The sequence below is a fragment of the Vipera ursinii genome, assembly GCF_947247035.1.
Source record: "Vipera ursinii genome assembly, chromosome: 6".
NCBI classification, from domain to species: domain Eukaryota; kingdom Metazoa; phylum Chordata; class Lepidosauria; order Squamata; family Viperidae; genus Vipera; species Vipera ursinii.
The window spans coordinates 62,863,125-62,935,213 of record NC_139515.1 but is presented as its reverse complement, the minus strand read 5'-3'; the positions used below and the strand labels follow the sequence as shown (position 1 = coordinate 62,935,213).

General features: G+C 39.6%; 2 protein-coding genes and 1 long non-coding RNA gene across 3 annotated transcripts; 2 read left to right on the top strand and 1 right to left on the bottom strand.

The window, feature by feature from the left end:
- Positions 1–13,424: 13,424 nt before the first annotated feature.
- LOC310642359 lies at positions 13,425–20,733 on the bottom strand. Its single transcript, XR_014492895.1, has 4 exons — positions 20,663–20,733; positions 19,507–19,769; positions 15,986–16,069; positions 13,425–13,502 (listed from the first exon to the last, which is right to left on the bottom strand). It is a non-coding gene; the product is annotated as an uncharacterized lncRNA (long non-coding RNA).
- On the top strand, positions 13,496–20,666 carry CDC42EP1 (CDC42 effector protein 1). The gene is made up of 2 exons (XM_083366009.1): positions 13,496–14,226; positions 19,583–20,666. Exons 1-2 carry the CDS (start codon positions 13,809–13,811, stop codon positions 20,440–20,442), a joined length of 1,278 nt encoding a protein of 425 aa, XP_083222135.1. The 5' UTR covers positions 13,496–13,808; the 3' UTR covers positions 20,443–20,666.
- Positions 20,734–49,524: 28,791 nt separating the features above from the next.
- On the top strand, positions 49,525–71,792 carry GGA1 (golgi associated, gamma adaptin ear containing, ARF binding protein 1). The gene is made up of 18 exons (XM_083365953.1): positions 49,525–49,676; positions 50,230–50,415; positions 51,763–51,847; positions 55,118–55,193; positions 57,222–57,320; positions 57,827–57,950; positions 61,055–61,155; positions 61,936–62,016; positions 62,389–62,526; positions 64,421–64,502; positions 64,973–65,080; positions 65,427–65,573; positions 66,493–66,557; positions 67,409–67,581; positions 67,700–67,980; positions 68,560–68,729; positions 69,523–69,633; positions 69,796–71,792. The coding sequence occupies exons 2-18, from the start codon at positions 50,373–50,375 to the stop codon at positions 69,904–69,906; spliced, it is 1,995 nt and encodes a 664-aa protein (XP_083222079.1). The 5' UTR covers positions 49,525–49,676; positions 50,230–50,372; the 3' UTR covers positions 69,907–71,792.
- The last annotated feature ends 297 nt before the right edge of the window (positions 71,793–72,089 follow it).

Below are 72,089 nucleotides of genomic sequence, written 5' to 3'. Positions count from 1 at the left end.
TCAGAATCCACGTTGGTCTGGCTACTATAGAATGGTTTAAGTGTATTCTACAGCCTTGGAATAATGAGATGCTGAGAGGAGTGGGGAAGAAAAGAGAGTTATAAAGGCCTGCAGAGAGCCCCCTCCCCAACCAGATCCCTCCTAAAACAGATGCCAATGTGGAAAAGATTTGTTCTGCATTCCTGAGCAGGCATGATTACAGCTCTCTTGGAATTGCCCCCTCCACCCTACAACAAAAAGAGAGATGTCTTTTTGTGGGGAGAAGGATGTGATCCTTCAATGAGAAGATGGAAATACTCATCTGACAAAGGTTTTGTGGAATATTGCCAGCTTTTGTGCAAAGCATATGTTGAAATGAAACTCCATGATAGGATGAATTACACAGCTTTCCTACATATTAAGTTAATCAGATGAATGAAAAGTTTGGTTCTCCTTTCTTGGAGCTCAAGGGAATAGTCAGCTGCTCATTGGCAGAAATGTACAAACATCATGGCCTGCTGCATTCAGATCTATTGATCTGACAGAAAAATCCTACCCCTTTAAATAAAAACTAAAGGAATGTGGTGCTCCTGCATGTTAATAATAAATTGGCGTTCCAGGTCTAGTCTCAGAAAGTCTGCCATGAAGTAAATTATTGTTAACTCCATTTTGTAAGTATCCAGACCTTTTAATATTTGACAGATGCTACATCAAGCAAAATATATACTTTATTTAAATTTAAATCCTTTCAAAACTCACAATGGCAAAGAAACAGATTGCAGTATTATGACTGAACAGATGGAAACTAATCAAGAAGAGAAGCAACCTAGAACTAAGGAGAAACTTCCTGACAGTTAGAACAATAAACCAGTGGAACAACCTGCCTCCAGAAGCTGTGAATGCTCCAACACTGGAAGTTTTTAAAAAGGGACTGGACAGCCATTTGTCTGAAATGGTGTAGTATTCCTGCCTGAGCAGGCGGTTGGACTAGATGACTTCCAAGGTCCCTTCCAACTTTATTATTATTATTAAGTTTAGGTCTAGTTATGGACAAGCAGTACTACAATACAGGTAAGTCTAGATGAGGATGTATCATTAGATGCATTCCAACGGTCCAAAAGTCATAGATAAACGTCTTAATGGCATCTGCCCATAATTTGGAAATCTTTCTGCTTCTTTGGGCAATTGTTCTCAGGCTAAACTAGCCTATAGAGCACTGTCATGATAAATATTATAGGATTCCGTATACTGCACATACTGCCTCAAGCTCAGAGGTACAGCTGTGATTAAACTACAACTCAATCAGCGTGGAGGCTATGTCAAAGACAAAATACAAAATATTTAATTTCATGTGCTCTTTGGTGAAAGGGGTTATTAGGTCTTTTTGAGCAGAATTTTTAAACTTAATGTGCAGAAACTGAACATGTTAAATCTTTCTTCTTCTTTCTTCTTCTTTCACTCTAGACGAAAATAAAGCTAATAATATTCTTCTTGACAGAGGTCTTTCACAAACATTAATCAAAATACATTATTTCGTTTTTCTTTCTATTCACTTTAATATATATATATATATATGTTTGCTTTGTGACCAAAATTAAAATAAAACAGAAGAAGTGATATAAAATCATAGGAGACTTCAAGTGAAGGATGACCATGGCATGACTGCCTACAAAATTGTTATGAATGAGGTAAGCAGTTGCACATAAAGACATTGGAAGTATATCATTTCAACAAGAAAGTTGAGTGTAGCCAAGCCATTGTACAGGAGTATGCAACCTTTCCAGGGCAATTTCAGCATCTGCCCACTGAAACATGCACCCATGGACAGAATTTGTGCTTAACACGTACTGTATATACAATCAAATGTGTTTAAATGATCCTCTTCAGTTTAGTATTTATGAATTTCCACTTTTTATCACATAAGTAATTACCATTTGGCATGAGCTTCTGAGGGTTTCTTGGAGTTGCCTCCAAAGCCGTGAGAGATATATGGGGTTCTGGAGTTTCCGTTGTGCATTTCTGAGTTACAGCTTTGTGATATTCCCCATGGAACATGACTTAAATGCCTCAGACATTACAGAATAATAGAACATAATAACAAAGTTGGAAAGGACCCTGGAGGTCATCTAGTCCAACCCCCTGCTCAAGCAGGAAACCCTGTGACATTTCAGAGAAAGGTTGTCCAATCTCTTCTTAAAAACCTCCAGTGTTGGAGCATCCACAACTTCTGGAGGCAAGTTCCATGATTAATTGTCCTAACTACCAGGAAATTTCTCCTTAGTTCTAGCTTGCTTCTCTCCTTGATTAGTTTCCATCCATTGCTTCTTCAGATGCCTTCGGATCCTTTGAAAAATAGATTGACTCCCTCTTCTTTGTGGCAACCCCTTAGATATTGGAACACAGCTGTCATGTCACCCTGTCCTTCTTTTCGTTAAACAAGACATACCCAGTTCCTGCAACCATTCTTCATTTGTTTTAGTCTCCAGTTTCATAATCATAAGGGACGTGGTGGCTCAGTGGGTTAGGACGCTGAGCTTGTCGATCTGAAGGTCAGCAGTTTGGCAGGTCGAATCCAGAGTGCCACGTAACAGAGTGAGCGCCTGTTACTCGTTCCAGCTTCTGCCAACCTAGCAGTTCGAAAGCACGTAAAAATGCAAGTAGAAAAATAGGGACCACTACGGTGGGAAGGTAACAGCGTTCCGTGTGCCTTTCGTGTCTAGTCATGCCGGCCACATGACCACGGAGACGTCCTCGGACAAGCGCTGGCTCTTCGGCTTTGAAACAGAGATGAGCACCGGCCCCTAGGGTTGGAAACGACTAGCACGCATGTGCGGGGGAACCTTTACCTTTTTTTTTATAATCATCTTTGCTGCTCTTCTCTGCACTCTTTCTAGCTCATAGAAAAATCAGAAAATGAGTTGCTACATTTACACATTGCACTATTTTTTTTTTAAAAAAAGTATATGTTAATATGTTCTTGAATCCTCTGGTTCTTTCACTTTTTTCTAATGGTAGAGCGAGAAAAAGAATGAAGTCACACAAAAATCAGCTTGAAAAGTTTTGATGGTGACATTTGCTTTTTCATATTGCCCCTCTTTATTCAATCACTGATTACAGTGCTGCAAAAGGGTGGGTGGAATTTAAATTTTGGAATGGTCTACTAAGGGATTCTAAATTCTTTGCCTTCTCAATTAGGCTTTTGGGATAGAAGAAAGTCTGTGTGAGGAGAATGGAATCCGGTCTGTTGCTTCCCCCCCCCCTTCCTTTTTTTGTTACAGGATTCTGAACTTTGATGCTGCAGATAAATTCCTTAGTTGAACAAGTTTTGTGCTTTATAGTAATTCTGTGCCCCACCCTGACTGTTAGCTGCTAAGATTTTCATAAATATAGGTCTTTCAAGCCTGAAGCCTTGGTATCATCATCATCATACTATTGTTCCCAGGGTTTATAGGTGTTTGTTCCTTACAGTACTTCCTTTTAAATAGGCTCTACGTTGCTTTCCAGAAAAAGCTATGGCAAAACTTAAAACTTTACTCTAGAGACTATGGGCAGCCTTAATATCATTTCCCACCCTTTATCTTTTCTGAATACAACAATATGAATATCAAACTACATGGCAACCTATGTAAATATATTTAAAATGTTAATAAAGAACTTCCTTTATGAAGAGAATACTTCTTGTTATTGCTTATCACATGAAAAAAGGGGTAACACCACTGCTTCCTAATCTTCTGGTAGAATATAGTGTCAACCACACAGCAGTATCATTAATTTGAAGGACACGGTTATATTTTCACCAATGCCATCCTAACTGAGCCTCATTGTTAGGAGGAAAGCCCATTGTTATAGGAGGAAAGTATTTCTCTGTTTTAGAAAAACTTTAGCAGGAGTATTCAGGTATGTTTGCACTGGTTTGAAAGATTAGCAAACTCTTCCACTGTGCCAGAACTGCCGGCATCCAGACAGGAACAATAGAACTTCAGTCTGAAGATTGGGACAAACTGTATTTCCTGAATCAAAGTATGGGAGTTTGGTGGTACAGGGCCCCATTAAGACCCTTGTAGATTCTCGGGCCATTTATCTTCATAGGTTTTCACTGCAGTAATAAGCCAAAATTTTAGGATTATAAAGGTATTTCCTTCACTTATATTTTCAATGAGATATAGTGAATTTTATTTTGTCGAAGGGTGCACGATGTCACAAAATTAAATTGCAATGAGTATACATGTGATGAAGTAATAGTAATGAATTAAATATATTTAACTTGGATGCTATATAAATTGATTTCCCTGTCATATTTTCAGTTTTTTTTAAAAAACAACAACCTTAAAATACATTAATAAACTCCAAACGTTTTATAGGCCCTAGGCCAGTGTTTCTCAATCTTGGCAACTTTAAGACGTGTGGATTTCAAGTCCCAGAATTCCCCAGCTAACATGCTGCCAAGGTTGAGAAACACTGCCCTGGGCACTGTGAATAATATGAGCGTGCCACAGTAATATATTCGTATCCGCTGTTTTGACAAAAAGTGTACAAGATAACTGAGGTTTATGATTGAATTGTACTGAAACCAGAAAACATATTAATCAAGTATGTCCTGTAAGGGTTAGCTGCAAGGTAATTCATATATCTTATTAAGTCATGGTATGTTTAATCATACTTTATTGAATCAGTCACAAGTGGCTGGTTCCCATAATATGCTAAACCAGCATAATATGCTAAGCCAGCAAAGCAATAGTATGCATGTATGTACGTATGTATGTACGTATGTATGTATACATGCATGTATGGATGGATGGAATCTCACCATGTAAACTTAGCTATTAACAGATATCTTATGTTTTTCTAGGCCATATGGTTTGTTTGTTTTGTCTCATTATGTTGTATGAACCTAGCCAATATGATTGCATTAACTAGTTAACTGTGTCTTATTCATAAATCAGAATTAAACAAAGCATGGTTTAGAATGATATATGAATCTATCCCATAGGTTCTAGCCAGAACTCTGATAACTGCCCTCTGAAGGGCAGCTTTGAACCTATTATTAAAGCCACCACGATCTAGAACATATTACATTAATCTGTCCTGGAAGTGATTAGGCAGACCAGTTTCTCCAGAAACGGGCACAGACAAAACAGAGGTGGCATGCATGTACCATGAAGTCAGTTACTGAATTAACATGTTTTCTGAGCTTTGTGTTGTGATTCAGGGTCAGCCTGTGTGTTCGGCAGTTGGGTCGGACAACTCAGAGGAGGTGGAGGGGGGTGTTGAAGACCTTGCTGAGGGGGTTGAAGATCTTGCTGATGAGAGCCCTCAGCCAGGCCCCTCCCACTTGGTTACCACGGAGACCCAGCTGTGTGAGCCTGACAGCGTGGATGAAGATGACCCACAGCTGGCCCTGTTCAAGGACGCCCGACGCAGGAGGCAGTCAATTAGGAGTAAACAGAGGAAGGCAATGGGGCTTCTCGGAAGGAGACAGAGAGAAGCCACGCCCTGAACTCTATATAAGGGGAATGTGTGGGGAGGGCTGGTTTGCTGAAGGCAACCGCTTGGATAGTTCGTGTTTCTTAAAGCTCCTGTTTCTTGGTTCGTGTCTTGTTTGTTTTTTGTAGCTATAAATTTGGCAGGTGTAATTCCAGCCTCTTGCCGTTTGTAAAGGGGTTGTCCCTGCCTTTTCTGCAGGGCCAGTAGCAGGCTGGTACAGAACACTTTGAAATAAAGTACATGAAACCATCAACTAATCAAATATGCTGGTCTTGTACAACATGAAAGATGAAAACCAATGACTTGGTTACATACGTAGTATGACTACAGATACAAGGTTTAGAAAAGCACTCCTAGTCAAAGACAATAGTTGATTGTTTAGCAATAACTTTTAGGCTGTAAAGCTGCTGCTTTAAGGATAAATGTAAGTTCCCTTGCAGAGGGTGTAACTCTATTCTACATTTTCAGAATCCCCAACTAATTATAGTTCCATTTTCATTCTATCGTCTTTTGATACAACTTGGTCTTAGTGTGCAATATACTGCATGTACTGAGCCACCATCCTTCCCCAATACTACTGTTTGGGTAATATGCAAACTCATTTATTTGAACTGATCAACCACATGTTGAGTAATAAAGGAAGGAAGAGTTCAACCAGAACAACTCATGAAAATATTATGCTTTAAACATAATCATCTTAAGGACTCAAGGAGGGAGGGAGGGAGAAAGTCAAAGAACACTCTGAAAGTGGACTTCTCCAGCAACTCGATGGAACAGTGAATGTGTGTTTGTGGATATTTTTAAGAAGTATTTTAATGTGATATATGGGTGACATTGGAAACAAGTATCTAGAAAAACAGAAATAAATAAGTCGGTTGCAACACATTGCTCACTTCAGTTGATCTCAGAATACAAGTTGGGTTGGATCAGGTTAATGTTTGCATAAGAGATTATTAAACAACTGCAAGGCTATAAGCTCTGCTAAGAAGTTGAAAAATAATCTGGGAAGAAAGTTACAGCAAACTATTCAATCCTGTTTGCACAAAAACTACACTGGTACAGCCATATAATCACCAGAAGTCATGTCTAACACAAAGAAATCTTTGCCTTTCAGTGGTATATATAACCACATCATATATCATTGTAAAAATTTCCTAGCCATGTTGATAACAAAGTTTCTTATTTATCCATTTTACCTTCCTGCAATGACTATCGCATTCCCACTGACTGGTAGCTCAGAAGAATAATGTAAGTCAGGGCAGTACAAAATATCAATCTTCTATTCCTCCATTTAAATCATGGCAGTCTGAAACTGCAGATCCACAGAAGTGTGTGTGAGCACACAGGGCTTGTACACAGACACTCCTAGCAAAATAACAGAGTTGAAAGGGATCTTGAAGGTCTTCTAGTCCAACCCCCTGCTCAGGCAGAAAACCCTATCTATATGCTATGTTAAATCCAGCTCCTTAAATGCATGGAGCATTGTAACTCTACAAATATTGCTAAACTACAACTCCTACGTACCCTACTCCTTGGCCATATTGGATGGGGACTATGGGCGCTGTAGTTCAGCAGCATCTGGAAACCCACAGACAGCTGTCGCGTACTATTGGAGTTTAGGATCGCACTGAGTACAGCTGGAATCTACTGCTTCAGGTAAACAAAATGCACGCGGGGAATAAAGACTTCCTCTTCCTTCCCCATCGTCCTGATCCACATTTGGAAGAAGAGAGGAAGGTGAAGCTGCAACGTATAGGTTCAAATCTGTGTAGTCGCTTAATCGCTGTGTGCAGATGTATTGGGGGGGGAAACGATGGGGAGGGAGGCTGTCGATCTAATAAAACCAACTTTTTTTTTCCTAATAAACCGAGAAAACCCTGCCAAAGCTGAAAATGCCATCCCTCAATTCTGTTCACGGAAGGAAAATATTCAAAATCACAGCCTCTTAAAGAAGGACGCTCTGAGTCGGAAAGAGATGGGTGGGGAAGGGGAAAGATGAAAGATCACGAGTTTCTGAATTTCCCTCGGCTGGACTTTTGAAAGCCATTCTGTCTTCACCCAACTTCATTCTCTGTCGGCTCGGGATTGGTCAATCAGAGCTGAAACTCCACCCATCCTCTTTCCAAATCCCTCTCCCGTGTCCGTCCCTTGACTCTGCTTCTTTATGTCCACGGTGAAGGGACGGCGACGATTGAGGGACTTTTAACGTCACTGGCATTAAGAGCCCCGCCGTTGGCTGGCGTGGTAAAAAAAAAAAAGAGTTTCAGGACTCTTGTTTTCTCCCGGGCAAGTTTTCTTCGGTGGAAAAAAAAAAGACTTAGAAAACTCAGAAAGACGAGAGTCTGTGTGGTTTTCCTTCCACCTCCGAGGACAGGTAAATTCTAAAGATTAGAAATTAACATTTTTCTACACTTGGCAAGTCGCGGGTGAATTTTAGTACGTCGTACGGAGTGTGGGAAAGGGAGAGGAGGGGGGGAAAGAAATTATGGGGTAGAGCTTGAAAGGTCGAAGAAGAAATGGAAAGAGGTGAAGGTAATGATGGTGATGAAGATGGGACAAGAAAATTAAGGGGAAGAGGCAACAGTCCCCTACATTTTTTTTAATGCCTTCAGCATTTTGGCTTGGGAATTCTAGGAAACTATAATTCACCCCATCTGGATGGCACCAAGTTGAGGACGTTTGAAGTTGTGAGGAATTATAAGAAACAGGATGCAGTAGGAGAAGGAGAGAAAGAGTAGGACAAAAAGAAAAGACCGCAAGATGGAAAAATGGTTTGAGTCAAGACAGACGTACCATGTGGAGCAGCCAGGAAAAAAAAAGCGCTGAAGTAGAAATTGCGGGGTGTGTGTGTGTGTGTGTGTGTGTGTAAAATAGTTGGGATTTTATACCATACGCTTGAAGGACTAGAGCTCCTTAACTTTTCAAGCATGAAACAGAATTTCTTTTTAACTGTGCAGTGTGATCATGTGAATAGAACTAAGTAGTAGTACTTTAAGGTGCCAGACTTAAACATGAGCCTCTCTGAGAAAAAAAAGTATTCCATGTGATCCATATATGCACACACACATTCGTGTACACACACACAAACACCTCTCATGTTTCTGCTGTGGCTTATGAGTCTAATTTCTTAGGCCTGGAAGCAACTAGAGATCTTCCAGATGTTGGTAATTCTTCTTCTAGAAAGCATTTTAATTTAGTGTTTTATTAAATAGCCTGTGTTTTAATTGCTGACTTGCTAGGGAAAAAATTAGCAAGAAAGCAGTCCTTCCAGCAAATATTCTGGATTTCAACTCAAAACTGGCACACAAGCAGGATTAGTTCTTTTTTCAGACTATCCAGAGTTAGCTCTTTCCACTTTTCATATTCCTACCTTTTGGGATGGCTTGGATTGCAAATATCACAAAGAGCCATCTGGATCTTTTCCTTCCATTTTTGTTCATTTGTTTGCTGGAACTCTTTATTCAAAGTAGTGTTTCTGGTTGAGCCTTTGAACTTGTAAACTGAAATGCATTCTGGTGCTAACAGGCTGTTCATGTTCTGTGTAACTATGACGGTCTGAATAACAGACAGGAATTTCCTAAAACAAAAGGAGACGCTGATCGTATTTTCTAATTTCACTCCTAATTGTTTTAGGGTTCTTATATCAAGACAAGACAGAAATAAAACAAACTTCTTGTTCAAGAATGCCTTATAAATTGGAGAAATTAAGATGGCTTTTCCCAACTCGTCACCCTCCATATATGTTATGTTTTTTCCCTTCATCTGTGGCTGGGTTGAGTAGGCACGATGAAGATAATTGTCGGTTGCATCTGGAAAAAAAATTGAATTGGACAAGATCAGCCTGGACATTGGCAAAAGCAACAAAAGCCATGTAAAATAATATGTGCTATTTAGAGACACATTTGAAAGTAAACAGCATTAGATTCAGTAGTCAAGTACTGTAAATATTCTTATGAGAAGAAGAGAAAAAAAGAGAAGGGGAAGGAAGGAAGGAAGGAAGGAAGGAAGGAAGGAAGGAAGGAAGGAAGGAAGGAAGGAAGGAAGGAAGATTAATTCTGGAGTCAGCCAGCACCTAAATCAAATCAATTGATTAAATTAAAAGATGGATGGATAGACAGACAGACAGATGCCAACGCAGCCATTGCTTATCAGTAGCTGTACATAAACTTTCCTTAAACAAAAGAATAACTAGATTTTGGATTCCTGATGAATTCAAAGGAGCGGGAAGAACTTTTGTTGATTATATTGCTCCAGGGCAGCAGAGTTTGGGACAGTCCTTGCAATAGTAACTTAGGCTGGTTGGCAGGAAAAAAAGGAAGGGAGGAGTAAAACCAAAGATGGATGATAAGGAGGCACATAAAGTTGTGGTTTTTGGAAGAAACCAAAGTTCTTTAGCAAGAGCAGGCTGAGGTGGCTGCTGGCAATGGGACAGCAAATCCAAAAGAAAGCAACACTTTTTGAGTTTATGAAAGTTGTGTTTGTTAAATAGGAGTCGTGTGGAGAAATAGAAAACAATCTTCTCCTTGGCCTGTCACAGCTTTTGAGCAGATTCCACATACAAATACCTTCCTCTGCTCTTTTATCTCCTCCTTCTCCACCCCATCTCCTGTCAGCATTTTCATGATGATATTAGTGAGTTATGCTAGGCCTCAGTGAAAGGAGGGTGATGGAGGGTAACTGAGATGGAGATGGATAAAAGTCACAATTCTCATGAATTGCTTAAAGAAGAACAAAAAAATCATAGCCTTTCTCATTAGCATGGGCAAATTTTAACCTCTATTACACTGTTAAGCAGGGTCCAGCTAGAACAGGTTTTTCTGATTTGTAGACTAGATTGGTATTTTCCAGCATCCTAGAGGTTCATATATTTAGCCTTGTTGTTTTTCTTATACTCATCAGAAGAAAGAAGGAGCTGGGACATCATTACTGACAAGAGACACGAAGGGTGCTACCTACATCTCCCTCTTTGTGAGATGTCCTGCAAAAATGTGTTACTTGATTGGGTGTAGGGAACCATGGTCATAACTTGGAGAAGGCATCCAAACATTTAGAACAACAACAGGTACAAAAGCATGTGTTATGCCCAGAGCTGGGAGAGTATTAGAAAAAGACTCAGATTGTTATTCCCCCTGTCTTCCTGGAGTATAAGAGAGAGGGTAGGGCTGGCTCAGGAATTCTGGGAGTTGAAGTCATAAAAGAGCCAAGGTTGCCTACACCTGGGGTAAGGAAAACACAGGCGTGATTGCAAGGTTCTATTAGTATAGATTATCTCAATAAAGTATAGCTCTAACTTTCCTGTGAGTCAGTTCCTGTTGTGCTCTGTCTCATAAGGATGACATTGGGTCACAGAGCCCACAAGCAAATATGTACGGGAATAAAATCCAGCAAGATTCCCCAGTCCCAATAACTCCTATCGCCTATATGTATGCAATCCTTTTATTATGTTCTGATAAGCATGTTTCCATCAGTATAGGTGACCATTTGTTTCTGTGTCTAGGCTAAGATTGCAGGTTGTTAAAACACTGAACTGCTTCTTTGCAACCCAAACGCATTCCTCTTAAAAAGCAGTTAGTATGTGCCATAAATTCCAACTGAAGTTACTCAGTTTTTGCTTTTTTTAATATTTGCCAGCTTCCAAACCTAGTAGATAAGAGTAACTCTGAATGAACAAACAGAGCCAAAAAAAAAGGAAAGACGGAGCTGGAACACCACTTAGTGATTCAGTAGCTACTCCTGCTCTGCCTTTCTGGCTTTCCAAGGTGAGCCACAACCTAGGAAACAAAGGAGACATTTGAATTGGTTTCTGGATATGGTTAAGTCAGCACAATGGGGGAGAGAACATTTTTCACTGAGAAAAGTGTATAAAGAAGCATTTCATTAAGCTAGTACATTAATAATGTGCAAATGCTAGTAATATTTCAAATATCTGGAACTTTAAAATGTTGGATATTGAGCAAAAACAGATGTATGTGGGTTCAAGTACATGCCAGTCAATGTGCAGTATTGTGTAGACTCTGGTTCACCAAAGCAGTATCTGTGCAGAATTGTTTCCATGTTCAAAGCATTAGTTTGTAAAATAGCTTTCCTATCCTGATGGTCTCCAGATGTGACGTTATAATTCCAATAATCCAGCAAGCAATTACACTTATGGAAACACTGAATATGGTCACAAAATCCTAACTGATGGAAAGGATTGGATTAACTATAAGCACATCTAACCAGGGCATCTTCATTACTGAAATCAGGAACAGGAAAGAAGATGTGTGCTTTCCTCAGTCATATGGCCTCGGATGTATTTAATTACAACTTTTATAATATTTGGCTAATAATGGCAAATAGCGCCATGGTGACTGTACTATTGAGGGCAATGGCAGGTGGCAGTACTGGTCAACTTTGGCTGGGCTCAGAAGTTAAACATGGTCGGAGATGGTTTGTACTGGAATGAAAGACAACTAGGAAAACTCAGGAAGACCAAGAAATTTTTAAATATTATTTTATTATTTATTTATTTAGTGAATGTATTTGCCACCCATCTCTTAATGAAATGACTCTGGGCAGCTTCCAGCATTAAACCATTAAATCCTAACAAATATCTATAAAAATAAAAATTCCAATAAAGATAAAATTGTAGTTAAAAGATGGGGAGGAGGGAACAGGATGCTTGGAGGTGGGGAGTTGGGATTGCCTCTTAATTCAACAACCACTGCTCCTCCATTTGGGCTCCACGTCCTCTGACAGAGCCAGGTCTTCAAGCTCTTGCAGAAGATCAGAAGGGTGGGAGCCAATCTCACCTCAGGGGCTAAGTTGTTCCAAAGGACAGGAACCCGGGCAGAGAAGGCCCTTTTCCTGGACCCCGCCAGCCAGAATTTTTGACTGACAGGGCTCATAGCATGCCTCCTCTGCTGGTGCAGATAGGGAGGGTGCGTTCCAGTGAGGTGAGATAGTTCCTCAAGTAACCTGGACCCAGGCCATGGAGGCCTTTAAAGGAAATAACCAAGATCTTGAATTGCACCCAGAAGTAGACCAGCAGCCAGTGCAGCTCCCTGAACAGTGGTGTAACATGGATCCTCCTAGAGACCCCAAGAATTGCCCACATTGCCATACTTTGCACCAGTTGAAAATATACATTTGGAGTATCCTGGGAGGAAAAAAAACCCCAACTGTTTGGTAAGAAAACTGCATGGATATGTCTGTAAGTCATCAAAAGTTGACTTGAAGGTATCTTAGCTATTTTACTTTGCCCCAGAACCCCATGTTAGGGAAGGATTCTTTTAAGTCACATACAGCTAGAACAGAATGTAATAAGGATCTGAGGCTCTGCAGAAAAAGAGTTGGGAAATTCTTGCAAGATGATGCATCCCCTGCCAATCATTTGCTTCAGAACTGGAGGGTACAGACATAGGAAAATAATGTACTGCAACAAACTCTGCCATCAAGCTCTATTTCAACCTAACTATAATTCCAGCCAACGTTACACAGGAAGCAAAGGAGAAAGTCATTTCATCTATTAATATGTAATCTCTCTAGAATTGTTTGATCAACAGCACTGTGTGTTAAATGCAAATATAAGTTTTGCAGACAGAAAACCATCTGTGCCACCTGGTGGTGGACTCCAGAAGGAATCTGCTTAATGTACCATGTAACTTTTCCTCTACCTAACCTTGTGCATTGTACTTTCATCACAGACTGGTTACTGGCACACATGGGCAATCTTCACTTTCAAATGCATCATTCTAAAATAGTTTTGGAATTTCAACTATTACTTTGTCTCTTTTATCTTCTCTAGGATGCTCTGTGGCAAGAATCCAGGCTCATGATATGAGATGTGAGACTCCTTCTATGACCCTTCTTACTTGCTGCCCCATGGTTTTGCTGGTTTTTTCAAAAGAAATTGAGAAAGAGAGATGATGGAAGACGAATCAGCTCAATAATATTGATTTTCCAGCTTTGCACACATTGAATCAGACAAGCGCAAACACTGTTTTAATGACCATTGCTGTTCAAAAAGAGAGACTGGGATTCCCTATGCTCATCCAGACCTGTAAAAAGCAAATCAGATAAATAGCTACATGAAAACTGTGGAGGGTGACTATCAAATTGGACTGAAGAGAACAGTGCAAATTAGACAACAGAAGAAACCCAGAAGTTCGGTGACAGGCCTATTTTTTTATTCTTTGTTAAATAGTATAGAAGAAAGAAGAACAGTGAAAGAAAACATAAGCAATGGGGGGTGCAGGTGTGTGAATCCATCCTGAAGTCATACCCGCATACTTCCAGATTATCATCAACCTTTTCTGAAGGACACATTGAATTTCTGGGTCAGGTTTTTGCCAACTAGCTAGGAAATGAGTCTTGGAAAGCTACCCGTGATTGGCTGGGTGTCTGGCTCACACAGCAAACGTCGATTCAAAACAGAGTTGACCCCGGACATGATCAGCCCACCACTGGGGGACTTTCGTCACACCATGCATGTGGGACGTGGTGGTGATGCCTTTGGAGACACTTCTTTCCTTAGGGACCATGGTGGAGAGGAAGTCAAACCCCACAATTTCTTTGCTCGGACACTGTGGCATGTGAGAAGGAGCCCGCTAAGGAACCGGGGAAGCCGAAACAAGGATCAGGGCTCATCTGCTCCTCCTGCCATCTCGCCCATCATCAAGAATGCTGTGTCACTGCCTCAACTCAATCAGACTCACTATGAGACTGATGATCTTGGTATAGCATTTGCCTTCAAGAAACCCCCAACAAGCTTCTCTGACTATGGTAGGTAGCTTCTAGAGTAACTCATTTGAGTTAAATAGGTTATCTTGTTTTAGATATTAATTCTTTCTGTGCTTTGGTTGACTTAGTTCAATGTTTCTCAATTTTGACAACTTTAAGATGGGTGGACTTTAACTCCCAGAATTCCCTTGCCAGCAAAAACATTTCATAAGCAGACTCAAATAGACATTTCAGTAATATTTTTAGAAGTCTAATTTGGATTGATGAATGCCATACTGTAGTATGTGTTTAAGGGAAGTCTATCACACATTATCTTACATTACAGTCTCTATGATTCTCTTCTCTAGCAATTTTCTTTTCTTGGTCACCCATTCTTTTCTTGAAAACAGTTGCGCAATATGCGATTACCAAATCGTTATTCTGAATAACATGTACTGGCTCTTAAGTCATAGCATTGTCCTAGTACATATTCAAATGACATCTTTTAAGAGTTTTTCAGAGGCTTTGCAACAAGAAATTTCTGTAAGTATATGTCTATTTTTTAAAAAAAAAGTATAAAAGACTGAAAATGGAGGGTTTCAGGCAGGAAATCATAATGTGACTCATAGCTTTCAGATTGTCCTTTGTTCTGGCCTTTCAGCCAAGTGCCAAAAGGCAGCTGAGAGTGCTTTAAAGTTTCATCAATTTTTTTGCCCGATGGTTCTTCTGGTACATATTTTCAAGTCTACACCAATGCTACTAAGTCATATGTTTCCAGAATGCACTTGGCATTTTCCTGGAATGATAACGATAAGGCCAGAAATAGCTACATGTATTTTCTGGTTTACCCAGCAATCCATAGACAGCAGGAGATTAGAAATGGGAAGTGTGGTTATAAATGGAAAGGAAAGGGAAGGGGTGGAGTAATCGTCAATTGCAAATATGCGTGAGATTGGCAAGTGCAACCAAAATGAAGCAAGTATATTATGAAGAGTCTAAAAATTGCAAAAATAATGTTATTGTTAGAGCAATCTTTTGCTGCAGAATAAACATTAGTACAGATGGTTTCATATGCCAATTATTTCTTAAGGTTTAATATATCTGCAATATCCTTGCTTATCTGCTAATAACTTTTATTTTTATCTATTACTATATTGCTTATTCTAAATCAAAATGTTACCATCTGCAGTTGAGTAAACTGCATTTTGGTACATAAGCAAAATAAACTTTGGAAGAGTTAACTTAATAAAAAAAATAGAACAGGAATAATTCAGAGCAATAAGATCTGCTTCTGTGAGGCTATAAGGTGGCAACATAACCTTAAATTTTAAAAGTGAACAGAATATAAAAATCTGTTGCCAAGCTCTAAATAACCAGCAAATAAGAATTTTGCATACGTTGCAGTCATCAGAATAAATTGAAACATAGGATATGTTCAACATGACATAAGAAATGCCTACATGTGTACAAATTCTACATCAGGAAGTCAGAATCCCTGGAAAAGAACAGCTTTCCAGCTATCATATAGAGAAATACATGGTTACAACCAGCATATGTACTGTATAATCCAGACATTTCTCTGTGTATACGCCACTTCACATTATGCTGGATGTAAACAGATAGGAGCAAAACAGAAGATGTGATCTTTCCACTTATAAAAACACACATCACATGCCTCCTGATTTTAGCTTTTTAGACTTGTCTGCAACTGTACGTAGGCATCAACGCATACCTATGCTGCAAAGGGGTTGATGAATAAGCGTAGGTCGCAGATGGTTGCAGACAGACTGATGTGCACACCTTCCAAATCTCAACTACATACCTAGAATCAGGTTGAGATGTGCATCCTGCATGCTGATTGATTAATCCAACTCCCTGTTGGCTTTGTTGTTTGAGCGCCCTCCAGCTAGAACATTAAAATTCAGAAATAAAAATGCAACAGCTACAGTATGCAACTATCTCCAGACAGATGCATACAGTATGTTACCTGACATGCAGTGACTCAGATGTCTACTCCAGGCTTATGGCTCTAATGCTGTAAAATGTATTTGATTAGCTTGTCTCAAATGAGATGGTTTGTTCATCACTGATTGTACATGAACCATTGGAATCCATTATGGCTGAAATTGGTGTAACAATAAAATACCTTAAACCAATAAATAGATCATAACTTTGACATTGTGCTCATAGAAGTCGGACATTTCATTGCTGTAAACATAGAACTAACTCTGGGCCTATACTAATACATGCAATGACATGTGTCTATTTGGAGAATTGGTAAATATGTCAAAAGAAGAGTTATATAGGGCAGTGGAGAAAAATCATCATCAAAAGCATTATTTTTCTGTACACTTGTTTTGGAAGTTAAACCTTAATGAGCAAATGCAATGAGACATGCATCAGTGGAAACATACCAAGAATCAGGTTATAAATCTGTGCTATTTTGCTAGGTTTGAGAAGATATATATGTAAGACTTTGGGAAGATACTTTTCATTAATGCTGCAAACATGGCCTGTGTCTACCAAGGGAATCTATATTCAGTACAGAATGCCAAGCAAGCAGCTGATAGGGGGAAAAAAGGAATCTGTACGTAAAGGAAGGAATTTGATTTGGATCATGAGAGGAAACCAGAATGAAATAGAACAGATCTTCTCCAGTGTCAAATGCTAAACCATTGCTTAGATATTTTCAGACAATCCTCTATGCATCCACCTAATCAACATAGGAAGAAGTCTATCCCAATTCTGATCTCAACTCAAAACGATGGAATGCACTCAGGTTTTACACTGTTTAATTAGCAATTGCTTTCTTTACCTCCTGTGATGTCTGCATCTGCAGTAGAAAACTGCAGCATTCTCACTGAGGTGGGACCAGGAGAGTCAATTTGAGCAACTGCAGCTGCACAGTTATCTTTGACCACATTGCCAGCCTAGCCTTGTTCTTTCCCTGGCTTTCTTCAAAAGAGATATGAGACAATGCTGCCCTCTGATGTTTTTTTTGTGAATTGTGCAGTTGTTGCAATCCCATTCCCCTTTCCAGCTTTTTACACTTTATCATCCCGGCTATAAATTCCAGCTTCATGAGCAAAGTGCAGAAAAGATAAGGTTAACCAATCATTTAGAGAGAAAACTAGTTCCCCATTCTTTCTGCTTTTATCCATTCAATCTTCTGAGTGTAATCAAACTTGCAGTTCCATTGCTCCCTATATATTTGCTCCCTAAATAAGCATGACCAATATTTCATTGCTCAGGCCGGCTGGCTCTGATGCATAATTCATATTGCTCTTAGAATTAATTACACGTTGAGCAACAGGCTGGAGGATGTTCACAGAAGATCTTAACTAAGGCAGTGCCTATGTACCTAAGGTATCTTTATTTTAGAGATGAGAATGGCTGAAATGTGCCTTGGAAAATTAAGTAGCCATATTGAACCATCATAAGATCATTTATTATGCTTTCTAAATAAAAAGCAGGGTATAATATTTAAAATAAATTAAGAGTCAATGTGATGGAATGTACACCTGGAGCTTTAGCAGCACAGGGCTTCCCTTAGGGAGGAGGCAGTAAATTCCATCAGCGGCCCAAATTAAGAGACTGCAGAGTCCTGAGCTGGATGGGGAGGGAAGGAGGGAGGAAGAGGTTCAGGGTAGGCGCACTCTAGAATCTCTCAGGATATATCTAGCAGGTTCTAGCTTTAGTTTGGCAAGATTCTGTCCATTAGGAATAAGCTAATAAAGAATGTGATTGGATTTCAGTGTGTCGTCTCTGGGTTTGGGCCTGACAGTCAACTGGATCTGTCTATACCAGGGGTAGGCAAACTCGGCTCTTTATGACTCATGGACTTCAACTCCCAGAATTCCCGAGTCAGCTATGCTGACTCAGGAATTCTGGGAGTTGAAGTCCATGAGTCATAGAAGAGCCAAGGTTGCCTACCCCTGGTCTATACCAACAACCTCTTTTCCCCACAGAGGCCACCCCAGATTTTTATGGGATGTTCATAGACTTCCTTGGTTCCTCCTGGTACCTGTTTCTCCAGCAACTGATATTCAAAATATAATGCTTCCCACAATATAAATAATACACAGCCTTGAAGGCATCAGGTTTGGAAAGACTGCTCTGTGAAGATAGTGCAGCACTATTTATATTTAACGGAAGAACTGTCACAGTATCCATTTCGTTCTTTCTGCCAATACATGACATACAGTAATTTTGATTAAGGGTAGGAGGATAAAGGGGCCAGAATTTCACAAAATACTCTACTTTGCACCTTTTAAATTTGAGAAATCCCATTGTTCGGGAATGATAATCTGAACTCGCACAGCATGTTGAACAGGGTTAAAATTAAAATGAACAATAAATAATTAATAGTTTCTGGTTCAATGTGTGATGACATTTTGCCAATGTGTTAGCACTTTGTAATATCAGGCGCACTGACATTCTAGAGGGGAAAGGCAGCAAATGACAACATGTGTGTTCCACAAGGGCCATGATTTACAAACTGATGTTAAATGGCGTGATGCCAGCATATAACAAAACTATTGTTGTGATGAGGTTAATATGCCTGATTATGGACTCTGTGGGTTTATATAATTTTTAAGAGTATGGTATGTCTTCAGTTTTAGTCTAGAAATAGAATACACATAGACACAAGACATATGCCATAAAATGGTAAAACAGACACAGAAATATAACGCTCTAATTATGAACCTGTTTCTACATATTTCCTTTACTGGCTCTAGGAGCCCACTGTTGAAGGATGGCTACTAGGTTAACTCAGGGGACGAAAAATTTGCTCTCGGCACCAACAACAGTTCATTAGAAACAGCTCACAATCCCCTGAGCGGTGACTAATTTGCATATTTTAGCTGTGCACTATTAACATAAATGTGCATGAGGTCGCAAATGTGAATCAATGTTAGTCTAACACGGTGCACTCACTCTCCAATAGACTTTTCCTGAAATGGTGATCTCTTGCAGGGGAATCTTGACTAAGTACTAAGAGGAGGAAATAACTCATCTCCCTACCTTGATCTCTTGGCTCCTCCCCACCTCCCCAAACCATTTGTGAGCTTAAAGAAAAGGACGGGGGGGGGGAAGAACCATTTTGAAATCTGGTCCTAGAAATCCCAGGTGCAAGTCAAATATATATGATTGGTTTTCATTTCCTTGTTTATTTTTTGCCCATTTTAATCCATATGCTGTCAAATTGTTTCGTCCAGAGATTTGCAACTTGAAAGCTGCAGTTATGAGTAGGGTACGTGAAAAATCTCTAGTTTCTCTAGAATTGGGAAATACTACCGACCTATCCCCATATTTCACATTCTACCAATATAGAATTGTCACCTTCTGCTATAATAGGTAATGCAGAGAAGTAGTTCTATTTTTTTTTCTTCTCATTGTTGATTTCATGGCCTTTCAGGATTAGAATCTGGATTTTGCACCATTCCACGTGTTCCCCGGTCTGAGAAGGCTCCCGAGAGCTCCCATCCTGCTGAGTCAGCATTGCAACGTTCAGATTCCTTGCTGTCTTTCCGCCTGGACCTTGGCCCCTCTCTGATGAGCGAACTTCTTCATGTCATCAGCTTCTCAGGAAGCAACAGCTCTGACTGCAGGGAAAAGAAAGACCGGGAAGAAAGTAAACCGCCAAGCAGCAGTGAGCCTCACTCATCCCTTCACGTCAAGAGCAACTGGTCAGAGGGCTCACTGCTTGGGAAGTCAGAATCTCATCATGGTAATGGTGAAGAAAGTCAAAATGCATCAAGCCTTTTGGATTACTCTCAGCCTGGATCACCCTTGGGACATTTGGTCTATGCCAATGGAGATTCTCATTCTATAGAGTTGTCTGAGGAAGGATCTCCCTGTTTGAGAAGCAGGAGTTCTAGTTCTGAACTAGGGGCAGTGCCAAAAGAGACCTATTGGCAAAAAGGGCACCACAGTGACTGTAACATGGAAGCAAGAGGATTCAACCATGCTGCCCATGTCTTAGCACGCCATTATGAGGCAGGAAGCACCTACTGCAGCCCATCTCCACAAGATCATCCAAAGAGACAAACCGCACAGGAAAGCCCAATTACCAACTCATGGCACTTGAAAGTAGGTGCACCTGAGCAACAGGAATATTCTACTGGGTGGCGACAAAGAGGGGAAGAGGAGGGGGAGGAAGAGGAGGAGGAGGACCATGACAAGTTTGACAGTGATGAAGAAACCATTGTTAGACAGAGATACACTAATTCCTTTGAATATGTTGATGAAGAGGATGAAGATGAAGTTAAGGTTTGAACAGATGTATATGCTCTCTTGTGGCCTCCCACCAGCCTCTTAGGAGATATCAGAGCAAAATGAAACAATGTAAAACTATCTGGCATTCTGGATATGTTCAGATTCACAAGATTAGCCTTCTTTCCAGGTGATCTACTGTATGTCAATGCTTCCTAAACTGGTGTTTCCAGTCTGAAAACTAGTTTGAATTCCCATGGAGTGATAGTTCTACCACACTTACAGAATGTCAGGCTAGGAAAGGCAGATGGAGGATGGAACTCATTTCTCTACCATGTTCTCTCTCCTCCTCCCTGTGGATTTAAAAGAAGAAATAGAAAAAAGGAACAATTTATAGCAAACAAGAAGTATTAGTTGCTCTTTTGTGGCAGCTGGCAGTTAAAGATGCTTATGACTTCATATGCTCCTTCATTCCCACTGGCTGATTGATTTCATCATGACAGGTGATGCCATGATTTTTCCATTCCCTAGAAATAAAAACATTTATACTTAAGAATAGAGACCCGAGACTTTTCAAATAACTATTGGGAAAAATGCCACTTAAAAAAAAGAACAGTCTAGAAAAAGGAAGAGTAACCGTACATCCATTGGGACAATATTCTCCTAACTGCCTTGTGCTGAAAATAAAGACCAACTCAACTGTTTTTCCAATCCAAGATACTGAGACACCAGCTAGGCAGGATGGCTCCTCTTTTTACCAGAAACACAAAATTTGGATTGGATCTGAAACCAGTTCATCAGCACACTGTTCATTTTTCTTGCACCAGAACTCCGATTGAGATAGGATTATTTGTTGTTTATTATGCACCCTCAGAAGGAAATGTAATCCTAGTCTTCCATTGTTATCATTCCAGGGGAATCTATATGTCAAGCTGTTGTTTTATATACTTCCAGAGAGTGTACAGAATTCAATTTATGTTAAAGATCTGACACGGAGGGCTGAAATATAACTTTGCATCCTGTATGTCCTAATTCAGGCATTGGCAATGCAAAATCCTAAATAGCATTTCTTTCCAGCACTTAGAGCTTTGCATAGCTACTGCAGCAGCTTATCTACAATGTTTGTTCAGGAACATAAGGAAATTATTTCTCAAAGTAAAATCAGAGAATCTGATACAGGACTGCTTTTCATGCTTCCATGTCCCCCCCCAAAAAAAGAGAACAGTTTACATGTTGTCTTTGGAAGCCTTCCAGGTGGCCCCTGAATTTCCTGTTACTGCCATAAATAAGGCTGTTGCTTAGCTGAGAAAGAGGCTGAGTACAGCACAATTCCTGCATTAATTCCACTTCACAATTATAATATATAGTGTGGCTTAACAGGGAGGACGGCATGCATAAAGTAAACCCTTGCGCATTTCCCTTTTCATTTAAATCTCATTTGTCTGCCACCCTACACAACTGAATACTCTTGGAAGCAACTCTTCTCCACATCAGGAGAGAGGCTCAATGAAATCTAAAACTACAGCCTTGCATGTTTCTGGCCACGTGCTCTGCCAACGTACTTCTGCACTTCTGCCCGCTGGTACAAACTACCTTCATTGACAAGGTAATAACCACCCACCCCCTTGTCTCAAGGGTGATACAGACAACCATAAGTTATACACTCCTTAAGAGAAGCAGTATCTTTGAAAGTATGCTTGAGGGGAATTCAGACAGCTTAATCTGAAAGGATCTCTGTATGTACTACTATATTCTCTCAGCAACAGTTGACCGCCCCAAAAAGAGAAAAATGGATAAAATTTTCTCTCTGGCTAATTATAGCAGTGCCCAATTGGACAGAGAGATATTTTGGAAGCATCACTATTTGAGATAAGTCAGTCTGAATCACGTCTGTGCTCATTTTGAACCAGCTCTCAGACAGTTATGTTGGCTGGGAAAGAAGGGTTGTCTTGTCCTAGACGTGGAAGAACATGAGAATTAGGCTCCTCACTCCCCCTCCCCTACATATTTTCAGAAGATACTCATACATTGACCTCTTCCAGCTCCCACCCAACTGCCTGCATTTTTCCATGATCAAATCACTCTCTCAACGAACTATTTTGCTGAGAAACAAAAGGGAAGAAGTGGATGTCATACAGTAAACTCTTTAGGGGATTAGCAGCTATGAAAAAGAAATGTTGCCAAAGGGCCTAACATGCATGGCAGTAAGATTTCTCCGATCAACTGAAATCAAGTTTTAAAAGCAGGTATAAGTATGTTTTAACATCCTTCCTTATCTCAAAAGGGTTCTTTGAAGTTGTTTGCTTGGGTTGCTTCTAGTTAAGCAAACCAAACCAATCATAATACATGGAGATTCAAACCCTTCTCTTTGGTAACTGGTTGATCGTTAAGATTTTTTTTTACTCTTTACCAATGTAGGGTAGGGTATCTTTTTGCAGCCAAAGACTGTAGCTCCTTAGGGATAATTAAGGGGGCATATAGGCAGGGGTAAAGATATAATTAGTGAGATCCAAGCCCCCCCAAAAGATATGTACATTTATTTTGTCTCTGGCACTCATTGCCAGTTTGGGGTTTACTTTCTAACCCCTTTCTCACTCTCTCTCAAGCTGTAGGTAAAGGAAGGGTCTCTCTTAACCAGAGAGGTTTGAACAAATCACTGGCATCCTGTGAGAGGAATATAAGCTACCTACCTCAGTTATAATGTCCTAGTGCAGGGGTAGGCAACCTTGGCTCTTTTATGACTCGTGGACTTCAACTCCCAGAATTCCTGAGCCAGCCTTGGCTCTTTTATGACTCATGGACTTCAACTCCCAGAATTCCTGAGCCAGCCTTGGCTCTTTTATGACTCGTGGACTTCAACTCCCAGAATTCCTGAGCCAGCCTTGGCTCTTTTATGACTCGTGGACTTCAACTCCCAGAATTCCTGAGCCAGCCTTGGCTCTTTTATGACTCGTGGACTTCAACTCCCAGAATTCCTGAGCCAGCCTTGGCTCTTTTATGACTCGTGGACTTCAACTCCCAGAATTCCTGAGCCAGCCTTGGCTCTTTTATGACTCGTGGACTTCAACTCCCAGAATTCCTGAGCCAGCCTTGGCTCTTTTATGACTCGTGGACTTCAACTTCCAGAATTCCTGAGCCAGCTGGCTCAGGAATTCTGGGAGCTGAAGTACACGAGTCATAAAAGAGCCCAAGGTTGCCTACCCCTGCACTAGTGAGTGCATGTAGCCCTCATTTAGCAATTCCTTTGTTTAGCAACAATTTGTAGTTGCAACAGTGATGAAAAAGTAATGGTTGTGACCAGTCCTCACCTTAATGACCTTTGCAGGTCTGTAAAGCAAAAGAAGGCTGAAGTAAAATCATAAACACCATCAGGGATTCACTTAGAGACCACTTCATGTAACAACTGTGGCTGTTAGTGAGTATTACCTGCATAGAACTCTATCTTTCAGAACCACTTGACTCCACAGTCCTGTCTTCTGAGGTACAGGTAGTCCTTGACTTACCGAGCCCAAAATTTCTATTGTTAAGTGAAACATTTGTTAAGTGAATTTTGCCCCATTTTATGACCTTTCCTGCCACAGTTGTTAAGTGAATCACATCAGTTGATAAATTAGTAACCCAGTTGTTAAGTGAATCTGGCTTTCCCATTGAGGTTGCTTGTCAGAAGGTTGCAAAAGATGATCACATGACCCCAGAATCTGCAACTGTCATAAATATGACTCAGTTGCCAGTGCCTGAAAATTGATCACATGACCAAGGGCATGCTGCAATGGTTGTATGAAAAACGGTCATAAATCACTTTTTTCAATGCCGTTGTAACTTCAAATGTTCACTAAATAAACTGTTGCAAGTCAAGGACTACCTGTATACTATTTATGTATTCTGACACTTTTTCAGGAACTCGAATGAGTAAAAGTACTTTTCTGTAGGCTTAGAAAAAAATGGCTTGTCTTGGCTTGTCTTCCTGAGATTTGGGTTCACTAGAGCATTAGATGACAGTCTCCAACTACATTTGGGATGCCCTCTGACAAAATGGATTCTTTTGAATGAACAAGTTCTTTCCATATTCACAGAAGAATTTTCTTTTCCTATTTTTTTTTCCTTGTGGCAAGCAGAGATGTCTGCGAGATGAGGTCACCAAATTGTCCCTCACAGCACTGTGATTGTTCACAAGTTGGCAACAGCTGGAGGAAGACTAATCCTGCAGTAAGCTGTACGTGGCAGGAGGGGGGAGAAAAAAACAGGAAGAAACAGAAAATATAGTAAACAAGCACTATGTGGCAACATCCAGGCAACTGATTTTCTGTGCTGGATGTCTTATAACAAGCTGACTTCAACCCCACTGCCTAAACAACAGAAATGACTGTAAGCATCTTTAAATAACACATCAGTAGTGATTTGGCAATTTAGCTAGTATTCAATTTAGCTAGAGATGGATTTTGGGAAGGGCTGGCTTAAACACTGAACAAGGCGGGATGTTAAGTACATCTTTGCATTCAAGTGCACATTTTTTATAAAAAAAAATAAATTGGCTATATGCAGAGCTAAGCCATAGGCTTATCTAGTTCTGATATTTGCACTGGCTGACATGGGTTCAACAGACACTTTTCACAGCCCTATCTGGAGAGGTTCGGAACTGAAACTGGAAATCTAATATACAAAGCTGATTGCATCCCACAAAATAATATTTAATATTATTAATGGAAGCTTTCCTCCCTATACATAAATGCGGTTCCCTTCCCCAATCACTGCTATTTCAGTGATTTTCACACACAGCTTCTTATGTTTTTTTAAAAAGTATGCATTTTAAATGCAAATGGTGTTGGAACATATGTCTAGCATGACCCTAAACAGCTTTGAAAATCTGTAGGAAAAAAACCCATATTTATGCTGCTTGCCCATTTTTCCAATGCTATCCTCAGTAATCTGGAGATGATCTTAGCAAACATCCCTCTGTTTGGCTCTCAGTTATCTGATAAGCTTCAAAGCACAGATCCCATCCTTCTATCCCATCCTGGCACTTGCTACTGTTCTTACTACCACAATTTTTATACAGTATGTAAATCTGTGCATATATAAAGACTGGTTGGTGTCCTTGTGGTCCTTTTCTTTGTATTTCAAGTTTCATGACTTCCAATTCAACTGAGGCAGTTTTAGGAGTCAAGAATACACAAGGTTGAACTAGCCCACAGTTATTTGTGCCATTTAGATTTTGCTTCTCAGCAACTCACTATAATTTTTCTATAGAATAGAATAATTCTGTTTGGGTTGAGACGAAAACATGACTAATCACTTTACCAGGCTCCTAAGAAGAATCTCATCTAATCAAGAGGCATACTTTAGCTCTGACTAATCCTTGATATACCAGAAAGTTTGGTTAGCTCAAATAATCAAAGAAAGGATTTTTTTTTCTGCAGACACACAGAATTCAGAACTAGTTATTTTCCTTTAATAAATCCAATTTACTAATGCATTTGTCTGAAAGTCCTCGCATTTGACACAAAATGTGTCACTTGAATCCACAAGTCCAAAGCATTCATAATCCCATTTTAATTTACCACCATTTACAAAGGGTTCAATGCCCTATAATTAATGCTGCATTTAATTTTGAAAAAAATATCTTGGAATGTCCATTTCAATAAGTTTAAGTGCTTATTTACTCTTAAGCTGCATTGTGTTAAAATAGATTGTATAAACTTATGTACAGTACTAGATTTGTACAAACATGGTTTACAAGTCAGAACTGGCTGAAGTCACAACCAAACAAAATACATCATACAAAGCATGCTATGTAAAGCAGATTTTCATGATCAGTAATTCACCCCAGATAAGGAGAACATGCTGAAATGAAGTGATGTGAAAATTTAAAACCTCCCATTAGTGGATTAGAGTTAAGAATTTTCCTAAGCCAGATTCCAGCTTCATCAGAACTTCGCTAGATGTTTTTTGTGACAGATAGCATGTGTCCTTCATGCTAGTATCAAGGCTTTAATTCTCCAACAATTATCTGCCTCTCCTTCCCACATCTGCAATAAGAACCGCCTTGGCAAGATTGAGTTAATTGCTAACTATCTGGAATTTCCCATAAAGATAATGGCGAGCAAAGATAACATAAAGGCAGGTAGAGGAAGAGGCTTTCCTTTAATATATTTGGAAGCACTTTTAACACCTGTGGCTTGTTTCTCCAAACTGCGTTGCTAGATACCAAGATGAGGCTGTTGTTATACAAGACAAACAAGCATCTTTAGGCTGACTAGTCAGGAAATGCTGCTGCAATATGATGTCAGCTGCAGAATGCAGATTGAGCTGTTGCTTTCTAAAGCAGCTTTCTTCAACCTTTACAGCAATAGAGCAGCTAAAGCAGAAGCCTAGTAGATGCAATAGTCCTAAGAAGTAAATATTAATAGTAGGGGCCATGTCAAATCTTGGCTGCTCCTTACAAATATGCTATACCCTGGAATTAGAACTTCCTTCAGGTAAAGAGGATTGACATTTTCTTTCACCTATTCATGGAAGAAATAGCCAAATAGCACAAATCTACAAATAGATTTGTAGACTTCAATTCCAAGAATTCTCCAGCCAGCATGAAATCCACACATCTTAAAGTTGCTAATGCTGAGAAATATTGGTCCAATCCAAACTTCTCCAGCCTAGGTCCTAGCAGATACATTGTGCTAAAGATAACCGGAATGATGGGGACTGCAGCCAAAACATCTACAATGTACTTGATTGCTGAAGACAGTTCTATCAGTCAGATGCAGGATCAAGAGAGTGTTTGGGGACCCACAGGATTGGTTCACATAATATACTCAGTCATGGTTTGTTCCAATTGTTTTGATAAATTAGTCACAATTGTTAATAGCAATTATAATAGCAATAGTTTACAAACTGCAGTGATTGGATTTACAGAATGGGCTAAACAAAAATCATATAAACTTCATTGAAGTGTATAAATCTAACCCAGGGCTTCTTTACTATTATATTGTAACTGGGGACTTTTCCTCACAACTATCTTAACATGCTGTGTTTTCAATTCTTGAATTAGCAGAAAATATGCTACCATAAATTGCCCTGCCCCATATTCTGACAGCAGTTGGTGCTTACTTACAGTTTTAATATAGGACAAGTTATGGAACCTTACCAAAAAGTCAATGCAGTCCTAGATTGAATTAACAGGAATCGTATCAAGATCACATGAAGCATTAGTACTGCTACATACTGCCTTGATAAGACCACTGGATCTTACTGCATCCAGTTCTGATCATCGCAATGCAATGCAATGCAATAAAGTTCTTGAGACTAGAAAGAGTGCAAAGAAGAGCAACAAAGATGTTTAGGGGTCTGGAGGCTAAAACATATGATGGTCGCAGGAACTTGGTGGAGCAGTGGGCTAATGCCTCCTTAAGTAACACCAGCTGCCTGCAATTAGTGCAGGTTCGAGTCCCACCAGGCTCAAGGTTGACTCAGCCTTCCATCCTTCCGAGGTAGGTAAAATGAGGACCCAGATTGAGGACCCAGATTGTTGGGGGCAATTAAGCTGACTTTGTAATAATGCCGCTTGGGGGGGGGAGAAAGCCCTAATAAGCAGGCATATACATAGAATGAAGGCTACTGCTAAGCTTGTAAGCCGCCCTGAGTCTTCGGAGAAGGGCGGGATATAAATGGAATTAAAATAAATAAATAAATAAAATAATATGTCTAGTCTAATGATGAGAAGGAGTAGGGTGACATGACTGAAGTTTTCCAATATTTGGGAGGCTGTCACAAAGAAGAAGGGGACAATCTATTTACCAAAGCACCTGAGGGCAAGACAAGAAGTAATGGATGAAAATTTATCCAACATAGAACTAAGGAGAAACGTACTGACAGTGGGAAAAATTAATCAGTGGAACAGCTTGCTTTCAGAAGTTGTGGCTGCTCTTTCACTGGAAGTTTTTAAGAACAGATTGGACAGCCATGTGTCTGGAATGGTATAGCATCTGTTGCTTGGGCAGGGGGTTGAACTGGAAGACCTCCAAGGTCCCTTGCAACTCTGTTATTCTGTATTCTGTAGTACCCTAATTAGTAGATTCTCCTGCCTTCATTTCCCTTATCACCATTTTCTCATCACTCACTTGTGGGAAAAATGACAAACACGTGAGGGGGAGGGGGAGTAGCAAGTTTGGGCAAATGTAGATGAATGCCCAAGATAGAGAGAGGGCTTAGCAATTTCTCAAGTTGTCCAAGTAATAATTTGCCTGTGACCTATCAGGCAAGTTATTTCTGAATATAAGACTGACTCTCTTTTGAAAGAGCATTAACTGTGTGTCCCAAAACAGTTTTGGTGGAAGAGTATGAGGTGGAATGGGATGGATGATTTCACAGAAAAAGCCCCTCCTCCTGACTTGCAACCTGGTCAGCCTGCTAAGATTTTGCAACTCCTAGAGAGTTCTTATGCCAGCAGGACCTCTCTGGTTGGAGAGGAGTGAAGGCATTGATGGGATTATTATTGGTAGGAAAAGTCAGGATGGCACTTAGATAAGAATGAAGCAAACTGAACTTTATGCCCTGAAGTAGGGCTGGCCAGGAATTCCTCCAAGAAATTTCTTGACCATGGTTCCTGTTGACTACAGGGGAGAATCTGGCTGTGCAGGGACACGATGAAGCATTCCCTCCTTCCTCCAAAGTGATTGCTGTCCACAGCAGACATGTGTACCTGTGTACATGTCTACACTGTACTTCCCACTACATCTGCCTCACCAGATATCCAGGAACTCCATCACCTAGTGTGGTCTTGGTTGCCTAGGGTGACAATCAAGCTAGTATCTGTTTCTGTAGTTTATGGCTCACCATATATTTTTTATGGGAGAAACACTCTTCGTCTGGCTCCTCAGGTGAGATATGTCAAGTATGGTTGAACCTCTAGCCCAGAGGTGTCAAACTCCCAGCCCATGGGCTGGATGCATCATAGCAAAACCACGCCTACCCCATTGCCGGCAATGGCAAAAAAGTCGTGATATGTCACGACATGTCACATGATGTTGCGAGTTTGACACCCCTGCTCTAGCCTAACTCTCATATTCCTCAGAGCACACAAGCCTCACAACCAAGTAAATGTTATTATCATGGTTCATTACACAGTCAGCCAGATGTTCAGCCCTGGTCTAAAGAATGTGGATGGGTGGAGTTTCTCCCCAAAAATACTCTACCTAAATTGTCTTTCTCATGCCAAGCAGGTTTCACAAAAATAGAAAGAAAATTCTTGGGTAATTTAATTGCCTTGGCCTGGAAAGCTGATTGGCAAAGAAAGAAAGTGAGAGTTAGACTTAAAAAACAGAGGATTTGATCTATCAGAAGGGGCACGATCTGTTTAATATACCTGTTTGAATATGATTAAAAGAATGGATGAACCTTAGATATAATTAGATTTTTATAATGGAATATATGATTTAGAATTAAAATAGCATTTTTTGATAGGGAAAAATTGAAAATAAGAGGATTGGTATGAATAAAATTTTTAGCTATATAAATGTAATTAATATTGAGAAAATCATAACTGAAAAAGATACTTTAAATCAGACATGTCAAACTCGCAATGTCAAGTGACGTCACACAACATATTGGGACTGTTTTGCCATTGTTGGCAATGGGGTGGGTGCGGCTTCTGCGTGACGCATCCTGCACATGGGCCAGCATTTTCACACCCCTGCTTTAAATATTGATGGGAAATCAAACTTTAATAAGAGCATGAAAAACAGGATATTGACTTATGAATTGATATTATTTGTATAATATTAGTAAAATATGATGAAGATGTTTATATCTAATTTTGTATACATTAATAGTACACAGAATGGTAATTGTTTAATGAGGGGGGGGGAGGAAAAATATGGGGAAGAAAGGAAGACCAAGGAAAAAATACTGGATTGTGCAGTACTGAATAGATTTATATTGAAGAACTTAATGTTAAAATATGTGAACCCAGACAAAATGTTGTTTAAGGTAAAGGTAAAGGTTCCCCTGCACATACGTGCTAGTCATTTCCGACTCTAGGGGCCGGTGCTCATCTGTGTTTCAAAGCCGAAGAGCCAGCACTTGTCCGAGGACGTCTCCGTAGTCAAGTGGCCAGCATGACTAGACGCCAAAGGCGCACGGAACGCTGTTACCTTCCCACCGGAGTTGTCCCTATTTTTCTACTTGCATTTTTACATGCTTTCGAACTGCTAGGTTGGCAGAAGCTGGGATGAGTAACAGGCACTCACTCTGTTACGCGGCACTCGGGATTCGACCTGCCAAACTGCCAACCTTCTGATCAACAAGCTCAGTGTCCTAACCCACTGAGCCACCGCGTCCCTAACATGTTTACTAAGCTCTAAAGGTTGTAATTTTAAAAAAATGAATAAAACCTATAAAAAGAAAAACAAAGCCCCATTTTCCTGCGCCCATTATACCACAACGTCTAACCCGGAATTCCTACTGTCAACGCTGCTAACATCGGATGTTCTTGCTTTGACAACAGATGAAAATGAAGCCATTTTCTCTATGCTTTTAGAATTAGTTGATGCTGGGAGGGGGAATATGGATGAGAATCCAGCTAGTCATAACAATAACAACTCAGCTGTGGGATTCCAAGGACATTGGGCCCAGAGCTGATAGTGTTTTGGCGGGCTGGAGAGCTGGGGAGAAAGCCCACACTTCAAGCTAATTGGGGAATGTAATTTATGACTGTTTATTGGAGGAGGGAATTGTACTTTGTAACTTTGTATCCAGGGGAGGGGAATTTAGTTTTTGGGTTCAGCTATGTAGTGACTATATTTTGTTTCTTGAATAAAAGATTCTTTAAGGTAAACAATGCCTCAAAGTTCTTTTGAAGGGTTTCATCTGTTGGAACCATGACACCTACTTTTGCTTTCTTTTGCCACAATCATTTTACAGTATTTCTATTTGCAGGTCCTTGAATTTTGTTATTTTCTCCAGTTCTTTCTCTTCTGTTGTCCCCACGTCTATTGTACAGACATTTTGTCTTTCTTATCGACATTTGTTAATTCTGGGGTATTATATAACAGGTACCTGTCTGTTTGAATTCTAAAGCCCCAGAGCACTTTAGTGTCTTCATTTTCTATTGCTTTCTCTATTTTATGGTCCTATTAGTTCTTGTTTGCAAGCAAATAATATTTCATGTAGACCTTCCAATATGCCACTGTTGCCATTTGTCATGCTGTTGCTTGTAGTCAGTCTGTGCAATCTTCTTGCAGCAACTAACCAGGTGATCCACTGTTCCTTCAGGTTCTTTACAGAGATGGCACTTGCTATCTGTTGCTGTCTTCCCAATTCTGGTTTCATATACATCATCATCATCATCATTATTCACATTTTTATCTACCTATCAAGTTCTTTCCAAGGACTTGGACAGACAGATCTGGATGTTGGATAGTGTTACAGATATCATCACAGGATGAAAGCTGTTCTGAGTAAAGCCACCTTTTGCAACTGATTATTATTATTTATTGTTGTTGTTGAATATGTGTAAGTTTTGGGACTAGAAAGAAACAATGCTCTATCAGAAAAGAGTTTGGAAATTTTAATGAAACATGAAGAGAAAAATCTTGCCTTATAGATTAGCATATATTCCTTTTTACACAGGATGATCATATATTCAAAGGGCATTCAGAGAACAGCCTTTGGTTTGAATGCCTTTTCAGTTTAACATTTCACTAGTTGTGAAATATTAAATACAAACTGAACTACAATATAGCAGTGTACAGTATAGTAATTGGTTCCACAATGTATATATTATAGTTAGCTCTTTTTCATGTTTTAAGAACAGCCTTTGCTCTTCAGAGCTCGCCATATATTTTGGGCTACAATTCCAATCTTCCCCAAACATAATTAATTAGTGTTCTGGTTAGATGTGATGGGACAAATAATCTAACACAAGTGAAGATGGCAGAAAGACTACTCCTAGTAAGACTCATGCATTGGTTAAGAAATCTCATGTGCAAGTTTCAGGAAAGTTTATTTAGTTGTGTTATGCTATACAGAGGGAAAATAATGTTTAAAAGTTCCTTACTGTGTGTATCAGGAGGTCTTTTGCAAGAATGCCTGTATAAATGATTGCATTTTTGGTTCATCTAGGACAATAAATGGCACACAAAGCATCCATAAAGATTGTGAAATGAAATCATAAATTGTGCAAACAATAATGTTTTCAGGTATAAATTTTTAAGTGTTTTAAATCAGGTATAAACTTTAAACAACTTTTATGTATTTGAAAATGTGTATTCATTGCTCTGCATATAGACATATTTTCAGATCCTTCTGGGGAAGCTCTGGGGGAAAATGATAATGCAAATTTCTATTTTTTTTCCCAGATATAATGGACGTCTGTTACTAGCTCCCCATTTCCATACCAATCACTAGATCCGAAGTGACACTGTTTTTAAAACAGCCTACAGGCTAAAGGTTTCTTAAATATTAACGAATTTATTGTGTAAGATATTACAGGCAATAATGCATTTGTTATGGGGAATACTCTTCTCCCACCTTTCTTAATTCCAAAAAAGTTCATTTTATCTAGGAATGTACTTGATAAGGATTCATCACATAATAGTTCATTCGACCTTTCTGAATCCAGTGGGATTTAATCACTGGGGAATAACAAATCTCTAGGCTAGGCTAGGAAGTCAAGGCTAAACCTATTTCTCCTTTTTTCAATGTATTTATAATTGCAGTATATAGCATTCCATTTCAAGGTTTTTAAATATATGTTTTAATAATGTACTTGATAATCTTTGGTAATTGGTAATCTAACATAGCGGTAAACTAATGATACAGGAATAGCATCAATGAACACATCAGATACTTTGCGAATATCACAATAAGCAGAAATTTGTGTTACTTCTAACCTGTGCAATAAAAATTCAATCTGTATTTTGTAAACTGAGAACACAGAAATGTGTTCTGGGTAGGAATAATGCTGAATGGATGAATAGATGAGGGACTAAAAATGAAAATGTTGTCCTCCATGGGGCCCAGCTACCATAACTTAGTCTTCTAAGACTAAATCTTTTGAGGTTCTCTGGGAAATTGCTGGAAGTTTCTTCACAAAAATCAGCCACATTCAGCATAACAGCTTTAAAAAGTCATATTCGACAGATGAATATCAAACTGGAAACCATATGTTTGAAATACATTAAATAGAACATGTTCCTTTTGTTTCCCTTTGCAATAAAGTGGCAAAGCTGGAGTAAAAGAGTGGAGACTGAAGTGAAAAAGCTGCTACTTAGTGGAGAGAGGGAAACAGAAAGATTGAGAGTGTGAGGGAGGAAGAGAGAGAAAATTTGAAATTCCTGAATAAATGGCATGCTGCAGGAAACTGGCTTCTAAAGTAAGAACTTCAGAAGCTGAAAGAGAACTAAGAAAAGTAAGAGAGAACAAAATGTAAAGGAGCCTGAATAGAACTCTTTAGAACAAATAAGTGAGAGGACTCTGACAAAAATGCCAAGAGGGAAAGGGCTAAATGTAGAATACGCAGTGGGCAGGAAGAACCAAAAAAAACCCATACAAAATCTTGTACCATTATTGTTGGGTTGTGATTTATTCTAAACCAACAACATATTTTGCATTTGAAAAACTAAATGTCTCTATTGGAAAAGAACAATTATGTTAGCTTAATCTTCTTTCAAGTTGTACTCTTTTCTCCCATTCTTGCACAAGAATCGGCATATTTTTCATCAAATTCAGTAAGGCAGCCAGCCCCAATGGAGATGGTCTTTTAGTGGTATCCTTATGGAACGGTCTTATAAGGAAAGTTCCTGGGGCCAAGCCTAAAAGATACATTATTTATCCTCTCGTCCAGCTGGGTTTGTGCCTAAGGTGGGACTACAATTCATGGCCTCTTGATTTCAGCCTAATGCCTTTAACCACTCCACAATCTGGCTCTCTACTGCCTCTTAAAATGAGGCTAAAGCAATTGATTTTATGCTGGCTGTTCTAGATTTATATAAAGGTGTGGGAAGAATCCAGAGAAATAAATATTTTGGAGAATATCAAAAAGGCAGAATATATTTCCCCAAAGGAATAATAGAGATCTTTAAAACAAAGACAGAAACCAGCCCCAGCCCCTCTCTCCCAAGCAGAAAATTCAGCAGCTTTTGGAAATGCAAATTCAATAATCCTTTTAGAAAGGTTGGAGCCTTCCAGCTAGAAACTAAAGAGATTAGGAAGACAAAGACCCCTAAAATCTACATATCCCACCCAAATTCTAAGGACAGGAAACATAATAGGATTAACCCACCAATACCAAAAGGACACACTCAGACTCAGGTCAAATTACATGACACAGGAAATACAAAGCCTCAAACAGGAAGAACTCCAAATACAAAGCCCAAAGGAGTATAAAAGCCCACCACTCCCTGCTACATGTGGTCAGCTTTCCCAGAGCCATTTTTCTGTCTGGCTCTCCTCTTCAATAAACTGCAACCTTCTTTCTTAAAGCAGTCTCCATTTTGTTTATTCCCAGCTTGGACTGGACCCTAATGAAGATTTTTCTTTCAACAAAGGATTAATATTGGATATTATTACAATGTTCACATTTTAATAAATTTCCAGTGTATTCAAGCATACCCATAATTATTTTGTATTTTATGTATCAGTAATTTATCCGTCAACCACTTCATAAATGCTTCATGCATAATTACTAGGCACTGAGCTTGACTTAAGCTTTCATAGTTTTATTAACCACACCCAGAGAATTTGATTGATAAGCAGTGCAAATATCAGAAATAAATGAAAAGATAAGCAAACACACAAGCTGATTGACACCGAGTCATATTTCTCTATCACTAACCCAAAATTGGTTCAGGTGATTTTTTTTTCCAGCTCTACCAATATTACCCCATTTGCTCAAGACATAAAGGGCAATAAGAAGTTGCAACTCTTTCTGGCCAATTGGCACAGCTTTCCAAATGACACTGTAGAGTTGAATCCTCCATAGATACTTCCAGTTATCAACTTACTCATACAAATCAGTCATTGATTCCCACTTTTTTTTTCTATTACAGTTCTCTGCATCCCAGAATGTGCCTCTTTTTCTCCCTCTGTTTTTCTGTATCTTGTTAAAATAATGCCAAACTTTATCCAGTCTTCTTTTTCCTATAACACTAAGTTGTTGTTGTTTTTTTAGGTATACCAGGGGTGCATATTCTATTGTTATTTTTTCAGAGCAATTGTGACATTAAGACTGTACAATTTACGCAATAGATTTCCTAAAGTCAACAGGCAAGATCCTACAGTACAGAAAGGCAAGGAGGAACCTCTCTATATGTGTCAGAAATGGGTAGGTGGAAGAAATGTCATCCAAATTGCTGTAGGAGAATATTATATGCATCAGTCTTCCACAAACTGTTAATCTCTAGAAGCATGGAAATTACAAATCTCAAAATTCTTATTAGGAAGAGAATTCAAGATAGATCTGAAGCAGATTAGACAAGTTTGGCGGTGTATTTGTTGGCCCAAAAGAGTTACTTCTCAACCAAAAAACCATAGGAAAAAATCTGATAAAATCATATTTAGCCAGGAGAAGGTACCACTGATAATGTAATCTACAAAATAGCTCTCATGGAGGGAGGGAGGGAGGCAGGCCTTTTTTTCTCATAGAACGCTCAGAACGGCATTCCGGCACCTTTTTTTGCAAAAAAGAAAAAAGCTTTTGCACAAGCTGTGCTACTCCCTCTATTGGCTTTCAAAAGCCAATAGGAATTGCTGCTGAGCATGCCAAAAGACCCGGCCGGCAAACGTTGCACAGGCAAGTTGTCTGCTGCAAAGGCAGGAACTTTGCACCTCTCCCTGCTGCCCAACCACACTGTCTCAACTAGATAAGTAAGATATTATTTGCAAATAGGATGGCAATAAACAATTTAGGCTGCATTTACATCAGGACTTTTCAACCTTTTGAGAAATTCTACCACTTTTAGGATATGACAATATTCAGTGCTTAACAAGATGTCAAAAACATGATGACTAAAAAAAGAGAGGGGTATTTTGGGTTTCATTGGTTAGATTCATTTATTGTTATAGAAATGGCTAGTTTATAATATTATAGAAAAGCAAAAAGTTGAGGTTCAGTGTTAATCCTTCCTTTTACTCCTGCAACAGAGGAAGTCAGAAGTCAGTGCCTTTCCTTTTTCCCTTCTCCCCCTCACTTTTCCATTTTTCTCTCACCCTTCACCGCAAAAGCCCCGCCACTCACTCACACTTTGCTCACAAAAGCCTCCAGTCGCTCTCAGTCACTCCTCCGTCTCTTTCAAAGGCACCTCATTCAGTCTCTCCCCCACTCACTCCGTCTCTTTCAAGGGCCTCCTGCTTGCTCACTCACTTACTGTCCCGTCACTTCCAAACGCCATTTGCTCATTCATACACTCACTTACTGCCCTGTTGCTTCTAAACGCTTCCAAATGCCATTTGCTCATTCACTCACTCACTGCCCTGTCGCTTCTAAACGCTTCCAAATGCCATTTGCTCATTCACTCACTCACTGCCCCGTTGCTTCTAAACGCTTCCAAATGCCATTTGCTCATTCACTCACTCACTGCCCTGTTGCTTCTAAACGCTTCCAAATGCCATTTGCTCATTCACTCACTCACTTACTGCCCCATCGCTTCCAAACGCCACTTGCTCGCTCACTCATTTACTGTGTTTGGAAGCGACGGGGCAGTAAGTGAACGAGTGTTGGGGCCAGTGCCAGAGGCCATCAGCTATTTGGCACCAGAGATGCCAGGCGGCCTGCGGCCTGAGCGTCTTCAGCTGGTGTCAGGGCCATTGCTGGAGACCGCCAGCTGTTCAGTGCCGGAGACCGCTGCCACGAGGAACACAGCTCTAGGTCGGGGTTCGGAGCAGCTCCAGGTGGGGGCTCAGCACAGGCTGTGGCATGGCAACTGCAGTGAGGGGAATCCCCGTGGAAACTGTGGGGAGGGGAATCTCTGTGGCCTGTGGCTCTGAGCCGCAGGGGCAGGGGTGCAAAGGACGGGCATCGACGCCATAGCAAGAGAGGGTTCTTACAGACACCGGCATCGCTCCCAGTGATAGCACCTCTGAGTTCCAGCACTTTTTTTTTTTTAGAAAAAAAGCACTGGAGGGAGGTATTTTTCATCTGCTGGACTATCAAAATGCAAAGGGCGCTACAAGTTAAAGCAATATAGTAGAAATATAGAGAAACAAGATGGAGAACTAATCTGTAGCCCGTAAAGTTACTTGAATACATAATGTTTATTTTATTTGAATTTTATTAGCTGCCTGACTCCAATGTGAGCATATTCCAGTGCCACACTTTGCAACCTGGCCATTGCATTCTGTGTAGGATAGCTCCATATTCATTATCTATTTTTTATGTGAACAATTGCAGCCACCCTGCCCAGGAAAGGGTAGAGTTGATAGGCCAACCAAATCTGGCAGCAGCCAGACCTTGCTATATACAGCCATATATACATAGATAGATCCCAACTGTGGCTGCTAAATGAAGACTACCTGTAGTCATTTGGATCTCCAATGAAAGTGATAACTATATGAGCAACTCCATAGCAAAGATTGCCACAAAAACGGGGTCAACCTATTCTCCAAAGCATCTGAAGCAGGACAAGAAGCAATGATCAAGGAGAGAAGCAACCTACAACTAAGGAGAAATTTCCTGAGAGTCAGAACAATTGATCAGTGAAACGACTTGCCTCCAGAAGTTGTAAGTGCTGCAATAATGGAGGTTTTTAAGAAGAGATTGGACAACCATTTGTCTGAAATGTATAGGGTTTCCTGCCTGAGCAGGGGGTTGGACTAGAAGACCTCCAAGGTCCCTTCCAACTCTGTTATTCCAAATTATGATTTTTTTTCCCTGTTGTTGTTGTTGTTAGCTGCGAAGTCGTGTCCGACCCATCGTGACCCTATGGACAACATTCCTCCAGGCCTTCCTGTCCTCTACCATCTTCTGGAGTCCATTTAAGCTCACGCCTACTGCTTCAGTGACTCCATCCAGCCACCTCATTCTCTGTCGTCCCCTTCTTCTATTGCCCTCGATCTTTCCCAGCATTAGGCTCTTCTCCAGTGAGTCCTTCCTTCTCATTAGGTGCCCAAAGTATTTGAGTTTTAGCTTCAGGATCTGGCCTTCTAAAGAGCAGTCAGGATTGATCTCCTCTAGGACTGACCGGTTTGATCGCCTTGCAGTCCAAGGGACTCGCAGGAGTCTTCTCCAGCACCATAGTTCAAAGGCCTCAATTCTTTGGCGCTCAGCCTTTCTTATGGTCCAACTTTCACTGCCATACATTGCAACTGGGAAGACCATAGCCTTGACTATACGCACTTTTGTTGACAGGGTGATGTCTCTGCTTTTTAGTGTGCTGTCTAGATTTGCCATGGCTTTCCTCCCCAGGAGCAAGCGTCTTTTAATTTCTTGGCTACAGTCCCCATCTGCAGTGATCTTGGAGCCCAGGAAAATAAAATCTGTCACTACTTCCATTTCTTCCCCCTCTATTTGCCAGGAATTGAGAGGGCCAGATGCCATGATCTTGGTTTTTTTAATGTTAAGTTTCAACCCAAGTTTTGCACTCTCCTTCTTCACCCGCAACAAGAGGCTCTTTAGTTCTTCTTCACTTTCTGCCATTAGAGTGGTATCATCTGCGTATCTTAGGTTGTTGATATTTCTTCCGGCAATCTTAATTCCAACTTTTGATTCATCTAGCCCTGCCTTTCTCATGATGTGCTCTGCATATAAGTTAAATAGGCAGGGCGACAGTATACAGCCTTGCCGGACTCCTTTCCCAATTTTGAACCAATCAGTGGTTCCGTGTCCAGTTCTCACTGTTGCTTCTTGACCCGCATATAGGTTTCTCAAGAGACAAATAAGATGGTCTGGTACTCCCATCTCTTTAAGAACTTGCCACAGTTTGTTATGATCCACACAATCAAAGGCTTTAGTATAATCAATGAAGCAGAAGTAGATGTTTTTCTGGAACTCCCTAGCTTTCTCCATGATCCAGCGTATGTTGGCAATTTGATCTCTAGTTCCTCTGCCTCTTCGAAATCCTGCCTGTACTTCTGGTAGTTCTCGATCCACATACTGCTGAAGTCTAGCTTGTAGGATTTTAAGCATGACTTTACTAGCATGAGAAATGAGTGCAATGGTGCGATAGTTTGAACATTCTTTGGCACTGCCTTTCTTTGGAATTGGAATGTAAACTGATCTTTTCCAATCCTGTGGCCACTGTTGAGTTTTCCAAATTTGCTGGCAAATTGAGTGTAGCACTTTTACTGCACTGTCTTTTAAGATTTTGAATAGCTCAGCTGGAATACTGTCACCTCCACTAGCTTTGTTGTTGCTCAGCTTTTCTAAGGCCCACTTCACTTCACATTCTAGGATGTCTGGCTCGAGGTCAGTGACCACCTCATTGTGATTATCAGGGATGTTAAGCTCATTCTTGTATAGTTCTTCTGTGTAATTTTGCCACCTCTTCTTAATCTCTTCTGCCTCTGTTAGGTCCCTGCCATTTTGGTCCTTTATCATGCCCATTTTTGCATTAAACGTTCCTTTCATCTCTCCAATTTTCTTGAAAAGATCTCTGGTCCTCCCTATTCTATTGTTTTCTTCTATTTCTTTGCACTGTTCATTTAAGAAGGCATTCTTATCTCTTCTAGCTATTCTCTGGAATTCTGCATTCAATTGGGCATATCTATGTTTTTCTCCCTTGCCTTTCGCTTCCCTCCTTTCCTCAGCTATTTGCAAAGCTTCCTCAGACAGCCATTTTGCTTTCTTGCATTTCTTTTTCTTTGGGATGGTTTTGGTTGCTACCTGTTGTACAATGTCACGAACCTCTGTCCATAGTTCTTCAGGCACTCTGTCTATCAGATCTAATTCCTTAAATCTATTTGTCACCTCTACTGTATATTCAACAGGGATATGATTTAATTCATACCTGAGTGGCCTAGTGCTTTTCCCTACTTTCTTCAGTTTAAGCCTAAACTTTGCAACAAGAAGCTCATGGTCTGAGCCACAGTCAGCTCCTGGTCTTGTTTTTACTGACTGTATAGAGCTTCTCCATCTTTGGCTGCAGAGCATATAGTCAATCTGATTTCTCTGTTGACCGTCTGGTGATGTCCATGTGTAGAGCCGTCTCTTGGGTTGTTGGAAAAGAGTGTTTGCTATGACCATCGTATTCTCTTGACAAAATTCTATCAGCCTGTGCCCTGCTTCATTTTGTACTCCAAGGCCAAACTTGCCTGTTATTCCAGTTATCTTTTGGCTTCCTACTTTAGCATTCCAATCCCCCATGATGATAAGGACATCATTTTTTGGTGTTAGTTCTATAAGGTGCTGTAGGGCTTCGTAGAACCGGTCAATTTCATCCTCTTCAGCACTGGTGGTTGGGGCATAGACTTGGACTACTGTGACATTGAATGGTTTGCCTTGGATTCGAACTGAGATCATTCTGTCATTTTGAGGATTGTATCCCAGTATTGCTTTTCCTACTCTTTTATTGACTATGAAGGCTACTCCATTTCTTCTGAGGGATTCTTGTCCGCAGTAGTATACCTGATGGTCATCTGAATTAAATTCACCCATTCCTGTCCATTTTAGTTCGCTGATACCTAAGATGTCGATGTTCAGTCTTGTCATCTCTTGTTTGACCACGTCCAGCTTTCCTTGATTCATGGATCTTACATTCCAGGTTCCTATGGAGAAAAAATCTTTACAGCATCGGACTTTTCTTTCACCACCAGACACATCCACAGCTGAGCGTCCTTTCGGCTTTGGCCCAGTCGCTTCATTCTTTCTGGCGCTACTAGTACTAGCCCTCTGCTCTTCCCCAGTAGCATATTGGACGCCTTCTGACCTGAGGGGCTCATCTTCCAGCGTCATATCCTTTTGCCTTTTGGTACTGTCCATAGGGTTTTCATGGCAAAGATACTGGAGTGGGTTGCCATTTCCTTCTCCAGTGGATCACGTTTTGTCAGAACTCTCGGCTATGACCTGTCCGTCTTGGGTGGCCCTGCACGGCATAGCTCATAGCTTCATTGAATTACGCAAGCCCCTTCGCCACGACAAGGCAGTAATCCATGAAGGGGATTTCCCTGAGGGAATCCCAATTCCTATACTTGTGAATTAGCTCTCTATCTTGTTTTATCTGCGTGATACATAGGAAGTGACAAAAATGCATTGTGACATGACAATATTTCTGACCTCCATGCTTGTGTCCAACATCAGAACGCAAGAACAAAAAGACAGAGTTTGTGTCATTACAGGGCAACACACATTTCGTCATTTTTTATCATCACGATTTATACTGGATGTTTATGATTCAGCTTCAGTTAATTGTCCTTCATCCATCCCATCATTACACTGAGAAGCCAGTTCAGAACATATTCAACATCTCCTAATTAGGATGTTAATAAGCTGAGCATCAGTATTCTGGCAATATTTTCTCCCTAAACTTCTCATGGCCGCTCTCAATGTCTGCAAATAGAAGTTAAACAGCACTGTAGACTTCTGGCACCCTATAGCATAGCTATTAATCTACAAAATTATAGTCATCCTCTCTCTGAGATCATTCCCACAAGGAGGAGTGAAATTGCCACAGTGCAATATCCCAATTCACCGAGAAAATCCAGGAAAATAGTATGAACAACAGTTTCAAAAGCAGCTAATTGATCAAACTATATTGACAATTACATCTTTACTGTTCGCTTCCTGTACAAGGTCATCCATCAGGACTGATATTCGGTCCCCAAATTAGACTTGAACCTTGAATTAAAATAGTTGAGATAGTGTTTTCAAAGAATGTCTATAGTTGTCCATTCTTGAGTGCCAGCCAAAAATTACAGAAATACAGTCAAGTAACTGCATAATCATGCATTTTTCCCAAGTTATATAATGAATTATACTGAGATTCAATTTATTTGGTTCCAGGAAAAAGAAGAGAGGTTGAAAAATCTATTTATTATTTCTTTTCCTAAGTGACGGTGCCAAAGTCAATAGAAAATTACTCAATACATATGAATGCTTTCTCATAATAAATATGCACAAAGAAAAAAAAACAATCAGGTAATGGAAAAGAACAGGTAATTCCAGCAAAATAGGAATTAATGTTCAGAGCAATGACCAAATAGTTCTAACAGGTGTTACCATGGGAATTATCCATGATATAGAGATTTGGCTGGATTCATGGTTTCTATTTATTTTAGAGAAAATAACTAAACTATTGTTAAGAAATACAATAGAGTACATAGAAACTTTGGTATATAAGAGATACACAAACCCTTGTGTTCAAGCTGACCTCTGTTTAGTAGAAGTAGCAAGAAAGATTTCTTCCAAGGCTAGATTATTCAGTTCCTAGTTATTGCAGGGATATCTAGGTTATCTTCTTCTGAAAGAGTGGTTAATTACTTACCACACAAAACCTGGATGTAGTGAAGACTAATAGGCTGATTTGAAATAGCAATCACCCAAAAGGTGGCTGGCTTTAAATTTCACATAATTGGCTTCTCTACTTTTGATTTAGTGTGCTGCATGATCCCCAATCACTGGGTTCATAAAATAAAATTAAGGGCAGGGAACAACAGTGAAAAGATTGGTTTGCTGTAATAAGGAAGTAGAAATGTTGCTGTTATGGGGCATATTAAACTACTCCACGAAATCAGAAAATCATGGTTTTCACTTCTATACACTAATACACAGAATATGAGAAATAGGTGTAATTCAGCTTTGGCTGGATTCATGGTTTCTATTTAGTTTAGAGAAGATAATAATAATAATAATAATAATAATAATAATAATAATAATAATAATAATAATAATAATAATAATAATAATAATAATAATAATAATAATAAAGTTGGAAGGGAACTTGGAGGTCATCTAATCCAACCCCCTGCTCAGGCAGGAAACCTTATACCATTTCAGGCAAATGGCTGTCTAGTCTCTTCTTAAAAACCTCCAGTGTTGGAGCATTCACCACTTCTGGAGGCAGGTTGTTCCACTGGTTAATTTTTCTAACGGTCAGGAAGCTTCTCCTTAGTTCTAGGTTGCTTCTCTCCTTGACTAGTTTCCATCCATTGCTTCTTGTCCTGCTTTCAGGTGCCTTGGAGAATAGCTTGAGTCCCTCCTCTTTGTGGCAGCCCCTGAGATATTGGAACACTGCTATCATGTCACCCCTCACCCTTCTCTTCATTAAACTACACATACCCAATTCCAGCTGTTAAGAAATATACTAGACTACATAGCAACTTTGATATATAAGAGGTAAAAAAGGCAAACAGGATTTTAAAAATATAACAAATGAGATGATTGCCAGAAGTGCAAGAGCAACTGAAGATAATATTTTTTCAAAAGAACCAGATTCAAAAAGGGAGGACAATTTTCACAATATCTTAAAAATGCACACATCTGCTCAGAAAAGTGAAATGGATTGGACAATAAAATTAAGAACTAGATTAGAGTAAGTGGAGGAATTAATTAAAATTACATTGCTGTTGATATCTACTTACTCAGCCAAAGAAATGTGGGTTATTTTTAAAGCATATAAACCTTTCAAAGAGACATACAGTGGACTGTATTTACCTAACATTGATTGGGAGTCAAATTCTGCCAAGCTTGGTTCTTCCAAGAAATTATTGATTGTCTTGCTGAGTAAAGAGTTGCATTATTAGGTTTTCTGCCAAGCTAAACTTCCCCAACATGGACACATCCAGATGTGTTGGACCCTCTTAATTTGCAGAAATGTTGGGACAGTCTGTAAAATCATTCCATTCATTTCCAGGTGTACCTGTATGCTTACAGGTTTTCAGTTAGCAATGATTACTGCAGTACAATTTACCCCTCACCTATATGAATTTGAATCTGTGAATATACCTCTGCTTAGTTGGACAGCACTCAGAGCATATTTGATCTTTTGTCTTTGCTAAATATTGTTCTGTTTGGGGATATTGCCATGATGGTCAAATTCTTGGCTTGCTCCCTTTATGTGTGGCAGTTTGGCTCCCTCTACTTGTCACAATCATGTGGGCATTCTCATAGGCATAATTCCTAATTCATGGGAAGTGGCATTGTTTGAGGTGTCGCTGGGGAAATAAATGCTCTTTAGTGATTTATTAAGCAGTCTTGCTATCATTCAAGAAAAAAATGGGGATATGGCACTTTCTTTGCATTTTATCACACAAACCTAGTGTATAAATTTTTATGAGTCTGTTTTCCTAGTCAACACCAAATATTGCCAATTCCGAATAGTATGTGAACATCTAAAATCCACACTATCACTCCTCAAAGTTGCTTGCATATCAAATGTCATTAGTGAAAATGGTATACTGTACATACATGTATCTTTGGCAACTGAGAAGCAAAGCAGAAGTCTTAAAAGGGCTAGACATTGTCCTGCCACATCCAGATGCTAAGTCCTTAGCACGTCTTCACTTCAGTGAGTGCAAAATTCATATAGGTAATAGTTCTGTGTTCTCACTTTATGTACCAGTAAATATTTTGCTAATATTTTACAGACAGATCTAGGGATGTTAATTATGTTATCCATTATCTTAAGACATTTCAGACTTGCCTCTCCTCTAGCAATCATACACAGTCTTCTATGCTATGATTGACCAGATCAAATCTGGATGGGCTTTAGCAATATCAATAGTGCTATAATAATTGATCAGCATTCCTCTTCATCACATTCAAGTCGATGAGATTCTTGAAGCACCCTACCCCTCAGCCCTCACCTTCACAGTACAATGTGCAAGTCATCAAGTAGAGGACTCGGCACTTGTCAGGCTGACAACTTCTCCAAGCATTAAATTAAAAGGACTGTACAGAGTTAACATGTTATATTGCTACAAAACTGCTGGAGCAGATAAAAAGACAAGGTATTATTATTAACTATCATAATTGCAGCCAGGATAACTTATTAAAGAAGCAAGGACAAAAGGACAAATGATATTTAATTATCTAAAGAGCTTATTTTTTTACAACCATAATAAAGAGGATCAATAATATCATCTAGTTTGGAAGATAATGGGTAATTGTGCCAAGAAAATGAATCAACACATCAGTTATATGATCAACACCGTTCTCTAAAATGTGATTTATTATAACACTGCGTAAGTGTAAATTAATGTATGTCTCTGGTAAACAACTTAATGTAACATTTACACATTGCGCTAAACAATGGTTTGTTTGTTATGAGTGTGGATACCCTCAATATGTCAGAGAGAGTCAGTATGGTTTAGGCCAGAAAACAGGAGACTGTGAGTTCTAGTCCTGCCTTAGGAACAAAACCATGGCCATGGCCCAGTTACTCTCTCAGCTCTAGGAAGCAGGCAACAGCAAACCACTTCTGAAATTTGTCAAGAAAACTACAGGGGCCAGCCACTTGGAATCAATACTGACTTGAAGGCATCAAAGGAAATGTCAAGACATTGCATCTATCTTCTAGTTATTGGGATTTAGACACTATGAATTGGTGTCATTTAGGTTGTAAAAGTAAGAGTGCATTCCATTGAATAGCAATAATGGTAAACCAGAGTGGAATGTGGAGGAGCCCAAGAATGATTGGAAGTAGTAACTGGGGAATAATGTATCCATTATGGTTTGGAATACATAGCCAAGATCATATTATTATATTTTCGATACATTATGCAAAGACCTAGCTCTCAGAGAAGGTTCTGATGCTGGGAAAGGTGGAAGGAAAGAGAAGATGAAGACCAGTAGCAAGGTGTACAAACTCAGTTACAGTGGCAATGGGTGCATCATTAGAAGAATCAAAGGACCAGGTTAGGGACAGACCATCATGCAAAAAAATCTATGTGGCCACTGACTTCCGAGGAAGAAACATTGAACCCAAGATGGCTCCACTAAAAGCACAGCCAATAACCATGGTGGAATGAAGAGCCAGTGAGTAGACTGGCTTTTCATAATTCCTCTCCTGAGATTATCCACACATGCTCCAAACAGTTGCTCCTTGTAAGAGCACAAGACAAAAAGTCTTTGGCAGATTTAGAACTCTGAGAAACAAGGAAATAGCCTATTTCTCAAACTACAGTCAATGCCTTTAAGGACACTGGGTCCATATACTCATACTTCCTTTTCTAATGACTTCAGAAATTGCTGGTTAACTGCTTTTCAGCTATTAGGAACTTTTGCATCAACAAGTTTTATAGCACCAGGTGAGTTCCCTTTCATCCTTAGCGACAGAAGTTTTAAAACAAGTTTAAGGATGTAAACTAATTATTTTGGAACAAACAGCAAAAAGATTATTAGAACTTTGATTTTGGAAAGTTACAAATGAAGTAAGGGTCAAGATGGATCTGAAATAAGATTTTAAAATTAATTAATAATCTTTCCTGTGAGAAAATTGTTTTGAATTTATTTAAAAATATGATAGATCAGACTTTGGAAGTTGGACACTAGAGGGAACAGGAGGAACTAAGGATTACAATTAAGAGAGAAGTCTATAACCATTCTAAGATACTGAGATTTCTTCAATTCCCCAACCGATTTTGGAACCAGCTCATTCACTTGTTTGCTTTTGGAATTTCCCTATTGAATATAGTATGAGAGTGACAATATAAACTTAAACTTGCCTTACTAATACAGAATAAAGCAAAATATTTTAACATTGGACTTATTAAAGGTTTTTTAAAAGAGGGGTTTTCCTGAAGTGTTTAAAAATGGACATTGTCTGTATTAAAGCATGTCATTATCTGTGGAAGTTCTTTAATATCTTTGATATGTTTTGTAATTCTTCTTTATATTTGGAGTATCTATTATTGTCTATGTTTTTACTTTATAAGCTGCTTAAAGTCAATTTGGTTGAAGTGTCATACTGCAACTATCTCATGAATAGATTATAATATTACCGTAAATAGTTTCTGCTAAGCTACCCAAAATGAGAATAATAAGACTACTAGTAAAAATGAACAAAGAACAATTCAAAAAAAGCATAGTTTCAAATTTAATTTGATATAGAGGACCCATCTGCTAGAGATACTGGGATCTGTTCATTTGCAACTAATTAGTTATATACTTCAGATTCAGTCTCCAGAAAATGTTTTAATGCACATGGGTACACAAAATTCTCAGAATGTGCAGTTTCTACTGGTTAAAGGACCATCCTAGGCTGTCAACTCTCTTTGGGGAAGAAGGCTGTTGAAGCCTTCAGCCTCTACAAGAGCTTAAGACTTTTGTCCTTTAACCCTGAAAACACACACACACACACGGAGTTCCTTTAGTCCTAAAAAGGAAAAGGGAAGGAAAAGGGAAGTTACACTTCTTCCACTTCTGGTCTATAGAAAAACATTAGAAGACCCCATACAACACCCTTGCTCCGTGAACTATATTGGGTACCACTTTGCTTCCAGGTCCAATTTAAGCTGTTGATCATCACCTATAAAACCCTACATGGAATAGGACCAGGTTACCTTCAGAACCAATTTCATCAGCCCATCTCACTCTATCAGACTGGGAAGGTGTGCTGCAGACCCATCAGTCAAAGAATTCTCACTGACAGGCTCTAGGAAGAGAACCTTCTCCGCTGCTACTGTTGTAGAAAGAAGAGACTCACGCAAGCTCTTCAGGAAAGGAAAGTTTTATTGCGCAGGTTCAGAAGGCTTAAACAAAGCAAAGGGTCTGAACCCCGAAGGGCTCATGAACAGACATATTTATACACCTCTAATTCCTAGTTAAGGGATGCGGTGGCTCAGTGGGTTAGGACGCTGAGCTTGTCGATCAGAAGGTCGGCAGTTTGGCGGGTCGAATCCCGAGTGCCGCGTAACAGAGTGAGCGCCTGATACTCGTCCCACCTTCTGCCAACCTAGCAGTTTGAAAGAACATAAAAACGCAAGTAGAAAAATAGGGACCGCAACGGTGGGATGCCGGCCACATGACCACGGAGACGTCCTCGGACAAGCGCTGGCTCTTCGGCTTTGAAACGGAGATGAGCTCCAGCCCCTGGAGTTGGAAATGACTAGCACGCATGTGCGGGGGAACCTTTACCTTTACCTAATTCCTAGTTATACATTGTTCCTTATATGGTTACATCCTGCATTCTTATCAGACAACAGTTTACAGAAGAAAATTACATGAAGTATGTGTAGTTTCACAGACAGGATATGGCTATCCCAATCAACATCTACGTTAAGGACAAGACTATATTTGCTTAAACAATGACCTTTGTACACTTCCTCTTTACTACTGCTCCTTTGTGGCACATCTTGCCTCCAGAGATGAAGCGAGTCCCTAAATCTCTTAGTCTTCCGCAAAGGGGTCAAAATTTGGCTCTGCAACCTTGCATGGGGAGGACAGAGGACCACCAACCATGAGGCTGGCTAGTTAGTCCCTTGAGAGCCCCCCCAATAATCCAATGTTAAATGGCCATCTAGGATTATCCCTCCTTTTGACGTTTGTCATTATTTTATAATTTAAATTTTTAAGCCTATTTTAACTTTTAATTTTGTTTTACTGATAAGTTATACTACATTGTACATGGCCCAGAGTCCATCTTTGGGGGAGATGGGTGGTTTAAAAATATGAAATATAAATAACCACAATAAAAGAAAATATTTGTAGCTCGGTTGAAATGAGGAATCCTTGGTGCTCTCTGAGCTTGCTTATTTTCTTGCAGACTTTTCATTACCCAACTAGGTACCATATCAACATCAGTATCCTTACTAGCACTAATGATGTCACCCAGTTTGGGTAAAGAAACGTCTGCAAGAAAACAATCAAGCTCAGAGAGCATCAAGGATCCCTCAAATAACCACAATGTTGCTTATTTTAGCTTTGATTTCACGTATGGATAACAGTCTACTTGTGGTTTGTTTAGTAACCCAGGAATAAACAACCAAGGGTAGCAGGTGAATAAATCTGGTCTTCAATGCCTGACCTCCAGTAGTAGTTTCGACATTTAGTGCTCTGACCCAGGCGCGTTCGTTAACGGACCAGCACCTCAACGGAACATCTAACGAAATGTTTTGCTAGGAATTGTGGGTTTGGTATCAAAAATACTGAGTCGGAAAAAATTGAGCGCCCCTCTACTGACCGTTCCCCATCCCACACGTCTGCTTTGACAAATGATATTTATTTATTTATTTATTTATTTATTTATTTATTTATTTATTTATTTATTTACTACAGCTGATACTACAGCTCCCAGAATGCACCACTCAAGGACTTGTTTTCATGAAGCATGACTACGGCAACAGTGCGCCTTTTCAACAAGGGACGGCACTCAAGACGGCAGTTACAGCGCTTTCCGGCCTAGTCGTCCGAGAAGCCTGACGCAGGCAATCGGAAGGTAGAGTTGAGACGTTCTAGCGTACTCAAATGTCGTTCTCTATGATGTTCTGTCAAAGGCTTCCGTTATACTGACTCATAGAGTAATAACATAGAGATAGAAAGAGCAATATCCTCTTTAAAATTGACCGATTGAACTCAAATTTCCTGTCTCTAAAGCATATCCCTCCCCGTTCTTTTGCCCTAAGGTTGTGAAGCGTCTTGTCTTCCTTTCCGCCTTAGATAGAAAATCCTATGTCCTGCCTCAGCCCGGCACCTCAACGCCACCTCAGTAGAACTTCCCTCTCTCTCTAGCAGAGGCTAGCCCAGGCGTAGGCAACCTCGGCTCTTTTATGACTCGTGGACTTCAACTCCCAGAATACCTGAGCCAGCTACGCTGGCTCAGGAATTCTGGGAGTTGAAGTCCACGAGTCATAAAAGAGCCAAGGTTGCCTACCCCTGGGCTAGACAAAGCGCGTCCATCTCAGTGATTCGGGGGAGGAAGTTGTGAGCAAGTTTTGCACCGCTCCCAGAGGGCGTTCCGGCTATAACTTCCGAAGCTCTATTGTTTCCAGAACGGCCCTCTCGACGGTTCTCGGCGATTCTTCTCTATGGCTCCGGGCTGCCGGAGCCGGAGGGCGGCAGGAGTACTGAGCCTTTGAACGGGACGGTCGTGGCGGCGGCGGCGGCAGGGGGCGGGGCAACCGAGCGGGAACCGATGGAGCCCGGGATGGAGGCTGAGACGTTGGAGTCCAGGATCAGTAAGTTGGGCCAGACCGTCCGGGTTCATCCTTAGTGGTGGCAGGTGCTTCGGGCCTGCTTCGAAGTCAGCTCTTCTTCGCGTGACCCGCTCGCCATCACATGCTCTGCGGTTCCCCTTTTTCATCCTGAGGTCGCTGCTTGCCAGGGAAACCTTGCCACGTTTTGCCTCTTTGCTGGGTTATCTTGAGCGAGGAGGAGACCTGCCCTCCATCCCCTCTTCAGCCCTGGAGGCTGAAGCTTAAGTTTCCTACTCCCCGATTGCCAAGGGGAAAGTCTGTTACTGTGCCCAAAAATGAAGCTTGTGCCTGTCTTACTCGAATCAGACAACAACAATCCCGAGAAAAAGTTGCTGTATTAATCACATACTCAATGTGGACTGTAAATATATTGCTGGCACCAAATAACATTGGTTTAAAAAGAGAACTCTGAATACGTTTAGTTATGAATCTAACTCTTCAAAATCCAGACAGGTTCAAGGAGATATTTGTAATCTTTAGTTGCAATGAACTACCCAAAAATGAGGTAGTTTGTCATTTGCAAAATGATTTTTTAAAAATATCTTTCTATCTGCTGAAAGGAACTTTGGCCCACAAAGATTTTTGTGCAATGTTTTAACCTTTGGTATAGCAAGATTCTGTATGCTATTTGTCGCATGTCTTGCTGCTTCTTTGGTATCTGTTTGTCCTGTAACATTTTCCTCCTGTTTTTTGATCTGACAGCATTGTTTTTTAATCAGGTTTGCTGTGTGCAGAATAGATGACTATTATATATTCTTTGGCTTTATAAGAATAGAAGCTGTAGCAAGTTTTTTTCTCCTGGTTATAGTGCAGATGATAGCAATATTGATTTGAGGTTACATTATTGTAATGGTGGATTATTTTGAGAAAGCTTTGATTTGCATTTTTTAAATATGAATACTTGTTACTCAGTAGCATGGACAATTAAGACTTGAGTTTGATATCTTCTCAGGAGATAATGTGTGCAATTCAATTTTTTCTTCTTCTATAATGCCATGTTCCAATTTACATTCATAGAGCTACCATAGCCAGATGTTTGGGTCAATTTGTTGAGAACTGTCCACTCATTTAGTAATACTTGCACATGCTAAGTAGATAACTTATTGTGACAAAAAAGATTAAACCTGGGACCTTTGTTGTGTAAGCACATGGTTTACCACTAACAATGGCGTCTCCTGTTGTGTCACTTCTATTGTGTCTGATGACAACATTGCAATAAAATTTTTAGAACTTCCCTTTTTGTGTAATGTGATTGGTTAATGGTCTCTGACAATTATTCTGATTGCAAGTAAAAAAAATAAAACTTTACTTTTCTTTCTTTCAATTCAGATAGAGCTACAAATCCTTTAAATAAGGACTTGGAATGGGACAACATAAATGCTTTTTGTGACCAGCTGAACAAAGAATTAGAGGGGTTAGTATACCTGATCTCATATTTGACTATCTGGAGTTTATCTATGAAAGAAAGAAAGTATTCCAAAGAAGCATTCTGAATAAACTTATGGCTACATCTGCATCCCTTTGTGTTTTTCTAATGTTCAAAGCTTTTGTTTATTTAGCTGTAGTAACTAAATTAACCCACTATTCTGGGTTTGCATAATCCCTTTTGCCATGCAGTCCTGATCATATGCTGCTGGATAAACCCACCAGCAGCTGATTTGTGAGGTTGGGATGCTGTCCAGCAAAGCAGATAGCCTCCTTTGCATTACAGGTAGTTCATTTAGTGACCATTCAAAGTTACAATGGCATTGAAAAAAGTGGGTTATGATCATTTTTGACATGACCGTTGCAGCATCCTCACAGTCGCATGATCAAAATTCAGATGCTTGGCAACTGACTCATATTTATGACGGTTGCAGTGTCCTGGGATCACGTAATCACCTTTTGTAACCTTCTGACAAGCAAAGTAAATGGGGAAGCCAGATTCACGTAACAACCATGTAACTGACTTAACATCTGCATTGATTGACTTAATAAGCTAGGTCGTAAAATGGGGCAAAACTCATTTAACAAAAGTCTGACTTAGCAATAGAAATGTTGGGCTCAATTATCGTCATAAGTCGAGGACTACCTGTATTGTACTCACCTCTACCATTCTATAGTTCTGAAGCAAATATCCACAGTGGATAGCCTCTGCCTGTAAGGCAGAATAGCTTTTCCCATTTACTGGGCAGCTCACCAGTCCTCCCAGTGAACTGTCTAGCAAGCTTGTTTTGCCACTGGCCTTAGTGCTCATTTAGAATTGCAGGATTTTTTTTATTATTATTTTATTTCAGTGCCACATAACGCTAACGCTGTAGCTTTTTTGAGAGAGCCAGTTTACTGTCTTATGGTACATGCTGATAAGCTGTATGACAAGCAACAGGGAGGTACACTGGGTTTTGATAGGTGTAACCTTTTCACCTGGAAGGAAAAAAGTACAAGAATAGCAGAGGAAAATTTCTTAAATTCCAAGAGAAGTAGCAAGCCTCCAGAAGACTGAAATAGCCAATAGGTGCCGTATTTTTCCTACCTCCTGGGTATCATCTCACAATGGGTTTTACTCACTTGGACACTGATGTGAATTGCTGCTGGCTTAAGGGGAAAATGCTATTTTAAAGGTAGGAAAGTTAAATGCAACCTAAGCCTGTCTTACTCATGAGCTAGGGATAATTTGAAGATAGTATCATAGGGACATAGCAAGTAGGAAAATAGTCTATGTATGAAATGTGGGAGTTCTGGAAAGATAGAAAATATAGTAAAAGCAATTAGTTAAGACACTGTGTGTGTGTGTGTGTGTGTGTGTGTGTGTGTGTATTGACAAGCCTTGACAAATAATTGACAAGCCTTGACAAATACTTTACATATATATATGTATATATATATATGTGTGTATATATATGTATATATATATATGTGTATGTGTGTGTGTGTGTGTGTATATATATATATGTATATATATATATATATATATATATATATATATATATATATATATATATATATATATATATATATATATATATATGAGACACCTAAAAACACCACAATTAGACAGTAGTATTGATGTAAATTTGCATAAAGCACAGGCGTCAACCTCACCACACACCACATCACATGATGTGCTGCAACATATCACGACTCTTTTTGCATTGCCGGCAATGGGGTGGGCACAGCTTCAATATGATGAAACCGGCCCGCATGCTGGCAGTTTGACACCCCTAACATGAAGGATAGCAGGTTTAAATTGATGACTTTTGTAGAGGATCATCATTTTATCAGAAATTTAAAAGAAATTTCAAAATGATACTTGTATGCCCTCTTTATTGACAGTAGGGCTCTCCAGCATAGGTTTTCTGGATTACTTGGAGATTTCACTAAGATATTAAAACTAGGAAATATTTTTAGGGAATGGACTAGTGTCATAATCAAATTTTGATTATAAAAGTGATTATTCCCAGAAGTAAACTTCAACCAGTCTCTTAGTATCAGTTAACAGTTTACTAAATTTCCTTATTCATAATGTTTGCTGCAAAAAGAGGTATAATGCCTTAAAAGGGGAGTACAAAGTATTTGCAGAGTTTAGGAACCAATGAGATTTTCTTGAAGCCAGTTAATAGTAAAAAATGTGGAGACTACTTCAGAGAAAACTGGGATTTCAGATTCATATAGCAATGGGCAGCATGTCACCAACATGGCATGGGTCCGGGTTACTTACGGGAGCATCTGCTGCCGGCATCAACTTCCCTTCGTCCAGTGCGCTCCCACAGAGAGGGCCTCCTTAGGGTGCCGTCAGTCAAAGAGTGTCGACTGGCGGCCCCCAGGGGGAGGGCGTTCTCTGTGGGCACGCCAGACCTTTGGAACCGTTTACCGGTGGAGCTCCAAACGCTCCCGACCTTCGCTCCTTCCGACGTGACCTAAAAACATATTTATTTGAACAAGCCAGCCTGGTCTGATGGGTTTAGGGGTATTTTTAACGTTTTGTATTAATGTACTGAATTGGGCTATTGTATTTTAATATTAAGGGACGCGGTGGCTCAGTGGGTTAGGATGCTGAGCTTGTCGATCAGAAGGTCGGCAGTTTGGCAGGTCAAATCCCGAGTGCCGCGTAACAGAGTGAGCGCCTGTTACTCGTCCCAGCTTCTGCCCACCTAGCAGTTCGAAAGCACGTAAAAATGCAAGTAGAAAAATAGGGCCCACTACGGTGAGAAGGTAACAGCGTTCCATGCGCCTTTGGCGTCTAGTCATGCCGGCCACATGACCACGGAGACGTCCTCGGACAAACGCTGGCTCTTCGGCTTTGAAACGGAGATGAGCACCGGCCCCTAGAGTCGGAAACGACTAGCACGCATGTGCGGGGGAACCTTTACCTTTACCTTTATTTTAATATTTCTTTTAATTTTTATATATTGTATTTTGTTGTATTGCCCTGTACACCGCCCTGAGTCCTTCGGGAGAAGGGCGGTATAAAAATTAAATTAATAATAATAATCCATTTCACAAAACGTGTCAGCCTCAAGGTGGTCTGAAAGTGACCTGAAAAGAATAGCCTCTGGATTGAGAGCTCTTATTCCAGTGAATGGTTGCTTGTGTGTTATTATGAATATATAAAGATTAAAATAAAATGGGAATTAGAGAGATCCGGATTATTACTTCATTAACTGTTCCTGTGACTCTATTCACTGTTTCTTTGTCTCACTTACAGCCCACCCCTAGCAACCCGGCTCCTAGCCCACAAGATCCAGTCTCCACAAGAATGGGAAGCCATGCAGGCTCTCACGGTAAGGCGTCATGAACTGTATCCTGCTTTATATACTACAGGTTGGAAGGAAACAAAGCTTCTTGGTAACTACCTGAATGAGAGGTGGTGGTACAACTTAAGCAATCTTGGGGTTATGTTAGATTTATGCTGGAAGAAGAGTAGTGATATTATCAAGGCTAAATGTCAGGATAATTATTATTCTCTCCCCCCCCCCCACTGTGCACTCTGAGTTCAAGTACTATACTTTTGACAGATACAGACATTCTTCTTTTCATGGGATGCCAAGTATTTCAGGAGAGACAGCCTTGCTGCTTTCTGGTTTCTAGAAAACTGCAGTTCTGTTTGGTTATTGCAGACATGTCAAACACAAGGCCCGGGGGCCAGATCCAGCCCGCGAAGTGGTTTCATGTGGCCCGCGAAGCCACCCTGGAAACAATGAGGGAACGGCCCCCACTGCCTTGGCCCTGGCCCAGAGACCCTCCTCCTGCCAGAGACCCTCAGATCTGTCCCACTCCTGCCCAGGCCCCCATAGGTACCCTTGATGCGAACAATGTAGAGCTGGCTACGCCCACCCAGTAGGCCATATGCACTCTAGCCACACCCACCCAGTAGGCCACGCCCACCCAGGCCACACCCACCCGGCCTCCTGAGGGCAACCGCAATGCTGATGCGGCCCTCAATGAAATTGAGTTTGACACCCCTGGGTTATTGCATTTCCTAGGCCAGGGGTCCCCAACCTTCGCAACGTTAAGACCTGTGGACCTCAACTCCCAGAATTCCCCAGCCAGCCATGAAGTCCACAGGTCTTAACATTGCCAAGGTTGGGGACCCCTGGCCTAGCCTTTTTAAATTTTCATTTTAAAATAACATCTTTTTAGATTCTTGTGCTGGTTTTGGTTTTACTTTGGCTTTATTCTCTTGCAATTTTTGGCTATTTTAGATTTTAAAACATTCATGTGTATTGGTTTTTAACTTTAAAAGTGTGCAATATAGTAAATTGATAAATATATTCCCCATTCATATGAAACAATTGGTCTACATGGGGAGCAATAATCACAGCAGTTGTATTATACATGAACGCTAAAAGCTAACCCTGACTGAATATATAAGGGTTGGGATGCCTAATAAATGAATTCTTAAGTAAATGGAAAAACCCTGCTACCACCTACTATTTGCCTCCTCACAAATTGTGACCACAACCTCTCTGTGATTTTACATGCAATCTATTTCTAGCAAGAGTAAATACTGTCTGTATCTAATCACTTGGGAAAGAGGAAACACTCATCTGAACACAAGTCTGTTGACAATTGAGATTTTGGATCAGGTGTCTAATAAGGACACTCCTGCTTTGCTCTCATCTGGGTGTTTCCAATGATTCCTTGTCATATGTGCCTGCCACAAAATGAGAAATAAGAGCTCTCTAAGTTTCTGGGAGTAACTGACACTTTTTTTCTGGCATTTATATCATATTTAACTTATGGATTGTTAGCTCATATTTCTGTATGTGCATATGTTCTTTGTCTGAATAAGGCATTCTTGGGCTTAATATTGGAAGCCATCATATATTTTTGGCTTAGCATGTTGTTATTACAAGGCAATGCTCTCTGAATAGCCCAAGGTGGCTAATTCTGTACTCAGCTATGCTGGGATTGCTTTTAGTTATTTCCACACTTAAGAGACAAGGAAGGTAATGTGCACAAAATATGTAGCTCTAAATACAACCAGTGTTTTCAAATCTGAAGTCATAATTTGTAATTTTTGGCAGAGGAGCAAACCTTTTATTACCGCTTCCTAAAATGTAGGAAAACGTCTAGCAATTAGTGTATAGTCCAACATCTAGAAGGCACTATTGAGGAAGACTGGTTTATATTGTTTTTGTGGTTCTATCAGGGAGAAAAAAGTTAATATGAAAGCTTCAAAAGGCATACTTTTTAGAATAATATTCTTCTCAGTCCTCATCCCCATCCCCCCATTTCATTGCATTGTGAAGAGAATGAGGAATCCTGGCATGTGGGCTTTTAGGGTCACTTCCTGCTCTATTTTACAGGTGCTAGAGGCCTGTATGAAAAACTGTGGCAAGCGCTTTCATGATGAAGTTGGCAAGTTTAGGTTCCTTAACGAGCTCATCAAGGTTGTGTCACCAAAGGTGAGTGCTCATTACTAGTGTGTCAGGTTCAAAGTGTAACACGTAGTGATAAACAGAGCAATTTCATATTTTAACATGTTGAATAAAAAGTAATATTATTGGCTTCACTAAGAAAACCTTGTATTTTGAGTCATTTTCTTTTGAATTCTGTGCTAGTATACTGTAAATGAAAAGTGAAGAAATGCTGATGGTGGCTTATTCCATTAATGCCTGATATTGTCAGGATTGCAACAGTTGGATTTGTCTTCACCTTCAGTGTAGAACCAAACACCTGAGACTTCGTCTCGTGCTTTGTACAGAACACCCTAGAACAGGCATGTCAAACTGCAGGCCGGACATGTCACACGGCAGCTGCGCCCACCCCATTGCTGGCAATGGCAAAACAGTCCTGATAGGGTGCGTCACATAACGTTGCGAGTTTGACATGTCTGCTCTAGAAGCAAACTTGTGTGTTTTTCTTTAACTTCTTCATGTTAAATATCAGATGTGATTTATTCCTTCCTCAGTATCTAGGAAACAGAACGGCAGAAAAAGTGAAATCCAAAATCTTAGAATTGATGTATAGCTGGACATTGGGTCTGCCCCAGGAACTGAAAATTACAGAAGCATATCAGATGTTGAAAAAACAAGGTGGGATATATTTTTCTTTGCCCAGAGGTCTTCACTTAATTGTACAAGAATGTGGACGTTCCTTCCAAACTTGGGTTAATAGCTTGGGGGTTTTACATTCTGGACTACAAAAATACTGGAGAGGTAGTGTAAAGAACTGGGCATTTTTTCTGCACTAATGTGTTTGCAATCTCATACATACAAATAAATGTGGCAGAGGATGGTTCAATATGATTAAAGCAGGTTACTTTTTGCCTCATATCTTAGTGTTAGACATAATAATTTCCGTAGGAATCTTTCTACCAGTAATAGTCATCGAAGCAGCTATTTGACATTTAAATATGCAATTGATTAGCATTATAGTTATGTTAAATTTTTATTACTGATGTTGTATATTTATATCCCAAATTTTTAAATAGTGTATATACCGTAGTTTGCACGACAGGTATTGAAATAAAAATATAAATATATCCCAAGACATACCTTGCAATATTCAACCTTCTCAGCATTATAAATTTCTCAAGTGAGCTAGGTACCGTATTTGCCAAAATATAATAATTTGAATCTGATTAATTAGGCCTGACATGAGAATTCTGGATTATTTATTAATTAATTTGCTAACCAGAATATTCTGAGGTACTTTATCCAATTTATTTCTGAAAGCAAGTCATTATAGCCATTGCATTCCCACAATCTATTAAGAAAGTTAATCAGTTTTTAAAAACGAAATAAATTTAGTTTGGTAAGATTTGTTATTATAAATTCATACTAATTACTGCATTGTTTTCAAGGAGCTTAGCTTACTTCTTAAATATCAGTATCAGGGTGGCTTGTTTATAGTTTCCAGATCCTTCTTTTTCTCCTTTTTAAAGACAAAAGTAGCATTTGCTCATTTCCTTTTGCCTCAAACAGTCTTAATCTTTAATTCATCAAGTTTTTGTTTTAGGATTAAATCACCATTCAAACTTTATTTTTCCTATTTCAAAAATTTCTTCAAGACTACTAACCACCTTTTGTAAATCCAATAAATCATTGTCCAAATCTTTTCCCATCTCTTGATAGGTCACTTGTATTTCAATTCTATCATTTTATAATTCTTTTATAATCCACAATTTCTTCAAAATATTTCTACATTGTTTAGGATTTTCCTTCTACACCTTTGACTTCTTTAAAATTTCAGGAAATATGTTGGCAGATGTAGACATTATTGATGTTAGTTTAGTTCTAAGCTTCTCTCTCAGTTCTTTAAAGACCTTTTGAAATGTCTGAAGTATCATACCTTTATCTGACATTTTTAAAATTTCTGCCTGAAATGTTAATTTAGGGTCCCGTTTTTGTATTTACAAAATCTCATTTTTTTATTTTGAAGTTTCCACCAATAATCTCTTTCCTCATAGGCTCAACAAGTCCCATTCCCACAAAAGTTTTTATTTACTTTATTTTTCAAAGTTCTTCAAGTCCTGATGTTCCAAATTCATCTCTTTCCTTAATCCACGTAAAACGTTCTTAGATTGAATTCTTATTTAGCTTTTTGCCATTTGTTTCATGCTTTTAAATCCTTTAAAATGTAAGGTAATCTTCCTTCTATATCAGGGTGAAGTTTTACTCAACAGGTGGATTTTCAGACTTGTCGTTCGGAAGATCTCTTTTAACTTTAACATAATTGTAATTCCAAAAGTGATTAGAATGTGAGGTTAGACTACTTTAATGTCCTTAAGGGCTCTACCACATCTAAGCTTGATGGTTTCCCTTGTCTCCCAGTGCTTAGACTCACAGAACTACCGGCCTACAGTTTCCTTACAGGGAGCAGCTCTCTGGAGAGAAACAGCATCTCTGCTCCTTCAGAGTTGCCTAATTCACAGTTTTCCTCACCTCATAGTGCTAGTTCTCAGTATTGCAAAGATAATACATAGTTTCAACCAGACCATCAATTTTTTCCTTTATTACCACAGTATGTAATTCATCTAGCCCAGACATGTCAAACACAAGGCCGGGGGGCCGGATCCAGCCCACGAAGTGGTTTCATGTGGCCCATGAAGCCATCCTAGAAACAGTGAGGGAACGGCCCCCACAGCCTTGGCCCTGGCCCAGAGACCCTCAGATCTGTCCCACTCCTGCCCAGGCCCCCATAGGCACCCTTGATGCCAACGATGTGGAGCTGGCCATGCCCACCCAGTAGGCCATTCGCACTCTAGCCACGCCCACCCAGTAGGCCACGCCCACCCTGGCCATACCCACCCGGCCCCCTGAGGGCAACCGCAATGCTGATGCGGCCCTCAATGAAACTGAGTTTGACACCCCTGATCTAGCCCTAGACATTCGAACATAGTAATTTCCTGGCAATAACTCTTAGCGATCCCAGGCTTCAATCCTGCTTCTTCATGTTGGTCTTCAAATTTGCCTCGTGAAATCTGCACAATTGAACCTCAAACTTTTGTTGCTAAGTGAGACATGTGTTAAGTGAGTTTTGCCCCATTTTACAAACTTTCTTACCAGAGATGTTAAGTGAATCACTGCAGTTGTTAAGTTAGTAACATGGTGGTTAAGTGAATCGAGTTTCCCCATTGACTTTACTTGTCAGAATGTTGCAAAAGGTGATCACATGACCCTGGGACACTGCAACTGTCATAAATAGGAGTCAGTTGCCAAGCATCTGAATTTTGATCATGTGACTATGGGGATGCCGCAACAGTCCTAAGTGTGAAAAATGGTTGTAAGTCACTTTTTAAAGTGCCATTGTAACTTTGAATGGTCACTAAATGAATTGTTGTAAGTCAAGAACCACCTGTAGTTCCTTCATCTGTTTTAACTGAGAGGTTGTCTACTTCACTGCAACATTCATTCACTTGGAAAAAGGGGTCAAATTGGGGAGACTTATTAAATTGATAGGGAAACGGATCATTTGCCTACTTTTGACCACTTGGTGGAGAGGAGGCAGCTATGTCACGTAGTTTGTTGGTATATGCATTGGAAAGAGGTACTGTACAATTAATATCTATAATTTTGGGATACAAGTAGAATTGTGTTCTCCAATACATTTCTACTCTTTATGCACACAAAAAGAGAGAGAGAGAGAGAGAGAGAGAGAACTCTTGGTAGGAGTTTTCCTCTTTTTTCCCCCCCAGGGATTGTAAAATGTGACCCCAAGTTGCCAGATGACGCATCTTTCACTCCACCTCCTCCTAGACCGAAGAATGCAATCTTTGATGATGAAGAGAAATCCAAGGTAAAAAATAATTCATTGGCTAGATACTTTATAGTAATTGCTTTGCTTTGTCTAAGGTTTGAAACTCTTAGCTTTTCAAGGTACCGCATCACCTGAAAAGGTTTTGGGTGGAAAGTGAAAATGTGAACTATTTTAAGGGTTGCAGTGAACTGACACCAGCAAGTTTGGATAGGACTAGGTTTGGATGAGGCAACCTGTAAACCTCTGTTTTTTGCTCCTCGGTTCTCATCGTTCTTGGTTATTGTATTAAGCTTTTTTTTTTAACAGACTGGTAGATTTGCAATCGGACAACTTTTAGAGTTCCCAGATTGCCCTCGTCTGAGTTAAAAGATGAAATTGTCTGTAGGGATGGTTATAGCAATGGACCGTACAGTTCAATCTAATATTGTTAAAGCAAATTGTCAACACCTGAGTGGTTCACTAAACCTCCTGATTTTCTTTCCTTACACAAGTTTAGAAACAGCCCGTGAAATCTGGCTGTTTATCTTAGTACTTTACAGATTATGCTACTAGCCTGCTTTACAGAGAAAGCAGAAAATACTAAATTTATGCTTACTCTATTGTTGATTACTATAACACTTTCTGGGGTGTTTTAGGTCTCTGTCAAAGTATATAAGGCTGAGATTTCAAAAGGTCTGATTGATTTAAAGAGATGACATTACGTGGAAAGTATTGCTCTTAAATTACCCTGCTTTATATCTCATATCTATTTTTTCAGATACTCTTCTATTGTAAGCTTTCCACAAACAGCTGTTTTTTCTGATCTCTGTGTCTTTGCAGATGCTGGCCCGCCTGCTCAAAAGTTCCCATCCTGAAGATCTCCGAGCTGCCAATAAACTCATCAAAGAGATGGTTCAAGAAGTAAGTTTTGCTTGAGACATGCTTCCATTTCTTTGTGTCTATCAATTGGCATTGCTTGATAAACTTGCCTTCAATGCTATTTCACACGGACTTTTCCTTTGCATATGGAAGGCAGAGGTTTCAGAAATAAAATATGGTCTTGAAATACATGTCCATTGAGCTATAAAAACTTTAGGTAGTGGCATATTTTAATGTCTGGAGTTGCTTAGGATGCCAAATTAGCTGCAGTATCTTAGCACTCAGTGATCTCGATAGAATAATATTGAGGGTCTCTTTAAAGTCACTGAAGATAACAGGATTGCCATGTTTTACATTTTCAAGTCTTCTAAGGAGTAGGAAGAGGACCCAGTTGTAACCCTTCTCTTCTTCCAGGACCAAAAGCGAATGGAGAAGATCTCCAAGAGAGTGCATACCATTGAAGAAGTAAATAACAATGTGAAGCTGCTGACTGAGATGGTGACTAACTATAGCAATGGAGAGATGACAGAGAGCAGCGAGGATCTCATGAAAGTGAGAAGATGTCCACATTTTGCATTTTGTTTTGCAACAAGTCCTAGTGGAGTATTTGACATTCTTAACTGTGAATACATGTAGCGTTCTTACATCATAAGCAGCAAATCCTCCATTTATGTTTGCTTGAAGAAGCTAAAATGGTTAGTCCAATATGCCCTTACAAGGCATCATTGAAAACCCTTGGTGCTAATGTAACATCTTTGTATTTTAATGTAACAAATCTGCTTACAGAGCTAAGTATCTCCCGTTACCTTGAGGCTCAGCTGCCTGATTATTTTTTCATTGAGCCAATGGCTGCTTTACATGTCTCTGTTGCCTAAGCCAGATTGTAACATGACAAAATAAGTCACCTAAGATTTGCAAACTTTGATGTGTGACTGTGATAATAATTGTATATATTCATCAAATATACAAATTTAGCAAATTTACTATTTTAAAATACTGTTATCTAAATTACTTCTAATACTTCCATGTCATTTACTGTTAAGTTGAACAGGTTCCATATCATGGGTTCTAGATCACATTACACCATGTTACATTTTTAGCATGATGTTTTGTGCACTACAGTCTACTTCATTAGAAATTTTCATACATCTGCTGACATGGATTTCAATCTACAGAAAACCTATATGTTAATACTTGTTAATCTTTAAGCTGCCGTAAGACTGCTTATCTGTTGCATCAAAGATATGCTAAAACCTTTATTAGCATTTTTTTTTGCTGGTCATATATAATACTTTGTAATACCCTTTCCTAGAGTTTCTAGACTGGTCATGCTGTTGGGAATTCTCATAGTCTAATGCTCCAGAGTTGGCTGGGAAAGACTGATAGCATCAGAAACCAATTAGAAAATTAATATGACAATCCTCCAGAAGGGGGCAGAACATCTTTTTTTTTTTTGCTCTTTGGTTCTTCTAATTAGCTACAATAAACAAAGCAGTATCTGGATTCACATGCAGGAGGACTACGGCATTGTGATGCTTGACTTCATTTGGCTTCATGGATTGACTGAATCCTTGCCTTACTTCAAAAAGTATAGTTAAACAAACCATAGTTCAACGTGTTGTGTGCACCTAACTATTGAATTTAGCCTTTAAACCTGAAATTTAGTAAGTGATGTCAATTAATGATAGAAAAGGTGTTATAATTTCAAGAATAGCCCAGAAATTACAACTTTCTCTCTTACTGATGCTGGGAAAGATTGAGGGCAATAGAAGAAGGGGACGACAGAGAATGAGGTGGCTGGATGGAGTCACTGAAGCAGTAGGCGTGAGCTTAAATGGACTCCAGAAGATGGTAGAGGACAGGAAGGCCTGGAGGAACGCTGTCCATAGGGTCGCGATGGGTCAGACACGACTTCGCAACTAACAACAACAACTCTTACTGAAACAACCATTTATAGAGCAAACACTGGCCTCTCCTTTCAGAAGTTGCAAATCCATGAATAAAATGAGGAATTACTAAACTGGAATTGGTACATGCATCTACTCAGGCACATTGCTCATAATCTTAACTTATGTGTAGGCCTAAATACACACACCTCTGACTGCACATTTAATTGCAAATGGCTAAGCATAGATGAAATGGATGTTGCTCTTTTTTGGATCTGTTGCTTCTAGGTCATCCAAATACAAGTTAAGAAATCTCTCTCCTGGGCCAGACTGTTGTAATTACGACTGGGGAGTTCATACTGCAAAGTGCTTCTGAGTAGGGCTTCCCACTTTGTCTTTCACTTCTACTTTTTTTTCTCTTTGCTTCTTTTCATTTGAATCAAATTTATAGTTTCATATAGGTTCAAACAGATATAAATAGTAAAATAAAACCACCCCAATTACTTGACAATATATTTTATATCTAGAAGTGCACCTAATTTTAATATTCCTCGTTATAGGAGCTGTATCAGCGCTGTGAACGCATGAGGCCCATGCTTTTCAGGCTTGCTAGTGACACAGAGGACAATGATGAAGCACTGGGTAGGTATAGGCAGTTATCTTTGAGCAAGCGTCCAGTCACACATTAGAATAATTTCGAGTAAACTCGTAAGATATCAATAGACTTCCTCACATCACTCTAATCATGAGTTTCTGGATTAAAGTGCACCCAAAGTTACCTTGTGCATAGACTTTGTCACCTTTCACTTCTGACATCTACTTTCTCATCCCCTGGTGAGCATCTGTGTGTGCCCGTGTTGTTCTAATCAGGTTAACTAATTGAGTAGAAGCAAAACTGCTCATCCATGTAGACCTGTTCCATTATGTTGGCTATATTAGGAGTAACAACCAAATGTCAGTGTAACTTTCAGCTGAAGGTTTTAAACCTACTAACAACGTAGGCTTAAAACATTAGTATTTTTTTCTTGTAGAAAAGTTAAATGTTAGGCTTTACTGTGGAGCATTTGATTACCCTGCGAACCTTAGTTTTTATCATCTTGGTCTTGTTGCAGCTGAAATTTTGCAAGCTAATGACAACTTAACGCAAGTGATCAATTTGTACAAGCAGATTGTGAAAGGAGAGGAGATCAATGGTGAAACTACAGCAGGTTCTCTCCGAGGTAAGGAGGCTGAATAATAGTTGCTGACACAAGAAGAAAGAGCTCAGAGTCTTGTCTAAAGTAGCAATCTGAACATGAGATTATTGTAGAGGAGATAAACAGATAAAAAACAATCTTAACTTTATGATTCAAAAAGTGATCTTATGTGACTAGCTCAGTCTCATTTAGTCCAGCTCTAGGACTGAAAAAAATGAAGTAGTAATCAGAGAATTAAGACTGATGGGAGTTGAGGTAGGATAAGGATTTTTGCAGAGCAATCTCTTGACTGACACAAGGGAGTGGTTGCTAAGAGCTGTGTTCGTTGCTATTCTGTTCTTCTTGGTATAGACTTTATTTCTTTGTTTAGGTAGCACTTCTGCACTTCTGGATCTGTCAGGACTGGACATGCCACCTGCCTACCCAGCTGTACCAACTTTCTCAGGCAGTAGCTCAGCAACTGTGCCAGAACAAAGCAGCTCAGTCTCTCTCTTGGACGATGAGCTCATGTCATTAGGTAAATCCATGGTTCTACAGAGGACAAAAAGTGACGGTTCTAAAAGTGGTGCTTGAGCAGAATAGAGTGGGGCCAGGTGGGAACACTTTTTAAAAATGAAATTTAAGAAGGATTTAACTCATTTCTCAATCTCTTCTTTTGCTTAAAGAAAATTCTGTGTTTTGTAGAAATAGGTCTTGCAGGATTATTGTTTCTCAAATGTTGAGCAGATCTTTATGAATACCAGTTGTTTGCTTTGGATGTAGCTTTTTCTCCTATAACAAGGATATTCTAAACAGGGAAGAATAAGGTTTAATAATGCTTCTAAGTTGAGGACTATCTGTATACTATATATATATATATATATATATATATATATATATATATATATATATATATATATATATATATATATATATATATATATATATATTTGTGTAAATTACTAACAAAGAATTAAGGGAGGCTGAGATGCATTTCTGACTCATTAGTCTTCATCAGTCAGTCATACCCTTCTGAGATATATATACACACACACACATCAACATTGTGATTTTCCATTTCTGTCTATTCTTATTAAAGATTTGGAATAGCATCCTGATGGAGATAGCCACTCCTTATTGATTTTCAGGAAATGTGAAAATAGAACGATTTCAGAGAGCATTCTCCTAAGTTTATGCTTTGCCACCTGTGCTCTCCTCTTTTTATTCCTTTTATTTTTCTTGTATTGTTGTGTTATAATTGATTGTATTGTGTATTGGGGCATTTTATGACTATTAGTTAATTTACTATTTTAATCATTGTTTGGATGTTTTAATTTGTTTTCCATACTATACTGAGTTACTGGATTGCAGAGGAATACTACTGTAGTTTGGGCTCCTCACTTTTAGATTAATTGGATCTTCTTTCTCGTATCCGTTCTTTCTGATCCCCTGTCTAGGGCTTACTGATCAAGCAACTTCTTCAGTCCAAGGCACAGACAATGGTGGGTGGAACAGCTTCCAGGTAAGGGTCTTGGTTATTGGAAAGCTGAAAGAGCATCATTGGTTGATAAACCCTACAACTTTGAAACTAGAAGTCAATGGAATAATAAAGCTGTGACAGCAGATTCTTCAAGCTAATCTACCATATTGTACAGGTGTTAGATTAAAGATGCTTCAGTCAAAATGTATCCAGGTTATCCAGTGGAAATCTTTTAAGTGAAGATTATTTTAGTTGACTATTTAGGTCTATAAAAGTGCCCTTGCATGTTGAAACATTTCTATAGCATAGGTATGTGAGCAAGGTTGTACGCAGAAGTAACCTTTATGAAGGAAATCCTCTAATGTGAGTTGCTTGGTTTTCCGGATCTGCTTTTATTTCAGATTGTTAGATGTTGATTTGAGAAGAAAAAAAATCAAGAGTCTTATTTCAGGAAAAACAGATGCAACTAAAGTGTGAACCAAGCCTCCTGTTCTCATTTTTCCCCTGCTATCTTTTTGTCAAGCAAGGGAGATCTTACCTTCTTGGAAGGGATACCAGAAGACATTAGAAAGCTTAATGAAAAGGCACACTGAATAGAGATGGCCACAAATAAGTAATTTGAGTCCATGTCATTCCTTGAATTGTGTAGACTTTGTAGATTCTGTGCAAATCTGATCTGCTGTGCGGAAAATTGTAGACTTTTCTAATCGTATCTGGGAGGCTGCAGTTATTTGAAATTGCTATCATCAACATGGGTGAAAGAAACCTAAGGGTTTTTCTGTGCTTTGTATTGCATGTAGTATGCTGTTCTTTATCCAAGGGTTGTGCTTAAGCTATTCGCTTTGGTGTGCTTTTGGGGGGAGCTGTATCAATTTTTCTTCTTTGTTTTTTAGTCATCTGAGAGCCCTGAAGACAGTGTCTCTTCTGGACCACCGGCTGCAGTCGGGAAAGCTGAAGCTGGACTGCCTGCATCTCCTGCTGCCACTAGTGGTATGGATGATCTGGATCGGCTAGGCAAGACTCTGTTGCAACAGTCTCTTCCCCCAGAGTCTCTTCAAGTCCGATGGTAGGAAGCAAGGAGGGAAGGGCAGAGGGTGTTTCTGAAAAGGGAGTAGCATCTGCTGAGGGGGAAGCCAGTTCTTGTCCCTTCTCTTGAAGCTCTTACTCTCTTTCACTCTTTGCAGGGAGAAGCAGCCACCTCCTCGATTAACCTTGCGTGATCTCCAAAACAAAAGCACTTCCAGCCCATCTCTGAGCAGCAATAGCACTTCATCTGTCTTCCCAAATCTCTCTTCAAGCCCTGCTATCCCTTTGTCCTTGGAAAAAACAGCCCCTGTTTTGGCCCCTCAAGGCTCACCTACTCTTTCTGGAAGTGCAAGCCTTCCAGCAGGTCTCCCAGCTTCCACACATCCCATAGAATTCTCACTGATGAATGTCACTGTGCCTCTGGAATCTATCAAGCCAAGTGAGTTTGAGCAAAGTTTTGGAGAATGGTCTTACGCCAAAGCATCTGGCTTAGCTCACTTCTTGTGGTGGAATCTCCAGTTTTGGGCGGAGAGGAGTGGAAAGACTGGTGAGCTTGGAGTCCTTGCAGGGAGGGAAGCTCCCAAAATAATGTAGTCTGATGAGATTCTTATAAATAGGGAGGCAACTATAAAGAAGCAACTCTGATCAGCTCACAATGTCACTCTGGTTCCTTGTGTCTGACATTAATGCAAATTGAAAAACCTGTAAAAAGTTTGTGGTGTGTGCAAAGAATCCTTGATTTGCATTTGCAAGATATCTCCATTGCCTTGACCTGGCTTTTGAAAGACAAGGGAAAGAGGTTGAGGAAAGTTAAAATGTGGGGTTCCGCCTAGTTGATATGTAGAGGACAACCAAGCTAAGAGAGGTGGAATTGGGGGGGGGGGGGGCAAAGGCGTTGGCCATTCTATTTCTACCTCCTGACTGTAGTAACATTTAGTCACTGACTGACTGCTTCTTTAGAGTGGACCAGTCAATATTCTCTCTTTATGTTTTATGCCTCTCGTGGTACTTACTCCAGGTAGCATCCTCCCAGTGACTGTGTATGACCAGCATGGTTTCCGTGTCCTCTTCCACTTTGCCAAGGACTCTCTGCCTGAACGACCTGATGTACTAGTGGTGGTCATCTCTATGCTAAGCACAGCCCCTCTGCCCATTAGGAACATCATCTTTCAGTCTGCTGTACCCAAGGTAATATTTTTATGCAAATTAAAATTTCATGTGCACCTATTTTAATTTTTGAGAACACTAGGAAGTCTGCACCCATCCTCAAGTTACTTAGTATAAGTGCCTAAGTAAGTACTTACTTACCTAGTACTTACTTTGCCTATACCTTCTGCTGATTTGAGTGAGTTAAGAAGAAGTCATAACTTAGTGGTAAAAGACATGACTTAGTTTCATGCCTTGTTTTCTCTTACCTGAAAGGCTGTTGCTGATTAATAGTTTAAAATCTAACATTTGTTTAAAATCTGAGGCTTTGGAGAACCACTACCAGTTACGGTAGAATAATTCTGCTTTTTTGTTTGGGGTTAGGGTTTCACTTCCATACATTCATGTTGCTCTGGAGGGAGCAAGTCCCATGGCTGATCAATATGTTGATATACTTCCCTGCTGCCCTTGGTATGTTAATTGCAATGGCCTGTTCCTTGAAATAATTTTGTTCAGGTAGTTAAAGATTTAAAAAAATAATTGCTTTCATGTTTCCCATTGTCATTTCATTGAAGGAAAAGAAATGTAATATTCATAAAGGCTGTAAAACAAGCATGAATTAGAATTATGAACTAAAAGATCTGAAGGCTCATGTTATATTAATCAAACTTCTGATGGATGTAGTTTAATTTATCAGTCCAATTCTTCTAGAGGGGAGATACAAAGCCTACAACCTTTCTAATTAGATAATGCCATTATTTGGCTGCATGGAGGCAATTCTTTTTCTTTAATGGTTAAACCATAGAATTATATTGATGTGCTTTTATTTGTACAGGTGATGAAAGTGAAATTGCAGCCACCTTCAGGGACAGAGCTCCCACCATTCAACCCAATAGTGCCCCCTACAGCAATCACCCAGGTCCTCCTGCTTGCAAATCCACAAAAGGTAACATTACCTCCTTAAGTAAATAATTGAGGCTACGCTCTTTACCTAGAGTTGTCTTTCTCAGACGTCCTAGTTCTCCTACTCCTTACCCCACATTTGCAAATCTGAGCCATCATCCCAGAGATCTTCTCTTGATTGCTGTACACCTTTTTCTCTGTCTAGGAGAAAGTAAGACTACGATACAAGCTGACCTTCACCATGGCAGATCAGACTTACAATGAAATGGGAGATGTGGACCAGTTCCCCCCTCCAGAATCGTGGGGAAATCTCTAGTGCCTCAGCCAGTGTGCTGGGTCACGTTTCTAAAGATTCTGCCTCGCTTAGGACCAGAGCCTTCCCAGGATTGGCTGCTGTTTGGACTCTGCTTTCAGACTACAAAGCAGGCACAGGAGGATGAGAGGCAGAGAAGAACAAGAGGGGATGCCTGTCTTGGGGTTGGAGGGGCAAGAAGGATTGAGTTGCTGTCTGCTCTTTCATTTCTGTTCTTATTTGATTTGTCCTTTTTCCTCATCCTGTTGTCTCACTTTTTGCTTTTTCTTGAGTAGAATAATAATCATATCGGCACAGATGAGCTTTGAAGAGACACTTTAGATCTTCTGTACAGCTTTCCCATCTGCTGAAGTAGTATTGGATCTTACACTTTCCCATTAATACCACTTCTGAACAAGCAGCCCTGACGTGTTCAGGTTAATAGATCAGTTCTGTGTTTTTTTTGTTTTGTTTTTTTTTTGTTTTTTGCTGCAAGACAAAAGATGGGGCAAGATAAGTACCCCGTACTTTGTCACAGGAGAACTAGCTGTCCCATTTAAAGCTTTGTGAATTAAATATCTTTAGGATTACAGGGTAGCTGTTTCTGTTTTGCTCATGAGGCCTTCATTCTCCCAATGGTCAAACAAGGGGACGAGTGTTGGCCTAATTCTTAATATATTGGTTAGCGCTCCAGGAGTCAGAACCAGACCGAGTTAACAGGATGGGCAACAAAGAATACAAGGGAAGTTTGAAAACTTATTTTGCTCCATGATTTGCTTTTCTGGGAAAGGAAACAGACTATACCAATATACTGTATGCAGAAAGTTGCAGGATCCATCTTCAGATCCACATTGTTGTATGCAAAGCTCCTAGCTCCATCTTGCATACCCAGTCTTTGAAACCCACTAGAATACAATGGAGAAAATTGATGAGAGAGAAAGAGATATTCTCATAATATGTTTCCCTTCAAATCATTATCAGTTATAGCTATCCTTTTGATTTCCATAAATTGACATGCTCAGAGATACCAGACTTGGAAACATGCAGTCTATAAGGCTGCTCGGTTTATTTTTATGAGTAAAATGTCCATGGAAGTTTTAGTAGTTCTCAACTGGTTTCATAATAAATTGCACTAAGAGGGATGAAATTAAGCTTTAGCTGCAAAAACAATAAATGGGATGGAGACAGTGAATGACATTTTTACCCAACTGAGTTGCATACTTTCCTCAGTCAAACTGACAGGTTTTGATGGGAAATATTTCTAGTTAGGTTCTGCTATGACTGGATACTTCTAATTTCTAGTCTCTTTTTCAGGTTTATCTTTGCCCTTGCTCTCTTTAGACTTGTTTCGTTTAAGTTTTGAAGTATGCATATTTATGTGTGTCTACCTACAAACACACACAAATTCTGCACATAGAAGAGCCCTAAAATAGACTGTGTGAAGTCTGCTGTACTAATGAGAAATATTTTTCCCTAAAGTGCATTCTAAGAATTGGGACCTGCTGAAATAGCGTGAGGATCCTATATAGAATTGTAGTCTTGTAAGTCTCTTGTTTTTTCTCCTACTCGTAATTTATAAACTTCATTTTGAACTTTGAATGGTTTGCAGTCACTGTTTTTGGTGGAAAAGAGTAGTGGCTCTTCATATCATGATTTACGTGAAACTCTGCCTGTATCATCTCTATCTTGGGCCAAATCCTTAACTATGTACAGTATACTCGCACTTTTAAAAAGTTGTACTGAGAAATTGAATGTATTATGCAAATATCTCTTTTTTTGTATACTTCATGGTGTCTCTACTAGTTAACTGAAATCTTGCCTTTGTGAATTGGTGACATTGCTGGCACAGTCTTTTAATGCAGTCTGATAGGCTACAAATGTAAGGAATAAGATTCTCAAAATGCAAATAGCATCATTCTTTGCTTCGGGATTTCTGTAACATGTTTGGGATATTTACGGGTATTCATGTCTACTTTAAAAACTGTCCTGGAGGTTAGCCCTGACCATCACTTGATAATCCACAAATACTAAGCATTTTTATAAAAATACTAATGCGTTTTTTTTTTAAAAAAGCAATTTACTTATGTGTTATGCAGATCACTTGATTTAGTAGACGGATAAGTGTAGGAGCAGCCATTTCCAGTCATAATGAGTTATGTTCCTTAGTCTCAATTCCTGTTTTAGTGTAGAAACCTCCAATATAACTA

What these genes read in the sequence shown, in the direction of transcription:
- CDC42EP1 (XM_083366009.1), top strand. Translation starts at nt 13,809, where the DNA reads ATGAGTCTTGGAAAGCTACCCGTGATTGGCTGGGTGTCTGGCTCACAC. An exon ending in AACAAGCTTCTCTGACTATG is followed by an intron (nt 14,227 to 19,582) that starts GTAGGTAGCTTC and finishes ATGGCCTTTCAG; the next exon opens with GATTAGAATCTGGATTTTGC.
- GGA1 (XM_083365953.1), top strand. Translation starts at nt 50,373, where the DNA reads ATGGAGCCCGGGATGGAGGCTGAGACGTTGGAGTCCAGGATCA. An exon ending in AAGCCATGCAGGCTCTCACG is followed by an intron (nt 55,194 to 57,221) that starts GTAAGGCGTCAT and finishes TCTATTTTACAG; the next exon opens with GTGCTAGAGGCCTGTATGAA. An exon ending in TGCTTGCAAATCCACAAAAG is followed by an intron (nt 69,634 to 69,795) that starts GTAACATTACCT and finishes TTCTCTGTCTAG; the next exon opens with GAGAAAGTAAGACTACGATA.